Source organism: Arachis hypogaea, chromosome 11 (assembly GCF_003086295.3).
Source record: "Arachis hypogaea cultivar Tifrunner chromosome 11, arahy.Tifrunner.gnm2.J5K5, whole genome shotgun sequence".
Classification (NCBI taxonomy): domain Eukaryota; kingdom Viridiplantae; phylum Streptophyta; class Magnoliopsida; order Fabales; family Fabaceae; genus Arachis; species Arachis hypogaea.
Genome location: NC_092046.1, coordinates 129,896,128 through 129,968,216, shown reverse-complemented (window position 1 = coordinate 129,968,216; position 72,089 = coordinate 129,896,128). Strand labels below are relative to the sequence as shown.

At 37.0% G+C, this 72,089-nt stretch overlaps 2 protein-coding genes and 1 non-coding gene across 5 annotated transcripts; 2 read left to right on the top strand and 1 right to left on the bottom strand.

The window, feature by feature from the left end:
- Nucleotides 1-30,064: 30,064 nt before the first annotated feature.
- Nucleotides 30,065-33,749, top strand: LOC112722612 (uncharacterized). Of its 3 annotated transcripts, none has more exons than XM_025773705.3 (4): nt 30,065-31,306; nt 31,480-31,571; nt 32,475-33,292; nt 33,577-33,749. In XM_025773705.3, the coding sequence occupies exons 1-3, from the start codon at nt 30,696-30,698 to the stop codon at nt 33,287-33,289; spliced, it is 1,518 nt and encodes a 505-aa protein (XP_025629490.1). In that variant the 5' UTR covers nt 30,065-30,695; the 3' UTR covers nt 33,290-33,292; nt 33,577-33,749. The 3 variants fall into 3 exon arrangements, with proteins under 3 accessions (XP_025629490.1, XP_025629489.1, XP_072063386.1); XM_025773704.3 differs by having other exon boundaries at nt 30,069-31,306; nt 31,480-31,613; XM_072207285.1 differs by having other exon boundaries at nt 30,076-31,306; nt 31,480-31,619.
- A 198-nt stretch (nt 33,750-33,947) lies between these two features.
- Nucleotides 33,948-34,019, top strand: TRNAD-GUC (transfer RNA aspartic acid (anticodon GUC)). The gene has a single exon. It is a non-coding gene; the product is annotated as a tRNA-Asp (tRNA).
- A 761-nt stretch (nt 34,020-34,780) lies between these two features.
- LOC112722610 (probable UDP-arabinopyranose mutase 2) lies at nt 34,781-36,603 on the bottom strand. Its single transcript, XM_025773703.3, has 3 exons — nt 36,097-36,603; nt 35,560-35,979; nt 34,781-35,447 (listed from the first exon to the last, which is right to left on the bottom strand). Exons 1-3 carry the CDS (start codon nt 36,415-36,417, stop codon nt 35,115-35,117), a joined length of 1,074 nt encoding a protein of 357 aa, XP_025629488.1. The 5' UTR covers nt 36,418-36,603; the 3' UTR covers nt 34,781-35,114.
- Nucleotides 36,604-72,089: the final 35,486 nt, after the last annotated feature.

Here is a 72,089-nt window from a genome sequence, read left to right as displayed (position 1 = left end):
GCCGCCTTTTGATTTGGGTCGTGTTCCTCTATTTGGACCCTTTATTGGGCTCTCCTGTTGATTTGGCCGACCTCTTTGAGAAGAGGTCGGGTAGCCGATCCTGAAGAGGTTGGTCGCTTTGTCGCCAATCATCCCAGGTCGGGTAGCTTCGACCCAGGGTATGAACAGTGCCCCTGCTTGAGCTCGGTCTTTCTTGTTGAGGTCGAATCCTTGGCTTCGGTCCTTTTTAGTGAAGCCGAACTCAAGCATTTTGTCGATTCCTTTCTTTGTAGAGTCTTTTTGAATGTGGAACGTTTCTTCTTTCGCTTCTTCTGAAAGCGCGCGCTTTTGCATTTAATATTTTGACTTTGGGAATATGCGAGGCTTTAAATACCTTTATTAATTGGTTTTAATTGCCCGTTTCCCTTGGTTTTTATTTTGAATCTTTCGATCAAAAAACGGTTTCTCTCCTTCGTAACTTCTTCCTTCACTCTTTCACTTTTTGTTTTCATCCGCATCATTCTACCTTTCCTTGCGTGATAGTATCATTTGGTGATTCTCTGGGTTGATTCCATTTTCCCGTCTTCAGTTTTTGCAGCTTCTCTTTTGTTCCAGGTTGGTTTTCTCCTTCTCTTTCTTCTGCGTCATTTTCTTGTCTGATTTAGAGAAAGTCTGATTTGGAGAAAGTTTGGATTTTTCTGTTTTACTGTGCCTGATTGTTGTGTATTCTGGGATTTCTTCATCTTTTTGTGTGATTTCTTTGACTTTCTCTGCTGCTTGATGCCTTTAGAGTTTTGCATGTTGCCGTCGCTTCCACTTGTGCTTTTGATGATTGTATTTGAAATGATGATTTTTGTTTCTGTGAAAAGGTTGTATCTTTGACGATTTTCCTGCTTTCGGCTTTTTGCTATGCCCTTTTGTTTGGTGAAACTGTAGAAAGATAGTGGCTTTTTGTGTTTTTGCTTCCTTTGCGTTTATTTGAGACCTTCGTAAGCTGTAGGAATTTCCTAAAACCTTGCCTTATTTCTGCCTCCAAAGGATGCCCCAAGACTTTGGTTTTGAGTCTTGGGGTTTTCCTTTCCTATGTGTTTGCCTGTGTCATTTTTGTCGAGTTGTTTTGCCCCTCGTCCGAGATGTTTTTTAGTAATCCAATCTTCTTTTCTTATTTGTAGGATTATTCGGCGTCATGTCTTCTCGCAATAACATTGTAGAGGTGTCTTCCAAAGTTTCTGAGGGGATGTCTGATTGGCTGGACTCCCTTGTCCTAATGTGTGTCTCTGTCGTGGATGCTGAATTTTGTGTAGAACTGAGGAAGCGTCTTAAGATTTGTAGTAGCAGTGCCCGGGAGAGGGATTATGAACTCGTAGCTCCTGATTCCGATGAGAGGGCTTGCTTTTATACTTTCATCGAGGGGGAGCGTCCCTTCTTTTACGCTTATGAATACTTCTTCAGCCAGTTAGACGTTACTTTTCCTTTTACTGCTTTTGAAACCGGCCTGTTGTGGTCATGTAACATTGCTCCATCCCAGCTTCATCCGAATTCCTGGGGTTTTATCAAAATATTTCAACTACTTTGCCAAGAGTTAGGCATAGCACCTTCTGAAACTCTTTTCCTTTATCTTTTCGTCTCGGCCAAGCCCGGAGGTTCCTCCAAAAAGAAAGCTTCCTGGGTTTCTTTCAGGTCGGCCCAGGGGAAAAAAGTTTTTGCCATGTATGATGAGTCTTTTAAAGATTTTAAGAACTATTTCTTCCGCGTCCGTGCTGTTGAGGGGGTCCGCCCCTTTTTTCTTGATGAAAATGATGAGCCTGCTTTTCCTCTAGAGTGGCAAAAGAATGTGAGAGTGCCACGTTATACATGGGAGATGCTTAATGAGGTTGAGTGGGCTTTTGTGGTTGTTCTTGAGGATTTGTGGGGGAAACCACCCCATCTGGATACAAAAAGATTCTTGAGTGATCCGTCTTTGGTTTGAACTGCTTTGGGTACTGTCTGATTTGTTTTTATACTTGCTTTCTGAGCTTTTCTTTTCCTGTGTTGTAACTTGTCGTTATGGTTGATTCTGTTCTTTCAGAGATGTCGAAAAATAATGATTCCCTGAAGGCCTACAAGAAGGCGAAGAAGGCTGCTGCTGCTCAAAACATCTCGGCCAAGGCGGCCGGGGAGGGATTTTCCCAAGTGCCAGTGAAGCCGCCCATTCCGAGTTCTCCTGGGCCGAGAAAAGTGATCCCCACTCCTCGAGTTCGTCTGGCTGAGCCTCCACAGTCTTCAGCTGCTACTTCTGGTGCTCCTCCCAATAAGAAACAAAAAACAACTGAGGTCTTCAACCTTGACGCCCCTGATTTTAATGCAATCGAATTCGTAGATCAGCAGATCAGTCCCTACGGTACCCTCCCCATGGATGATGTGTCAATCCTTCGCCATCTGGATTTTATGACCCGAAACAGTGTTAAAATGGCATACATGGGGGCTGCCTTGTACCGAACTACTCAGAATCTTCCTCTCCATGCCACTAAGGAATTTATGGAGGAGGCTAAATAGGAGTTCGACCGGATGAAGGGCCTGAAGGAAGAGCTTGAGGTAAAGGTAGCCAAGTTGGAGAAGGATCTGAAGAATGAGAAGGCGAGTTCCCTCTCTCTGGCGGCTTCGGTGAGGCTGGCCGAGGATACGGCTATGAGACATAAGGACAGTTATGTGACATCTTATCGGGAGGTGGTGCACCTGAGGGAGGAGTTGGAGAATGCCCGAGTTGATTACTCTGAGCTCCAAGGTCATCTCGTTGGCAGTGTGACTGCTGCTTACGAGAACCTGAAGGAGCAGGTTTGGATTATTGCTCCCGGGGCTGACCTCACTCTCTTCAGCCTGGAGAATGTCGTCAGGAATGGTAAGGTTGTCCCTGATGATGAGGATGATGATGATGTTGAACCTCTCCCTGTTCCTTCTGCCAAGGTGTCAACTCCTACTGTTCCTCCTACTGAGGTCGGCCCTCCTGTTTCTGATCCTGACTGCCAGATCTTAAACCGGGACGATGGTACTGTGGATGCTGTTCCTCTCCAGGCTCGCCCTCCTTCTCCTCAGACTGGTGCTATTAAAAAGTCTTCTGATCTTTAGTTTTTTGATATCTGTGTAGTTGGCCCGGCTTGTGGGCTTTTAACTTTTTACTTTGTGGTTGGTATCCTTTGATGACACTCTTTTTGGTTGCTTTTAGCAACCCATTAAAACAAACGCAACGAGTAGCTTCTAAGCTTTTTTGGGTCTAACCCTGAAGCTTGGTATTTTATCTCATGCTTGCTTGCACTTCTTTATGCGCTTTGAGAATGTTGAGGTCTTGTTGCTCAGCCTTTTTGAGCTGTTTTTAAGTGTCAATCCATGACCGGCTTCTCTTATGTTGTCCTTTTCCAAGTTTATTTGTAGTTGACCGATTCTATCATGTCGATCTTTTGCATAATTTGTTTGAGAGGTCTTTTCGGCCTTCTTTCGACTTGTCTGTGGTGTCTCCTTTTTGGTTGAGGTAGGACGACTTTCGTTCGACAACTCTTAGTGTTCTTGGCGGAACCTTTTTAGTTAGTCTTGAACAATTTTGTTAGCCTTGTCGGGTGGCTTATTGGGTAAAGCTATGTCCCTTTTAGCGCTTGTTTCTTTTTGGTCCGACTTTTCTTGCCGGTCCTTCTTTTGCTTTCTTTGGTCCGATTTCTCTTGTCGGTCCAAGTGGTAGTTTTGTTGGTCCGACTTATCTTGTCGGTCCAAGCTGTAGTTTTCGTTGGTCCGACTTCTCCTGTCGGTCCAAGCTGTAGCTTTCATTTTTAAGTTATTCCTAGTAATCCTCTTTTTTGGACCTTTGTCAGGTCTCTTTCAGGGATTACTTTTATAACTTTCTTTTGTAGGAGATCGACTTCGTTAGGTCGATCTCTTCTAAGTTATTTTGTAATCCTCTTTTTTGGACCTTTGTCAGGTCTCTTTCAGGGATTACTTTTATAACTTGTTTGTAGGAGGTCGACTTCTTTGCGTCGTCCTCTTTCTAAGTTATTTTTGTAGTCCTCTTTTTTGGACCTTTGTCAGGTCTCTTTCAGGGACTACTTTTATAACTTTTTCATTTTGGGCTGACTTTGTCATGTCGGGCCTTTCTAAGTTAAAGTAATCCTCTTTAATAGGGTTGGCCAGACCTCTTTCCAGGGTTTACTTATAACTTGGGTTGACTTGGTCCGACTTCTTAACGTCGGCCAGTCTTTAAGTTATTATTTTAGCAATCTGTAAAACCTCGTCAGGTTCTTTTTTGGATCACTTTCGATAACTTCTTACATTATTCTGTGTTCATCTTTGCCGATTTGTAGAAAGTGGTTGTCATCTCTAGATCGTCTTTTGGGTGAATCGCGTTTTCACCTTTATCGGACGGTTTATCTTTATCGTGATCGTGCAGTGAAATTGTTTTTCACTTTCTGCCGATCTGTTGCTTTATAATCGGACGATAAATGCTTCAGATTAATACATCTTGAGATCTTGTAGAATATCTAAAAAATATATTTTATTCAAAGGAAAGTGCAAATATATACATGTGGGAATTTTTCATCCCTTTAAGTCGGATAGTGTCTGAGTCTCAACTTGGTGCCTCGTCAAAAAACCTTTTCAAGAAAAAGAGTGCATCCAATAATGAGATCTTTTACCTTTTCTAATTGTAGTACCTTCTTAGGTTGCAGGCGTGCCATGATCTGGGAAGCTCTCGTCCATCGAGTTCGGACAGTCTGTAGTAGCCCTTCCCAAGTACTTATACGACTCGGTAGGGTCCTTTCCAGTTTGCTGCCAGCTTTCCTTCTCCTGATCGAGTTGTTCCGATATCATTTCGGATTAGGATGAGATCATTCTCCGTGAAACTTCTCGGCACTACCCTTTGATTATATCTGGAAGCCATTCGACGCTTTAGTGCTTCTTCCCTAATCCGAGCTCTTTCTTGGATTTCAGGTAGTAGGTCAAGCTCTTCCCTCTGAAGTTGGGAGTTTGCTCCCTCATTGTAATGAACCACTCTAGGCAATCCTTCCTCGATCTCTACTGGGATCATTGCTTCTATTCCATATGCTAACCGGAAGGGGGATTCCTTCGTGGTGGAATGTGGCGTCGTTCGATATGCCCATAGGACCTGTGGAAGCTCCTTTGCCCAAGCTCCCTTTGTATCTTGTAATCTCCGTTTTAACCCGGCCAATATGACTTTGTTGGCAGCTTCGGCCTGTCCATTGGCTTGTGGGTGTTCACGGAGGTGTACTGGTGCTTTATATTCAAGTCGGCTACTAGTTTTCTGAAGCCTGCATCTGTGAATTGAGTGCCATTGTCTGTGGTTATTGAATATGGAACCCCAAACCTTGTGACAATATTTCTATATAGGAATTTCCGGCTTCTTTGAGCGGTGGCGTTGGCTAGGGGTTCTGCCTCAATCCACTTTGTGAAATAGTCTACCCCTACTATGAGAAATTTAACTTGTCCTAACCCCTGAGGGAAGGGGCGAGAAGATCGAGTCCCCATCTTGCAAACAGCCAGGGCGAAATTACACTGATGAGCCCTTCTGGCGGGGCGATGTGAAAGTTGGCATGTTTCTGACATGGTGGGCATGTCTTTACAAATTCTGTAGCTTCCTTCTGTAGAGTCGGCCAATAAAATCCCGCTCGGAGTACCTTTTTGGTGAGAGCTCGTGCTCCGAGATGATTGCCACAAATGCCGCCGTGTACTTCTTCTAGCACTTCCTTTGTGTTGGAGGTCGGCACGCATTTTAGTAATGGTATTGAGATCCCTCTTTTGTACAGGATGTTGTCTATGATGGTGTAGTACTGTGCCTCCCTTTTTAACTTCTTTTCCTCCTTTTCTTCTGTGGGGAGTGTTCCTGCTTTGAGGTAGTTGATTATGGGGGTCATCCATCCTTGGTCCTGACTTGTTATGGCTAGGACTTTTTCCTCTTCCGAGATTGACGGGTTTTGTAATATTTCCTGGATGAGGCTTCTATTGTTGCCCCCTGGTTTGGTGCTTGCTAGTTTTGAGAGTGCGTCAGCTCGAACATTTTGTTCGCGAGGTATGTGGCAGATCTTATACTCTCCGAGTTGTCCGAGCTGTTCCTTGGTTTTATCCAGATACTTTTTCATGGTGGGATCTTTGGCTTGATAGCTCCCTATTATTTGTGATGTGATCACTTGTGAATCGCTGTAAATGTTGAGTTTTTAAGCTCCAACCTCTTTAGCCAGCTTCAAACCAGCTAATAATGCTTCATATTTCGCTTGGTTATTTGAGGCCGAGAACCCGAACTTGAGGGAGAGCTCAACTTGGGTTCCTTGGTTGCTTTCTATTATCACGCCTGTGCCGCTTCCAGTTTTATTTGAAGAACCATCCACATAGAGATTCCATTCTGTGGGAGTTTCCAGGACATCTGTGAATTCTGCGATAAAGTCGGCCAGATACTGTGATTTGATGGCCGTCCGAGCTTCATATTAGAGATCGAACTCTGATAACTCGACTGCCCATTGTAAAATTCTGTCTGCTAAATGTGTTTTCTGCAATATTCCTTTTATGGGCTGGTTAGTTCAAACCTTAATGGTGTGAGCCTGGAAGTACGGGCGAAGTCGTCGAGATATTAGAATGAGAGTATAGGCAAACTTTTCTATTTTCTGGTAGTTCAGCTCGGATCCCTGTAGCGCTTTGCAAATGAAGTAAACGGGTTGTTGCCCACTTTCGTCTTCTCTGACTAGTGCTGAGGCTATCACCCGACTTCCTACCGCAAGATATAATATGAGCGGTTCTCCTTCTCGTGGCCGAGATAGGATAGGCGGCCGTCCTAAGAATTCTTTGAAGTCTTGGAAGGCTTGTTCACATTCCGTCGTCCATTCGAACTGCTTTCCCTTCCTTAAAGTAGCATAGAAGGGGAGAGATCTTATCGCTGCTCCTGCTAAGAATTTGGATAGGGCGGCCAACCTCCCGTTGAGTTGCTGTACTTCTTTAACACAGGTGGGGCTCTTCATGTTGAGTATGGCTTGACATTTATCCGAGTTTGCTTCAATTCCTCTCTGTGTGAGCATGAAACCTAAGAATTTGCCTGCTTCTACTGCAAAGGTGCATTTTGCGGGATTGAGTTGCATGTCGTGCTTTCTTATAGTGTCGAACATTTGAGCCAGGTCGGACAATAACGTATCTTCGCTTTGTGTCTTTATCAACATGTCGTCCACATAGACTTCCATAATTTTTCCGATGTGATCTGAAAAGACCTTATTCATTAGCCTTTGATAAGTAGCTCCCGCGTTCTTGAGACCGAAAGGCATCACGATGAAGCAGTAATTTGCTTTCGGCGTTAAAAACGATGTCTTTTCTTGATCTGGTGGATACATGGGGATTTGGTTGTATCCCGAGTATGCGTCCATAAACGAAAGGTATCTATATCCAGAGAAAGTATCTACCAGAGCGTCGATACTTGGGAGTGGGTAAGGATCTTTCGGGCAGGCTTTGTTGAGATCAGTGTAATCGGTACACATTCGCCACTTCCCATTTGATTTTTTCACCAAGACGACGTTGGCTAGCCATAGTGGATACTTGACTTCTCTTATGAATCCTGCCTCCAGTAGTGTCTGTACATGCTCTTCCACAGCTTGGGATCGCTCTGGCCCAAGTTTTCTTCGTCTCTGCTGCACCGGCCGAGATCCTGGATAGACCGCCAACTTGTGGCACATTAGCTTGGGGTCTATGCCTGGCATGTCTGCGGCTTTCCATGCGAAGAGATCGACATTGTCGCGTAAGAATTGTATCAGTAATTCTTTTGAGTCTCCTCTTAGGATCGTTCCTATATTAGTTGTTTTGTCCGAGGTGTCTCCGATCTGAACCTTCTCTATCTCGCCTTCTGACTGCGGACGGAGTTCTTCTCGTTGCTGAATTCTGCCAAGCTCAATTGTATAAAACTCTTCTCCTCTGCCTCTGAGGTTTAGACTTTCGTTATAACAGCGGCGCACCATCTTTTGATCTGCTTTTATTGTAGCTATCCCTTCTGTAGTTGGAAATTTCATGCATAGATGCGGGGTCGAGACTATTGCGCCAAGTTAATTTAGTGTGGTCCGACCTATTAGGGCATTGTAGGCTGAACTCACGTCGACCACAATGTAGTCTATTTTGAGCGTCTTGGACTGGTTCCCTTTTCCAAAGCTTGTGTGCAGTGATACGTATCCTAGTGGTTGTACTGGGGTATCTCCCAGCCCTAACAAGCTGTTTGGGTATGCCTTAAGCTCCCTTTCTTCCAAGCCGAGTTTGTCGAAGGCAGTTTTGAATAAGATGTCGGCGGAGCTCCCTTGGTCTATTAATGTGCGATGTAGATTGGCATTTGCCAGTATGATAGTGATGACCATGGGATCGTCGTGTCCCGGGATGATGCCGGATGCGTCCTCTTTAGTGAATGTTATCGCAGGGATGTCGGGTGCTTCCTTCTTTCCCTCGACATGATATACTTCTTTGAGATATCTCTTGCGAGATGATTTGGAGATCCCACCTCCTGCGAATCCGTCGTGTATCATGTGGATGTGTCTCTCTGGTGTCTGGGGTGATCGTTCAGTTCGTCTGGCATCTTCGTCCCTTCGTCTCTTTCTTTGGTCATCATCTCGGGTAGCCAGAAATCGATCTAATTTTCCTTCTCTCACCAATTTTTCTATGATATTTTTTAAGTCGAAGCACTCGTTGGTGGAGTGCCCTCGGACTCGATGGTATTCATAGTATTCCTTCCAGTTTCCTCCTCCTCTTTTGCCTTTGAGTGGCCGCGCTGGGGAGATTTTCTCTGTATGGCAGACTTCTTTATATACGTCGACCAGGGATGCCCTGAGAGGAGTGTAATTATGGTATTTTTTGATTTTTTCCCCTTGTCGATCTTCTTTTCTTTTGGATTCCTTGTCTTTATCTCGGTAGGGGGTCCCAGATTTTGAGGCTTCTCCCAACCGAGCGTTTTCTTCCATGTTGATATATTTTTCTGCTCGCTCTTGTACTTCGTCTAAGGAGGTAGGGTACTTCTTTGATATAGATTGGCTAAAAGGTCTCTCTCGTAGGCCATTGATGAGTCCCATGATGGCGGCCTCTGTTGGTAAGCTTTGTATATCCATGCATGTTTTGTTGAATCTTTCCGTGTAGTTGCGGAGGCTTTCCCGATCTCCTTGCTTGATCCCTAGTAAACTGGGGGCGTGCTTGGCCTTATCTTTCTGGATGGAGAATCTGGCCAGGAACTTTTTGGCCAGGTCATCAAAGTTTGAGATGGACTTGGGAGGTAGGTTATCGAACCATCTGATTGCTGTCTTCGTGAGAGTTGTTGGAAAGGCTTTGCAGCGAACGGCATCTGGAGCGTCGGTGAGGTACATTCTGCTTCTGAAGTTGCTGAGATGATGGTTGGGATCTGTGGTGCCATCATACAAAGTCATATCCAGAAGTTTAAAGTCTTTAGGGATTTTAGTCTTCATGATTTTCCTAGTGAATGGATCTTGATCCTTGCGAGAGTTGTCCTCAGGAGTGGTCTGGGTAGCCTTTGCTTTGAGATCGGCTTCAAGTTGTAGGAGTTTGTCTTCTAGTTCTCGACGTCGCCGTACCTCTCTTTAGATCTTTCCCAACCTCTCGTTGTTGTTGGATTTCTTTTTCGAGTTGCTTTAAACGATCTTGAAGTGCTTCTATTACCCCGGGATTTGATGAGTTTTTGTCCCCGTTTGATTCCGGATCATCCTTCAGTGTAGTGTCCGCGTTCTTGTGCGGCGTTTTGTTTTCTAGATCTGAATCGTGGTCATTGTCATGGCCGTTGACAAACCCCAATTTGACGGTTTTTTTGCCTTGAATTTAGAACATTTTGATAACCTTTTGTCACATTTAGCCTAAGAGTTAGCATGGTTTTGCTATCTCTCCCATGATTGTGCTTAAGTGTAAAAACATGCTTTTTAAGCCTTATCTTGGTGAATTCTAGTTTCTGTTTGATTTCATACGATGCCTTGATGTGTTTGCTAGTAACCTCAGGTTGAAACTAGGCATGGATCAAAGGAAGCAAGGAAGGAAGCATACAAGTGGAGAGAAGCATAAAAAGTCAAAGAAGCAAAGTCAGTCATGCACGCGCACGCGCACAAGGCGCTCGCGCGCACATTGCAGAATCGACCAGGGACGCGCACGCGTACCATGCGCGCACGCGCCGATGATGGCACATGACCTCATTAATGCAACACGTGCCTGGCGATTTGAGAGGGTTTCTGAACCCATTTTTGGCGCCAAATTGCTAAGGGAAAGGAATAAAAGAATGAAAGATTGATCACTTTAGATGTTAGTTACCAATTAGTTTAGTTTAGCTTTGTAATTAGTTTCTAGAGAGAGAAGCTCTCACTTCTCTCTAGAATTAGGATTAGGTTTAGTTCTTAGATCTAGATTTTAATTCATCTTCTTCTACTTCTATCTTCTCAAGTCCTTGTTGTTACATTCATTCTTCTTCCATCCTTTTGTTGTAATTTCCTTTATGTTGTTCTTGCATTTTGTTGTAGATCTACTTTTGTTCCTTCCTTTCTCTTTCAATTCAATTAGAGGTAATTCATAATAATTGTGTTCATTTGATTTGTTGTTGTTTAATTCCTTGCAATTGAGTAGTGTAGATTTACTTTTCTTGCAATTTTACTATGCTTACCTTTTATGCCTTCCAAGTGTTTGATGAAATGCTTGGTTGGATTTTAGAGTAGAATTTTATACTCTTGGCTTGGAAAGGTAACTTAGGAACTCTTGAATTACTAGTGTCCAAGTAATTGATGATTGGAAGCCATTTACTCTAGTTCTCACTAATTGAATTAGTGGAGAGTTAGGACTTATGGACTAGGATTGATATAGCTCATTTGACTTTCCTTTACTACTAGTTAGAGGATGATTTAATGAGATTAATCCTTGCCAATTCTCATATTGTGATTAGTGATTAGGATAGAGATCCTTGACCACCAACCCTTGTCAAGACCTTTTTAGCCATTAGTTTACTTTCTTGCCATTTATCTTTCATACCTCTTATCAAAACCCCAAAATAACTCACAACCAATAACAAGACACTTCATTGTAATTCCTAGGGAGAACGACCCGAGGTCCAATACTTCGGTTTATAAATTTTAGGGGTTTGTACTAGTGACAAACAACTTTTTGTATGAAAGGATTAGTGATTGGTTTAGAAACTATACTTGCAACGAGAATTCATTTGTGAAAATTCTATACCATCAAAAATCCATTCATCAAAATGGCGCCGTTGCCGGGGAGTTGCAATGGTGTTATGTTATTGGTTATTGTACATATGTGAATAGTGTGAATAGGATTGTCTTTTGCTTGTTTTCTAGTTTTTGTTAGTTTTATTTTGCTTTTCCACTATGAATTCTCACTTTGGCTATGAGTTTGGGTATAATTGTGTTGTAGAAAATGTGAACTTCAATTATGACGCTCATTATGGATGGAACACTCTAAGATGGGAGGAGCCTCAAGGAATTGATCACTCCTATTGGCATCAACCTCCGGACACTTATAGGTATAACCCTCATCCTAATGCATGTCAATTCAACGGCTATGGTGAATCACCTTGTGACTTCCAAGCACCACCACCATATGCCTATGAATCTCATCCTCAACATGAACCTCAACCATTCTCACAAGCCTTTCATCACCAAACACCACCTTATGATCCATATCCATCATATAACCAATCATCCATACCATATTTTTATGGCCATTATGAGCAAGAACCTCTAGAATCACCACAACCATATCAAGATTACTCCCAAGAACCACCTCAATACTCATCATCTCCATACCTTTACCAAGAAAAACCACCTTCCTACCATGAACCCTCCCTCCAAAATAATGAACCTTCCTATTCACCCCAAGCCCCAATAGACGATCCTCTCACTTTGTTACTCCAAGGACAAGAAGCCATGAAGCGGGATACACTTGAGTTTGTGACCAATTTGACCAAGGTGGTGCACACTTTAGCCCACCAAAGCTTGAATACTCAAGGTACTTCCGTGACCACATGTGAAAAGTCAAAAGAAGAGCAAAGCATGAAGGAGAAATTGGAAAATTCGGTGGAGAAGGAGGAGTCAAATTTTGTGTTGGAACAATTGGAGGAGCCTACAATCATTGAAGAAAAGGAAGAAGTGGTTGAAGATTTAGGAGATGTTGAAAGTCCATGAGAATGTAGCATCATGGAGAACTCGTCCAAGAAGCTTGATATTGATGTTGAGGAGGGTGCGCAACCTCCAAGGCATATCATCGTTGGAGACTTGGAAGAGGTTTATCAAGAGATGGATTCAATCATGGATGAATTCCTCTCTACAATGGAATCCTCTCCCATTGGACATGGAGTTGAAAGTATAAAAGAGTGTGCACAACCTCCCATACCCTTGGTGAGCAATGAGAAAGAGAGCTACCAAGAGGAAAACGTTGGCATGGTGTATATCGAAATTGAAGAATATGAAGAGGTTGACCAAGAAATGGATTTATTCATCAATGAATTTCTATCCAAAATTGAACCACCTCTCATTAGGCAAGAAATCAAAGTTCTTGAAGACAACACCAAGCTATGTGATAAAAGGGGAAAGGTTGAAATCAAGGAAGCTCGCAAAGAGGTGGAAATACACAAAGAAGAGCACAAGGAAGTAGACCTTGCATTGTCTAAGTGTGGGGAGGTCTCCCTTCCCAAGTTACCATCCAATACAATATTTAAGTGGGTAAAATCTCTATCTCTAGACTTTAATTTCCCACTTGAATATGGTTTGATTGAAAATAATGGACAACTTAGAGCTCTTTGTGGACTTAAGGGGAAAAGAGAATTGTGTAGTGGTTGCAAGTTAGGAATTAGGCTCATTGAGGTCAAGGTTTCAAGGCATAGGAACGATGATTGGAAGAATACCACTTTGCATGGGTCTCAAAGGAAGGCTTGGTATACTAAAGAGAATTCTATATGTCAACCACCCGGAAAGAAAAAGTATGAAGATCAAATCGAAGATGGGTGTGAAGATAAGATATGGGATCCCGGTTCGCTATATGAAGACCAACTATGGGGACTCATATATTGGGTAGAACTTTGCCCAAGCTTGATGAAGATGGTTGGAAATTCTGTCAACCAATTGAGAGGCAAAGATCCTTGGAGATTCAAGGATGAGTACAAACATAAGCCACCATGACAATGAGCCCCTCAAATGTCCAACTTAAGGACTCAAACTAAAAGTGCTAGGTGGGAGACACCCCACCATGGTAAACTCTTTCCATCCTCTTTTAGTTTTGTTTAATAAGTGATTTGAGTTGCCATTGTAGGTAGATTTTCATTTCATATTGATTTGTTTGTAAAGATTGGTTGTTAGTATGTTGTATTCATTAGTAGTAGATGAATAAATCCTAAAATCAAATTGCATTTTTGTGAATTGTTTGATATTTGATTGAATAAAGAAGAGTTTTGGACATTATAGGGAGCTCTTGGGCATTTTCTCTGCTTTTTGATAAAAAAAATAAAAAAAAAAAAGAAAAAATATATATATAAAGGAAAGAAAAGAAAAAAAAATGATGATGAAAAGAAAAATAAAATGAAAGAAAAAAAAAAGAAGAGAAAAAAAAATAATAAAAGGGGACAAAATGCCCCAAAGTGAAGTCAATAAAAAGGAATCAATGCATAAGTGTTGTGAAATGAAAAGAAAATGCATGAGTATGTAAGAAAAAGTGAAGAATGGGTAGTTAGAATAGCTCGCATTTGTATAGGTCATTAATTAGGTTAGGTGGGAAAGTCTATGCTAATCAAAGACTCAAATCCTAGCCCACTTGACCATAAATGATCCTACCTTGACCCTAACCCATTACAACCTAAATGAAAGACCTCATGATGAATGTATGCATGCATTGAATAAATGTTGATTGTTAGAAGAAAATCAAATCTTGGAAAACATGATTAGAAGAGAATTAAGTGAATTAACCCTTAAACACTTGAGTGAATAGAGCGGATACACATCCGGTGAGGGTTCAAAAGTTCAACCACATGTCTTCACCCACATTATCTATATCCTTGCAAGTTTGAACTCCTTTTAACAATTCAATACAATTGTGGTTTGGACTTGGTCCTTATTACTTAGCTCTTGTACTTACACATGCTCTCTTGGGAATTGATTTGTTTGAACTAAGCATTTCCAATTGCCTTAGATAGTTGCATTTAGATAGGACTCATATAGTTTAGTTGCATTCAATAAATGCCATACCCCTTAGCTCCTTCTTATTTTAGCATGAGGACATGCTAAGGCTTAAGTGTGGGGAGGTTGACAAACCCCAATTTGACGGTTTGTTTTGCCTTGAATTTAGAACATTTTGATAACCTTTTGTCACATTTAGCCTAAGAGTTAGCATGGTTTTGCTATCTCTCCCATGATTGTGCTTAAGTGTAAAAACATGCTTTTTAAGCCTTATCTTGGTGAATTCTAGTTTCTGTTTGATTCCATACGATGCCTTGATGTGTTTGCTAGTAACCTCAGGTTGAAACTAGGCATGGATCAAAGGAAGCAAGGAAGGAAGCATACAAGTGGAGAGAAGCATAAAAAGTCAAAGAAGCAAAGTCAGTCATGCACGCGCACGCGCACAAGGCGCTCGCGCGCACATTGCAGAATCGACCAGGGACGCGCACGCGTACCATGCGCGCACGCGCCGATGATGGCACATGACCTCATTAATGCAACACGTGCCTGGCGATTTGAGAGGGTTTCTGAACCCATTTTTGGCGCCAAATTGCTAAGGGAAAGGAATAAAAGAATGAAGGATTGATCACTTTAGATGTTAGTTACCAATTAGTTTAGTTTAGCTTTGTAATTAGTTTCTAGAGAGAGAAGCTCTCACTTCTCTCTAGAATTAGGATTAGGTTTAGTTCTTAGATCTAGATTTTAATTCATCTTCTTCTGCTTCTATCTTCTCAAGTCCTTGTTGTTACATTCATTCTTCTTCCATCCTTTTGTTGTAATTTCCTTTATGTTGTTCTTGCATTTTGTTGTAGATCTACTTTTGTTCCTTCCTTTCTCTTTCAATTCAATTAGAGGTAATTCATAATAATTGTGTTCATTTGATTTGTTGTTGTTTAATTCCTTGCAATTGAGTAGTGTAGATTTACTTTTCTTGCAATTTTACTATGCTTACCTTTTATGCCTTCCAAGTGTTTGATGAAATGCTTGGTTGGATTTTAGAGTAGAATTTTATACTCTTGGCTTGGAAAGGTAACTTAGGAACTCTTGAATTACTAGTGTCCAAGTAATTGATGATTGGAAGCCATTTACTCTAGTTCTCACTAATTGAATTAGTGGAGAGTTAGGACTTATGGACTAGGATTGATATAGCTCATTTGACTTTCCTTTACTACTAGTTAGAGGATGATTTAATGAGATTAATCCTTGCCAATTCTCATATTGTGATTAGTGATTAGGATAGAGATCCTTGACCACCAACCCTTGTCAAGACCTTTTTAGCCATTAGTTTACTTTCTTGCCATTTATCTTTCATACCTCTTATCAAAACCCCAAAATAACTCACAACCAATAACAAGACACTTCATTGTAATTCCTAGGGAGAACGACTCGAGGTCCAATACTTCGGTTTATAAATTTTAGGGGTTTGTACTAGTGACAAACAACTTTTTGTATGAAAGGATTAGTGATTGGTTTAGAAACTATACTTGCAACGAGAATTCATTTGTGAAAATTCTATACCATCAAAAATCCATTCATCAGCCGTCCACCATGGTATTGGGATGACTTCCAGGTTCTCCGGCAACGGCACCAATGTTCCGAGGGTTACCTGAAACTGGAGGTCGATCTCGAATGAGATCTTCTGTACTGGTCAGAGATGGCGTGTCAGGCTGGCTGGTGGCGGCCGGAGCTGTTGTGTCCGACTTGTTGGACTTGCTGCACTGTTGATCCTTGGCCACCGAAGGGTGGGGGATACCTGCAAGAGACTCCGATGCTTAAGTTAGCACGGGTATTAAGCAGGTTTTTAGTAGAATCAGAGTATGAGTTATACCTGGGTGCTCCAGTATATTTATAGTAGTGAGAAGTGACCTTCTTAGATAAGATAAGTTAGTTATCTTATCTTATCTTATTTTATCTTTGGTGAGGTCAGCTTATCTTCAACGGAACCGCCCTTCTCTCTGTAGGCTTGAGCCGCCTTTTGATTTGGGTCGTGTTCCTCTATTTGGGCCCTTTATTGGGCTCTCCTGTTGATTTGGCCGACCTCTTTGAGAAGAGGTCGGGTAGCCGATTCTGAAGAGGTCGGTCGCTTTGTCGCCAATCATCCCAGGTCGGATAGCTTCGACCTAGGGTATGAACAGTACTTCAAATTCCGTCCTCTTTTGAGTGATAGTCCTTGTCTTCTGGATCACGCCTTGCTTTAAGTTTGTGTTGACAACCCTCTGCTTTGGCGAAGTTATCCTTGCGGCTTGATATCCGGGCTCTTAGTGACTTGTCCGATGACTTTTTAGTGTTTCTTTGTATAGAACTTTTTTAGTCTCGGATGACGTTCGTAGCCCTGTTTGAGATTGTGCCTTTTTTGAGCGGAGTTGTATCCTTTTAGCTAAGCACATTTGAGCCTTTAGCTGTTTTCCAACCTTTTGGCTTGTTCTTTTTTGAGATCGTTCTTGTGCCTCTTCTTAGTTGACGTCGACCTGTACGACTTTGCCCCTGCTTGAGTTCAGATCTTTCTGTGAGATCGTGCTTTCAGAGCTTTGATCTCTTTGGGGAAGTCGTGCTCAAGCATTTTGGTCGATCTTGAGTAGTTTCTCTTTGTGCGGGTCTGGTATTGCCCTTTTTGTTGAGAGGTCTTTTCAGCTTTCTTCCGACTTGTTTGGCTTCACTGCTCGGACTTTTTAGTCATAATCCAACAACTTTTTAGGTAGTATTCCGATGGGAAACCTTTTTTATAGTTTGTTTGGACGACTTTTTAGCTCCGTCTTTGAGGCCGTGCTTTTTGCTTTTTAAGTAGTGTCTTTTTTAAAAAACTTTGTACCTTTCAGCGAAGCACCTCTGGCTTTGGTCTTTTGACCTTTCCTTGGCCTTTGTGAGATGTTTATAGAGTGTTGGCATTTTGCTGTCCGACCTCTTTTTGTTTTGTCCACTTTCTGCTTAGGCGGGATGACCTTTAGGGCTAACTTGTCCGACAACTTTTTAGTGTTCTTGGTAGAACCTTTTTAGTTAGTCTGAACAATTTCGATAGCCTTGTCATGGAGCCGTGGCTTTTTGGGCAGAGCTATGTCCCTTTTAGCGCACGTTTTCGTTGGTTCGACTTCTCTTGTCGATCCTTCTTTTGCTTTCATTGGTCCGACTTCTCTTGTCGGTCCAAGCTGTAGCTTTTGTTGGTCCGACTTCTTCTCATCGGTCCAAGCTGTAGCTTTCGTTGTTCTGACTTCTTCTTGTCGTCCAATATATAGCTTTAATTGGCTCAGGCTGACTTCTTCATGTCGGCCTTTCTAAGTTATTTCTAGCAATCCTCTTTGTTAGACCTTTGTCAGGTCTCTTTCAGGGATTACTCTTATAACTTTTATGTTTTTAATATCATGTCGGTCTTATCTTGGTACCTTTTTTAGGTTTTGGTAGTGCTGGAGCCTTGTTGCTCGACCTCTTTGGATTGCTTTTGTACTTGTGGCTTTGATTCCTTTGAGGCTTCTGAAGTTATTTCTAGTAATCCTGTTTTGTTTGGACCTTTTATGAGGTCTCTGCCAGGTATTACTTTTATCATTTTTTTGTGGACCGACTTCGTCATGTCGGGTCCTTCTTTATGTGGGCCGACTTCGTCATGTCGGGCCCTTCTAAGTTATTTTTGTAATCCTCTTTCTTGGACCTTGTTCAGGTCTCTTTCAGGGAATACTTATAACTTTATGTTTTGGGCCGACTTCGTCATGTCGGGCCCTTCTAAGTTATTTTTGTAATCCTCTTTCTTGGACCTTACTCAGGTCTCTTTTAGGGATTACTTTTACAACTTTTTGGTTTTGGGCCGACTTCGTCGTGTCGTGCCCTTCTAAGTTATAGTAATCCTCTTTTATAGGGTTGGCCAGACCTCTTTCCAGGGTTTACTTATAACTTTGGTTGACTGGTCCGACTTCTTAACGTCGGCCAGTCTTTAAGTTATTATTTAGCAATCCATCTTATCAAGACCTCGTCAGGTCCTTTCTCCGAATCACTTTCGATAACTTCTTGCATTATTCTGTTTTCATCTTTGCCGATTTGTAGAAATTGGGTTCAATCCTCGTTTGGTCGACCTTTAGATGAATTTGCTTTTCATCTCTGTTGGTCTTTATCGTGATCGTGCAGTGAATTTGATTTTCACTTTCTGGCGATTTGTAACTTTATAATCGGACGATGAATTTTGCTTTCACTTTTTTGCCGACCTTGTCAAAATCGGGCGATGAATTCTGCTTTCATCTTTGCCGACTTTTATCGTGATCGGGCGGTGAATTTGGTTTTCACCCCGCCGACCTTGTCGTGATCAGGCAGTAAAATTTTGCGCTCAGATTAATGCGTCTTGGTAGAGCAGTGAATTTGGTTTTCACTTTGTCGACCTTTGTCGAAATCAAACGATGAATTCGGTTTTCATCGTGGTCGGGTGGTGAAGTTGGTTTTCACCTTGCCGACTTTGTCGTGATCGGGCGGTGAATTTGGTTTTCACCTTGCCGACCTGCCGTAATCGGGCGTCTTGGTAGGAAACTTTTTAGGGAATCTGCAATCTTTTAAACAATAAAATTAGGATAAGAGTGTGTACATGTTAGTGCTTACCCTTCTAGGTCAGGCAATCTTTTTAGATCTCGGCCTGGCGCCCTTTTTAGATTGCAGGCATGCCATGACCTTGATAACTCTTGCCCTTCGAGTTCGGATAGTCTGTAGTAGCCCTTTCCAGTACTTCTATGATTCGGTAGGGTCCTTTCCAGTTTGCTGCCAGCTTTCCTTCTCCAGGTCGAGTTATTCCGATATCATTTCGGATTAGGATGAGGTCGTTGTTGGCAAAGCTTCGCTGTACTACCTTCTGATTGTATCTTGAGGCCATTCGACGTTTTAACGCCTCTTCCTTGATCCGAGCTCTCTCTCAGACTTCTGGAAGTAGGTTGAGTTCTTTCCTTTGGATTTGGGAGTTAACCTCTTCATTGTAGAGGATCATTCTGGGGGATCCTTTTTCGATCTCTACTGGGATCATTGCCTCCATTCCGTAAATCAATCGGAAGGATGATTCCCCCGTGGTGAAGTGTGGAGTTGTCCGTTATGCCCATAGGACTTGTGGGAGCTCTTCAGCCCAAGCTCTCTTTGTGTCGTTTTAACCCAGCTAGTATGACTTTGTTGGTAGCTTCTGCTTGTCCACTGGCTTGTGGGTGTTCTACGGATGTGAATTGGTGCTTTATTTTCAAGTCAGCCACCAACTTCTTGAAACCTGTGTCCGTGAATTGAGTGCCATCGTCTGTGGTGATAGAGTAAGGAACCCCAAACCTTGTAACAATGTTTCTGTACAAGAATTTTTGACTTTTTTGAGTAGTGGTATTAGCTAGGGGCTCTGCCTCAATCCATTTTGTGAAGTAATCCACCCCTACAATGAAGAACTTGACTTGTCCCGATCCTTTGGAAAATAGTTCGAGGAGGTCAAGTCCCCTCTTTGCGAACGGCCAAGGTGATGTTACACTGATGAGCTCCTCTGGTGGGGCAATGTGGAAGTTGGCATGCTTTTTTATGTAAAGCTTTGACTTTGTATTTGGGTTTTTGCTCTGTTGTTGCCTCCAAAGGGTGCCCCTGGACTTTTGTGTGAGTCTTGGGGTTTTCCTTTTACTGCTATATCTGACACCTGATGTTTTGCTGTTATTGTCCGAGTTGTTTCCTTATTTGCCCGAGTTGTTGGTACTGGCTAGTTTTGAAAGCGCATCAGCTCGGGCATTCTGCTCCCGAGGTATGTGTCGGACCTCATATCCACCGAAATGTCCGAGCTGTTCTCTGGTTTTGTCCAGGGTCCCGATTCTTCCTGCTAAGTTTGTTTTCTGTAGGATGCCTTTTATGGACTGGTTGAGAGGTGAGTATGAGGGCGTAGGCAAACTTTTTCTATCTTTTGATAGTTTAGTTCGGCCCCTTGTAAAGCTTTACTGTAGACGGGTTGTTGCCCCCTTTTTGTCTTCTTTGACTAGTTCTAAGGCTATTGCTCGACTTCCCACTGCGAGGTATGATATGAGTTCTTCACTTTCCCTTGGTCGGGTAAGAATGGGTGGTTTTCCCAAGAATTTTTGAAATCTCGAAAGGCTTGTTCGCACTCCGTTGTCCTTTTCAAACCTCTCTCCCTTCCTTAATATACCTCATTGAGGTGTCTTTTGCAAGATGATTTAGAGATGTCTCCTCCTATGAATCCTCCATTTATCATATGAACATGTCTCTCAGGGGTGTGAGGTGGACGTTCAACTCGTCTGACCTCTTCGGTGTGAGGTGGATGTTCCACTCGCCCGACCTCTTCGGTGTGAGGTGGATGTTCCACTCGTCTGACCTCTTTGGTGTGAGGTGGATGTTCCACTCGTCTGACCTCTTCGTTGTGAGGTGGACCTTCAACTCGTCCGACCTCTTTTGTTTTTGATTAGGCGAGGTGGTGGGATCTTCTCAGTGTTGCATATTTCTTAGTAAACATCCACAAGAGATACCCGAAGAGGGGTGTAATTGTGGTATTTTATAGGCTTCTCACCGGGTTGATCTTCTTTTTTCTTGAACTCTTTATCCTTGTCCCGTGGTGGGTTAGGAGAATCCAGTTTTTGAGCTATCTCCCAATCGGGAGTTCTCCTCCATATTGATATATTTTTCCACCCTTTGTTAGACCTTGTTTAGAGATGTTGGGTACTTCTTGGATATTAAGTGGTTGAAAGGTCCTTCTCTGAGGCCATTGATGAGTCCCATGCTGGCCGCTTCTGTTGGAAGACTTTGTATGTCAAGGCATGCTTTGTTGAATCTTTCCATGTAGCTGCGGAGACTTTTCCGATCTCCTTGCTTGATTCCTAATAGACTTGGGGCGTGCTTGGCTTTGTCCTTCTGGATGGAGAATAATGGATTGCATCTGAGGCCTCCGTGAGATAGATCCTGCTTCTGAAATTGCTAAGATGATGTCTTGGATCCGATGTGCCATCGTACAGAGTCATGTCGGGAGCTTTGAAGTCCTTTGGGACTTTAGCTTTCATGATCTCCTTGGTGAAGGGATCTTTGTCCTTGTGGGAGTCGTCATCATGACTGGGTTGAATGGTTTTGGCTTTGAGATCAGCCTCGATTTTTAGGAGCTTGTCCTCTAGCTCTCGCGTCGCCTAGTTTCTCTCCGGAGGTTTCTCTCAGCTTCTTGTTCCAGCTGTTTAAGGCGATTCTGTTGCTTACGGATAGCTTCCAAAATTTCTGTGTTTGGGGGTTGCTTATCTCCCCCGTTTTGAGGTGTGTCTTTGGAGGTGGCGTCCGTGTCTTTGTTTGGCGTTCTGTCCACCAAACCAGAGTTGTGATCATTGTCATGGTCATCCGCCATGGTGATGGGATGACTTTCAGGTTCCCCGGCAACGCCGCCAATGTTCCGAGGGTTACCTGAAACTGGAGGTCGATCTCGGATGAGATCTTCTGTACTGGTCGGTGCTGACGTGTCCGGCTGGTGAGTGGCGGCTGGAGCTGTCGTGTCCGACTTATTGGACTGGCTGCACTGCTGATCCTTCGTCACCGGAGGGTGGGGGTACCTGCAAGGGACTCCGATGCTTAAGTTAGCAAGGGTATTAAGCAGGTTTTTAGTAGAATCAGAGTATGAGTTATACATGGGTGCTCCAGTGTATTTATAATGGTGTAGAGTGACCTTCTTAGATAAGATAAGTTAGTTATCTTATCTTATCTTATCTTATCTTATCTTTGAGTGAGGTCATCTTATCTTCTGGAGAACCGCCTTTATCTTTCTAGGCTTTGACTGCCTTTAGATTGGGCTGTGTCCCTTCGTTTGGGCCTGCTTGGGCCTCTTACGGCAATTTGGCCGAGCTCTTTCCGAAGAGGTCGGACATTGACCGAGCTCTTTGAGAAGAGGTCGGATAGTCTGACCTGAAGATGTCGGTTGGCTTGTCGCTAAACATCCCAGGTCGGACATCTTGACCCAGGGTATGAACAATACCCTAGTAGATTCCAGCTCGGGATATCAATACTTGTCGTTCATGGATGCGTACTCGTGATATAATCAAATCTTGATGTACAAGTCAGATCAAGAAAAAATGTCTTTCATCATGCCTAAAGCAAATTATTGCTATGTGGTCAATGCCCTTTGGGTTAAAGAACGCATGAGCCACATACCAAAAGCTGATGAACAAGTTGTTTACACCTCACCTTGGGAGTCTAATGGAAGTATATGTAGACGACATGTTAATAAAAAACAAGGATGAGGTAGACCTCTTGACCGACCTCTCGCAAGTCTTCAGCACCATAAGGACGCACGGGATGAGATTGAATTCCGCAAAGTGCACATTTGCAGTGGAGGCTAGAAAATTTCTAGGGTTTATACTAACACAAAGGGGGATTGAAGCTAACCCCGATAAGTGTAAGGCAGTCCTGGAAATGAAAAGCACGACCTGCTTAAGGGAGGTTCAGCAATTAAACGGCCGACTTGCAGCTCTCTCCAGGTTTTTAGCAGGATCAGCACTGAGATCCCTACCACTCTTTTCTCTACTAAGAAAAGGATGCCAGTTCGAATGGACTCCTGAATGCGAAGAAGCTTTTCAGGAGTTCAAAAGGTTTTTAAGCCAACCTCCCATTCTGACCTGACCCAAAATCGGGGAAGAGCTCGTCCTGTATTTATTTGTAGCCGAGAAGTTTGTGGTATCAGCACTGATACAGGAAGATGAGGTTAGGCAGCATCCTGTATATTTCACCAGCAAAGATCTACAAGGCCCCGAATTAAGGTATCAGAAGCTCGAGAAGTTTGCATATGCCTTAATAGTGGCGTCTCAAAGGATACGGCCTTATTTTCAAGTTCACACAATAAAAATTTGTACAAACCAGCCCATGAAGCAAATTCTTAAAAAAAACAGATATTACGGGCAAAATGGTTCAATGGGCTATAGAACTATCCGAGTTTGACCTAAGGTATGAAACTTGGACGGTAATTAAAGCCTAGTGCCTGACTGACTTCATGGCAGAGTACATAGGAGATCAAGAAGAAGCCTCCACAGCGTGGGAGTTGTATGTGGACGGCTCTTCCAATTAAATCGGAAGCGACGCAGGCATAATACTAGTCAACCAAGAGGGGACCCAAATAGAAGTTTCCTTGAAATTTGAATTTCCAGCCTCCAACAACCAGGCAGAATATGAAGCCTTGATTGCCGGGTTGAAGCTAGCAGAGGAAGTCCGTGTGACCAAAATAGTGATCTTTAGTGACTCTCAAGTGGTGACTTCCCAAATCAATGGAGAGTACTAGGCTAAAAACCCAAATATGAAAAGGTACTTAGACAAAACTTTGGAGAACCTTAGGCGATTCTCAGAGACCGAGGTCAGACACATAACTCAGGATCTCAACAGCAGAGCAGACGCCCTCTCCAAGTTAGCAAGTACCAAGCTAGGAGGGAATAATAGAAGCCTGATCCAGGAAACTCTCCAAGAACCCTCTGTCACAAAAAGAGAGGCCAAACAAGACATCCTGGAAGTATCCGGGTTGGACCTCAGGTGGATGACCCCTTTAATCGAATACATAAAATTCGACATCCTGCCCAAAGAGGAAAAAGAGGCCAAGAAAATTCAGAGAGAAGCACAAGGCTACACCTTGGTAAAAAATATCCTCTATAGAAGAGGAATATCCACACCATTATTAAAGTACGTCCCAACCTCAAAAACAATAGAATTTTTGGAGGAAGTGCACAATGGTATCTGCGGGAACCATCTCGGAGCAAGGTCTTTAGCCAGGAAAGTCATCCGAGCCAGATTCTATTGGCCGACCTTGCAGAAGGATGCTACCGAGTTCGTGAAGAAGTGTCAGCCATGCCAAATGCATGCTAACTTCCATGTCGCTCCCCCTGAGGAAGTCATCAGCATAACTTCTCCATGGCCTTTTGCAAAATGGGGATTAGATCTACTCGGACCTTTTCCTCAAGCGCCTGGACAAGTAAAATACCTCATAGTAGGAATAGACTACTTCACAAAATGGATTGAAGCAAAACCCTTGGCCACCATTACAGCTCATAGAAGTCGGAAATTCCTCTACAAGAATATCATTACTAGGTATGGAATTCCCCACTCCATCACCACGGATAATGGTACCCAGTTCACCGACTCTACATTCAGAAAACTAGTAGCCAATATGAAAATCAAGCATTAGTTTATCTCGGTTGAGCACCCACAAGCAAATAGGCAAGCAGAAGCTGCCAATAAAGTCATATTGGCTGGATTGAAGAAAAGGCTCCAAGAGGCAAAGGAAGCTTGGGCCGAGGAGCTCCCCCAAGTGTTGTGGGCCTATCAAACCACACCTCAATCAGCTATTAGAGAGACACCCTTCCGACTTGCTTATGACATAGAAGCCATGATACCAGTAGAAGTCAACGAGCAAAGTCCAATGGTAAGGTTCTATGACGAGGTCGGCAAGATTCAAGCACACAAAAAAGAACTTGAACTACTCCCTGAAGTCTGAGAACAAGCCTAGATAAGGGAAGCAGTGCTGAAGCAAAGGATGACAAACAGATACAACAAAAAATTCATTCGAAGAAGCTTCACTTCAGACGACTTGGTCCTGATCAGGAATGATATCGGCGCTAACAAGTCAGGTGAGGAAAAACTTGCTGCTAATTGGAAAGGGCCATATAAGATAAGTGAAGTCCTCGAAAAGGGGTATTACAAGGTATCCGACTTGAGCGGAGCCAAGCTCCCAAGATCATGGCATGCTTGCAACATGAGGAGGTATTATAGCTAAAAGCGAACTCCACTCCCTGATGTACTCTTTTTTCCGACTTCATGGTTTTTTCCCAAAAAGGGTTTTCTTGAAGGGGGTTTTAACGAGGCATCAAGGTGGGGACTAACGGTTAATAGTCTTAAAATCCCATAGTAGCTAAGATTAACTTTTATAAAAGTTACCTCCATCAATTAATAAACGATTTTACTCTATCTCTTTATAATTCCATTATTGTCATCATTATTCTACGAAACGCACCGATTTAAGCTAAAAAAAGTGTAAAAATCCCATGACCGACATAAGTGGTCGACAGGATAAAATAACGAGGTACAAGTCGGTGTAAAGAGGTTATAAAAAGACGATCATGATAACTCGGGAACGATATCACTAACGAATCACAAGTCGAATAACCCGAGAGAAAATAAAATGCATTGCAAAAATAACCTAAGTTATGAAAACAATTCGATAAGCAAAATTTGAATACGTAAGTTTGAAATAATGGAAAGAGATATGAAGACCTCTCCAGGATAGAAGCAAAGGCTTTCTCAAGTTTTTAAGAGTTTTGACAATGAATAAAACTGTCTAAACTTAGACAAAACAACCCACGCGATGAAAAGATGTTCTCACAAAAATCAAAGGGGTCTTTCGTAAAAACCTTAGGAAGATAAAAGCACCAGAACATCCGCAAGCATGCATAATAAAAATACTTTGTTAAAAAAGGCCCTTATCCAAACAAGGGGACAACCAAACAAGCAACTTTTTGTTAACGACCATAAACAGGTCAAAGTGTCAGGGAACCACCTCAATAACAAACATATAAAAAATAATAAATTATTCAAAGAGGACCCACGATCCGGGCCCTAATAGCTGAAAATACTAGGAAGGAAGATCGGAGTCATCAAAAGGAGGGGAGCTCGGGTCTACTGCAGGAGTAAGAGGAGTGGGAGCAACCTCTTTGGCGGCAGAAGTCGGAGTCTCAGAAGAACTCGGCAGGAATCCCTCCTGTTGCCCCTCACGAGGAGGAGACTCAACAATCCGTTGCCCATGAGTCTTCAGCTCGGAATCGGTCTCAGGACGAGGAGGAGAGACAATCGCCCCATCAATCACCACCTTATCAGGATGGATGGGTGAAAGGTCCAAGTCGGGAGCAATAACTCTGACTTGTTCCTTAAACACCCTGAAAGCCTCTTCCAAGCTCTCAACGATTAAATCCTCCAGCTCCTGATAGGCCTCCCAATTTGACTCCAGCTGCCTTTGAAGATCAATATTTTCAGAAAAGACCCTGACGTAATTTTGCTCCGCCTTCTCCTTTAAACCCTCACCCATGGCCCACTGATCCATCAGCTTCTTCTCCCTCTCCTGAAGCTGGGCCAGCTCCACCTTTAACCAGGTATTCTTCCCCTGCAGCCTCTTCTCCTCCTCTTGATATAGAACAATCCTCCCCTGAAGGTCCTCCACAATTTTCTGAAAGGAGCTCAAGAGAATTTTGTCCAAAATATCGAGAAGGGCAGTGCAAACCCCAGCAGTCCGAACTCCACCCCGAATCAAAATTTGAAGATGGTTTCGAAGGGAAGCATCATCCATAGCAATTTGGCTATGAGAAAAGATGTGCTTCCGAACGAACTTCAGACCATCGAAGCCGGCCTCTCCAGCAATAGAACTGGACTCCGAGGTCTTACGCTTCTTTTTCTCGGGTTCGAAAAGAGGTCGGACTGGGGGGATAGGGGCAGGAGGAGGAAGAGGAGAAGCATAGGCAGAGGTTACCAAAATTGGGTGAGAGGAGGTCTCTGAGTCATGAAGAGGAGGAGGAACGCCAGTAGCTCTAACCTTCGCAGCATCTGCTCGGGCACGAGCCTTCCTCTTGGCCTCCTGGACCTTTTGATAAGCAGCGCTGGATCCACTCTTCACCATTTCTAAAAATAAGAAAACAAAAGGCAATCAGCTTACAAATCGGAAAGGAACGTATCACAAGTCGGAATTCTTCAAAAGAAACAAAAGCTACCTAGCTCGGTTTTGATGAAGCTCGAAGAGCTAAGGAGAAATTTCTTAGTATCCAGGTTGGGAGCTCTCCCCCAGGCCTCTCGGAAAAACCCAACAATGGCTTCCTCTACCTCGTCTAAATCGTCTAGGCTATACTTTTCGACGGGGGAGGCCTCTGACCAGTACAGAGGAAATCGGGGCTGGCTATTCTCAATTAAGAAAAAAGGATGGTGTCCCTCTACAGCTTGGACCTTGAAAAAAAAGTTTTTAAAGTCGTGGAAGGATTCGTCAAAGATGGAAAAAACTTTCCGACCTTGAATGGCCCGGAAAGATACCCATTGTTGTTTGTTTTGTTTATTGGAAGCACTAAAAGGTTTGGTCAAATGGAAGAGGAATAAAAAGATTTTCAAAGAGATCGGAAAATCGAGCTCTTGGCTGACAAGTTAGTAGATTCTCATAAAACCCAAGAGTTGGGGTGAAGTTGGGTAGGAGCAACTCGGCAATGGGACAAAACGTCCATTTCAAACTCAGAAAAAGGAAAGTAAACCCCTAAACGGGTAAAAAGACAGTCGTACATAAAGAAAAAGTGAGGGTCAGAATCAGCAACCCTCCCACAACAAATCCGGTCCTCAGGATCCGGGGCCACTAACTCATACTTAGGCTCATCAGCCTCCAAACTACAAATCCTATGATGGATGCGAAGCTCGGTAATGAAATCGATATCGACTAAAGGCTTCTCAATAAGCACATAATCATCTACCCATTTCAAAAGGGTCTCAGGGATACGGGAAGACATTTTTCTGACAAAGAAGGAAGTAGGTATAAAAGCGATAAAACCTACAAAGAAAAATAAAAATCATCAAAAACAGAGCTCTCAAAGGCAAGGCATTTCCTTCCAAAAGCAAATAAGAAAAAGAGCCACCAGGCGGCAGCAACGATATCCAATAAATATGCAAAAATCCTAAAGTCTCGCATCACAAACTAAAGAGTGGTAAAGGCATGAAATTCTCCTCAAACGCACTAACACACCGAACAGAAATAAAGCACTACACAAATGACAGAAGAGGATAAAGAAAAACTAACCTTTCTCTGTAGAAACAAAGAGAAGTAGTCACAGGGGTGGAAAGCAACAAAGCACCTGAGAACGAGAAACTAAAAAGATTCTTTGAATAAGAAAGATTGAGAAGGCAAGAAAGAAACTTTGAAGAGAAGACGAAAGAAAACAAAGAAAGAAGAGGGAAAAAGTATTTATAACAGACCAGGGGCACAATAGTAAAACAATGCAGTCATTAAAGCAACGCGCCGTTACCAATGTAACTACCGTCACGTGTAAATGCAAAATCCCAAACGGACGCGACGTTTGATTAAACACGACGGTTGAAAAATTCAAAATCACGTCGATTTCAAACTTAAATCACGTCGGTTCTTGACTTGGACGAACCCAAGTTCCATTAATACTCAAATCCAACTCATAGTTAAAAGATTGGACTCGAGTAGGGGTGTGCATGGCCTGGCCCGGTCCGAAGACCCGGCCCGGTCCCGGACACTTTAGGGGCTAATTTGGTGTGATTTCATCGGGTCTAGGGTTGGGTATGGGTCTCAAAAATAGACCCGGTCATTATTTCGGGTCGGGTCCGGACCATAACTCGGGTCACCCGAAATCGGCCCGGTGGCCCGGTCATCATACATAATTAATATTTTGTGTTATTAGTGATAGATGATGGCTATTATTATGTGAAATTTAGGTGTTGTAAACCTTAATATTTTGTGTTATTAGTCATTATATATAAGACTATAAGTTAATATTTTATGTTTAAAATGCATAAGACTTTAGACTAATGCATAATTTTGTATTATTTGTATTGATTTAAATATTTGGTGTTATTAGGCAATATTAGTATTGATTATGGTTATGCTTTAATTTTAAAGAAGAGTTGGTTCTTATTATATTTTTCTAAGTGAATTTTACCATGTCAAATAATGATTGGAGTGTTGGAAATTTGGATATTTTAACATGCTAACTTACAAGAAGGTATCAAGGTAATATAATGTTAACGGCCCGGTTTTCACCTGATTTTTACCCGGTATAATCGTGGCCCGAAAGTGTATAGGTTTCATCGGGTCTAGGGTCGGGTTCGGGTCTAACAAATAGGCCCGGTATATATTTCGGGTCGGGTCTGGGTCACATCAAACCCGGTTTCACCCGACTCATGCACACCCCTAGACTCGAGTATGGCCACTGTTCATACTCTGACCCAACACTATGTAGGAGTCTTAATTACAATAAAGTGAATTCTACTGTACCTATAATTTGGTATTTAATTTTTGCCTAATTTATTTTTTATAGCAAATCTTGAATATTTAATAATTATTTATTTTTATACTTTTAAAATACAATATTAATTTTTAATCTTTTATAATAAATTAGACAAACACTTTTAAATACTATAACAATTCCTATACCAAAATTGATCACTTTAATCTTCAAGGCAATCTCATTAGATCTTATAAATAGATAAATAACTGTGCTTTTATTTTAGATAAAATATACTTTTTTTTCTTATTCTTTTTGAAATTTTTATAGTTATATCTAACATTTAATTTGATTGAATTTTATATTTAACTAAGATGCATATTTTTATCTATAATTTAAAAATTGTTGTCTTCATCCTATTTAATTCGATTTCCAATTCTAACTTTAACCCAAACTCATGAGAGTAATCTTGGTTTTCTTCACCACTTAACCCCAACTTTCACTATTTTTTTTTCATCCAAACACCTCAAAATAATATACGAATAATTAAAAAATTGAAAAAAAATTGATTATCGGCTTTAAAAAATATTAATATTAATAATAAAATTAAAATTTATTTTAAATATTAAGTGTAAAATCAAATCAAACTAAATATTAGATTAATATAAAAAAAATTAAAAATATTAAAAAACCCATATTTTATCATTATTTTTTTGTTTTGTTTAAGAGCAACACTTGAATTTGAATAATCATCAGATTGGATGATTAAAGTGAGTGAGTGGAAATGTGGAATACAATCAATATACATAAACCTTATCATTTTGAAAATAAATTTGGGATTAATAATAAGTTGGTGTGATGATAAGAGTCATTTCCAAAACAAAAGTAGAAATTAAAGAATTTGGAAGAGCTGTCCATTCATGTTGTCTCTCTCCAAAAATAGCAACACAAACACCCACTCTTACTATTTGGGACCCTTTCAAAACAAGTACACTCTTCTCTTTCTTTCTCTCTCTCTCTCTCTCTCTCTCCCATCATTCAGGTAAGTAGCTGTTTCCCCTTTCCCTCACTTACTCAAATGCTTTTTTCCTCTTTCTGTATAATTCCATGGACTCACTCCGTTTTTTGCCTCCTTCAGACTCCTCTATCTTCTGCTTAACCTTGCATACTTCTTGCTACCCTTTACCTTGTTCCTCTATTTGACTTTCCTTGACTTAGTTTTTCACTTCTTTGTGGTTTTATTTTTATTTCTAAGAGATTTTATTTTTGTTTTTAATGAATCAAAGAGCTCAAAGAAAGGTTTTTTAGCTTCAGGTAGAGTAAATTTGTGAACTTTTTCTGTCTTTCTTTAGCGGGCACTTGTTACTTTTTTGCAAGACTCTTCAGTGGTTCCTCTCTCAAAGCTGCTTCTTCAGCTTCTAAGGGTTATTATTGCAGCAACGAAATTCAAGCTGAGTTTTCCATTTTCCTTTTTCTCTACACGACACACTGTAGTAGTAGCAGTAGCACACTGTTTCTGTTTCCATTGAAGGTGGATTGTTTGCTGTGGTGTGGTGTCTGTTCTCTTTTACACTCTTGATTGATTCTGTCGCATGCAATGGAATCTTCTTGGGATTATGTTACTGAAGAAGAAAAGGGGTATGTCTCCAACGATGCACTTTCTGCTGCACCTCCTCCTCCTCCTAGTACCCTTTTGAGAAGCAAAAGTTCCTTCCTTGGATGGGAACTGAAAACCCCATGTTCTAGCTTTGACAATCAATGTTTTGAAGAACTTGGTTTCCCTGAATTGTTGGGGAAACCATTGTTTAATGATCTAATTGGAGGTAGTGGACATGGTGGAAGAATCACAAGTAGTAGTAATAGTACTATTACAACTACTACTACTGTTGTGGACTCCAGTAGTGGCCGTGATTCCCTCATTGATTTGAAGCTTGGAAGATTTGCTGATCATGCTGATGTTAATGTTGCATCATTTTCCAAAGGAGCACCTGTTTTGTGTTCTTCTGTGTCGTCCACGGCCCCGAAGAGACCGCGAGGCTCTTTGGGTTTGCACTCGCAGACTGCTTACTGCCAAGTCTATGGCTGTAACAAGGATCTCAGCTCCTCTAAAGATTACCACAAGAGACACAAAGTTTGTGAGGTTCATTCCAAGACTGCCGTAGTTATAGTCAATGGCATTGAGCAAAGGTTTTGTCAGCAATGTAGTAGGTTGGTCAATTTTTCGAGCTTTAATCTTTCGAAATATAGCTCTTTAATTCTTTATTTGTATGTCTGATGGGTTTGAATAGCTTGATCTGCTTTTGCTTTCATGACTATGCTTATTAATAAGAAGCTTAGTTGTGTTGTATATGCCTATGTTTAATGTTTAGCTTGTTAACCAGGTTTCATTTGCTGGCTGAATTCGATGATGGTAAGCGCAGCTGTCGCAAACGCCTTGCAGGACATAACGAGCGGCGAAGAAAACCACAAGCAGGTATTCACTCTGGAAAGGCTGCGAGGTTGCCTCATCCATGTGGTAGTGGTAACAGTATATATTCGGAAAATAGATAGTGATACAGCTTTGTTGGATTCTTCATGTGATTGAGTTCTGAACTCTAACACTATTTTTCGCTTAAAGATATAGAATCTTTTGTTTGAAAATCCGGTTCCCTTTCTTTGTTGGCGTCCGCCTTTTCAAAAGCTTCCTTTAATAAGCTTATACAGCCTCATTAAAAATGAGTGAAATGTTTGTTGTCCTTTTTAGTCAAAAGGTGTCCTGCTTCTAAACCACAAAAAGAAGATGCTGATTTTTTAATGCCGATTCTCTCAATTGGAACTTGGAAGTACATCCACAGCACATGAACTTGTCTTTTTAATTAGGATTATGTGGTGTTTTTGTGATGGATGTGAACCATATCTGAATTTTTCAACAAAAATATTGGTGCTGAGGGGAATGTTTTTCTGTCTCCACACGCCTGAGTGGTATTTCATCTTAAAAACTATTTATTTTTCCCTGTTTAATCACAAAATGGATCCTAATTATTAGTAAAACAATTTCTAGATTTTACGTCGTTTGATTGTATCACTAATGATGATACTCACACACTTGCATGTGCACACATACACATAATATACTTTTTGCAATCCATTTTCTCAATTCTATTATAAAGGAGGTAAAAGAAAATAAACTGAAGCAATTTGAGTTTCCACACATAGATGTGTTACTAGCTTTTAAAGTTTCAAGTTGTTTTAATATTCATAAACTCATGGATTATTGAGCAGATTGATTTAGTTGTAGATTCTGAAATGTGAGCAATTTTGTCTACTTCTGTTGTCAAGTGATATTACTGAAAATTGTTTGATTTGAAGTTTTATGAAGTTCTTGTGGTTCTTGTAGATAGCAGATTCCAGGGAACCATGCTATCATCGGCATCTTTTATCTCCTCGGATTCAGATAAATACGGAATGAGTAGCTTCTGGAAACCCGGTAAAGCAGAACACGGGTCCGATTTTTGGCATCCTCAGTCAAGATCTCTTTTCCCTTCATACAATGGAAAACAATTTCCCTTTCTTCATGAGAGTGGTGCTACACCCACTACTACTGAAAGCATCTTGTATGAAAACAACAACCAATATAAGCATGTCATTGCGGCCCAACATCCAGGGTCAAGACCACTATTTCAGAACAGCTCCTTAGGAAGTGACGACTTCAATCTTTTCGATACATCATCAACTGTTCAAGGATTGTCGGGAATTTCGGACTCGTGTTGTGCTCTCTCTCTTCTGTCATCTCAATCCCAGAACTCTTCAAGCCAGTCGTCCGGAATTCCCTTTGTTCCCCCCATGGTTAGTCCAAGCAGCCACAGCCATCCTTGCAGCATAAGTCAAGTCTCCGAAAAGATAGGAATGAGCTCGCAAACTTCTTCATGCCGAGTGTACGATAGGTTTCCATCAACGTTGAATCCTGCAAGTGGAAGCCAGCTTAGTCCTATACTTATATCAGACAATAACAATATTGTCAACTTAGAAATGGCAGACCGGATTTTCCAAGGTTCAGACTTTGTTAATGCTAGAGATCGCCTTTCATGTGAAGATGTTGCAACGATTGACTTGCTACAGCTGTCGTCGCAGCTTCAACGAGTCGAGCATCAAAGGCAGTCCTTGCAGGTTAAGCAAGAAAACGATTCTTCCTGCACTCTCCGGATTACTTAAGAGGTACGTTACGCTATTTCATGGAAACTACATTATCTTTTGCTTCGCCACGACACACGGCAATATTTCGTTTTATTCGGAGGAAAATGGAAAAATAAAATCTTTGTGGCATTCTTGATCAGTGGCAAATCAATATATCCAAACTGCAGGGGCTAGTGATAGATTAAATCTTTTAATCAATTCATATCTTTCTTAAACATAGCATGTTCTATATTGTTGAGTATATATGTAGACATAACATGTCACAGTTCAGAGGATTAAATGATTTCATTTTCCGTTTGATGCAGGAATTCAATTCAACAGACACCTTTGCCGTTAACCTCATTCTCATCTGGTGCTAACTACTTGTAACAATTTGGTTCCGTTGATTTGGGTCAAGAAGCTGTTTAACATTGCATTTGTAACCTGACCAAACAAAACACGTTATTTGTCTTTATAAATGTTACTATTACTATTAAAATCCTTCGGCTTCAATACATAAAACGTTCTCATCTCTTTATAAATACTTCAACCATCAAGTACAACTATTTATTACTAACAAGTAACAACTACATATCACATTAAGCAAAATTAAGTTTTTATAAATAATTATTTATTATTGTTTTTGCATGTTAAGTTAAAGGATTAATATAGTTTATGAGATTATTGCATTAACAAAGTCGTTGTAGTATAGTGGTGAGTATTTCCGCCTGTCACGCGGACGACCTGGGTTCGATCCCCGGCAACGGCGTTTTATTTTTCCAAACCTTATTTTATAGTTAAGTCAAAACAATTTTTGGGTCACGAAATTTGAATGGAAACTGTCTCATGGAATCTGGTAGTTCACCAAACCCTGCCAGCTTAGAGGGCCCAAAAGTTATGGCTTTTCTTTCCCTTAGGTGCCGACAAATTTACTTATCATTGGTTGGCCCAAAACCTTTTTGTTAATGATAATAACAGGTTTTATTTCTCCAACAATTCGGATTTTACAGTTAAAAAAATAAACATAAACATATTGCTTTAAAATAAATTGTCTTCTTGGCGTTTTGTTTTTCATTTATAAATATATTAAGGAGAGAACACTGTCCATTGTTACGGTTTGGAAAAATAAAAAAGAAATAAACCGTCGGTGCACATAGCACATTATTTCCGTTCCAATTATTGATGAGCTATCCCAATAAAAGAAGAAAGTTATTGGTCACCGATTTTACATAAATGTCGGTAATTGAAGGTGAATTTCCGATTAGCATTCTATGTCTCCAAAAAGTTTAGAGAATAATTCTACCTACAAGATTTGTCAATTTATACGATTGCCTCTTATCTTGTGATTAAATTTAAAATGAGATGAATGGTCTCTGTTTTGTACGTCTTGTTTCACTATTTATAATTTATAGAGTTCATTTGAATGGACTTCTCAGAATAATTTGTTTTTTTTTTTAACTAAAAACTTGTTAATATTTAATAACATCCAAACGATTCAGAAAAGACATCATTTAAAAAAAAAAAAAACAATTATAAATAACCATAATTCATTTGGCATAAATAAATCAACTGTGACAAGAAATTCCAAGGACCAGAATCTCACTATCAATTAAAAGACCTAACATACTCAAATAATAAGACAAAACCCAACCGGTAGAATCTCTATATGTAATAAATTAGAAGGGCATGACAATTGAAATCGCTTATTGTTCTAGACTCTGGTCCCCTAAGAAAATAGTAAAATGAAAATAACTATCGCCATATCATTATCCTCTGCCCTGCCTAAAAACTTAAACTAAGCCGCAGAAATCCTAGGCAAAAAGGCTTCAGAACTATAACACTGAGCAAATCTGAGTGATACATTTTACTTTGCAGGACCATTGGGCAAAGCAGCAGCAGATGGGTTAAGTTCATCCCAAGCCTCAATCCATGTGACCATTCCATCTGCAAGCTTGTTGAAGTAATCATCAACCTTTCCAAACTTCTCCTTAAATTGTTTGGAGAGTTCAATGTAGCACTTCTGAACAGTGGTGCAATCCTTCGGAAGAGAGACAGCTTGGAAGAACGGGATAAGATCTTCTTGCCAGAAGATCCCCTTGTACTCCTTCTTGAGGTTCACAAATGGGTTGCTGGCTTTGCTGTGCCAAATGTAGGGTAATCCTGTCTTCACCCCCAATCCCAAATGGTCACATATAACCTGCATCATCAACATACACACTAATTACCCCAAAATTTGACATCACAACTATACATTAGATTCTAACATTCTACAAAAAGAATAAGCCAATCAATGAATCATAAGTGTATACCTTTGTGCACCAACCAGCCCACATATCGTCGTAGCGTCCAATGGGTTGTCCATCACCCATAAGACCAAAGTACATTGCCGGACCAATCAGCTCGCGATCGAATGCCAAATTCATACCACACATGGGAAACAGGGTTCCCTTTGGAATTGTCAAAACTGCATCCACATACCTAGTGTTCCTTTCCATAGGCTTCACAAGCTGAGTTGGAGCGTCGTAATCAGGAATGTTGAGCCAGAGGCCATGAGACACCGCCGTGGGGGCACCCTCCCGGAGGCTAAAGGGATATCCGCGAACGAAATCAGCGCCTTCTGCATACGGATCATAGAGAGTGTTGAAGAAGAATGGTGTTGAAGGACTCAGAAGATTCTTAATGTGCTGCTGCAGAGCATTGATTTCTTTCCCAGATGGATCCTTCGCAACCTGAATCAACAACACACGTTAGTCAAAAACAGATCTCAACGAAAGTCAAAGTATCTTGACAGATCGTTGACCAAATATTCCAGATCTAGAGAATTGAGAAGAGAATAGAGAAGTTACGAAGCAATCATCGTCGATGGTGTAGATGTACTTCTTCTTTGAAACCATGAACCCGAAGCAGCGACAAGCGGAGTCCTTGAAGGAGATGCAGGAGGCCTTAGGGCCTAAGATGCGGTTGATGTCGAGGCGGTTGTAAAGCTCGTAATCGAAACCTTCAGGGACGTTGATCTTCTTAGAAGGATCACCGTCTTGGATGATGATGAGGTGGTAGGGTTGGAAGAACGGGCGCCACATCTCAAGGAAGTCCAGGTTCCTGATGGTTGGGATCACGATGTCAAGTTCGTCCTTCAGGAGTGGTGTCGGTAACACTGACGACGCCATTCTCAAATTTCTGAGAGATCAGATCGGAGACACAGAGGGAGAGAGAAGAGAAGAGAAGAGAAGAGAGGGTGTGTGTGAGGAACACAGGGAGGGGTTTGAGGGGTTTTTGTATTTGAAAAACCAGCTGCCCTTGTGGACACGTGCCTCCACGCGGATTCATGTGTCACTGTGTTACAGATCTCGTTCACTTTTTCTTTCTTTTTTTTTTAAATTATTTAAAGAATGCATTTAATTTATATTTATATAAAATAATTTTATATTTATTATATATATAAATATCAAACAATAGTATAAAATTAGTGTTTTGGGGAATATAAATCTTTTAAAATGATGTCAATTTTATACTGATATTATATTATAGATTATAGCAAAAAAAAGTCATAAAACAAAAATTTTTGTCGACTAAAAAAATCATAGTCTTTTTATATTAAAAAAAATAGATAATCGACATTTTAATTATATATAAAGTGAAAAATTTAGAGAGAAATAAGAAGGGAAGAGAGGTAAACAAGAGGAATGAGAAAAAAATTATTAATTTTAGAACAAATATTTTATCTCAATTTTAATTAAACAGTGTCATGTGACATATTTTAGTTGTTAAACAGTAATATAATATAGTTATATTTTTATTTTAATTTTAATATTTTAATTTTAATTTTAATTTTAATTGTAATTAGAGAATGTTATATTGCATATTTTGATTGTTAAATTTGTAATGAGCCATTGATAATGATATATAAGAGAGATATAGTAAGTGGAGAAATAACAAAGATAGAGAGAGAAATTAAAGAGAGAAAGAGGAGAAAAAAAATCATTAATTTTGGAGAAAAATATTTGATTTTAATCGTAATAAAAGAGTGACATATAACATATTTTTGTTATAAAATTAGTAATATATAATAAATAAATAAATAATAATACATTAATTGCACCTTTAAAAAAACAGTGTCATGTGACATATTTTAGTTGTTAAATAGTAATATAATATAGTTATATTTTAATTTTAATTTTAATATTTCAATTTTAATTGTAATTAAGAAATGTCATATTGCATATTTTGATTGTTAAATTTGTAATTAGCCATTAATACTAATATATAAAAGAGATAGAGTATGTGGAGAAATAATAAAGATAGAGAGAGAAATTAAAGAGAGAAAGAGAAGAAAAGAACTCATTAATTTTGGAAAAAAATATTAGATTTCAATCGTAATGAGAGAGTGATATGTGACATATTTTGGTTATAAAATTAGTAATATATAATAAATAAATCAATAATACATTAATTATACCTTTAATAAAACAGTGTCATATAACATATTTTAGTTGTTAAATAGTAATATAATATAGTTATATTTTAATTTTAATTTCAATATTTCAATTTTAATTTTAATTATAATTAAAAAATGTCATATTGCATATTTTGATTGTTAAATTTGTAATTAGCCATTAAATCAATAATAATGATATATAAAAGAAATAGAGTAGGTGGAGAAATAATAAAGATAGAGAGAGAAAGAGGAAAAAAGACCTTATTAATTTTGGAGAAAAAGATTTGATTTCAATCGTAATGAGAGAGTGACATGTGACACATTTTGGTTATAAAATTAGTAATATATAATAAATAAATAAATAATAATACATTAATTACACCTTTAATAAAACGGTGTCATGTGACATATTTTAGTTATTAAATAGTAATATAATATAGTTATATTTTAATTTTAATTTCAATATTTTAATTTTAATTGTAATTAAAAAATGTCATATTGCATATTTTGATTGTTAAATTTTTAATTAGTCATTGATAATGATATATAAGAGAGATAGAGTAGGTGGAGAAATAATAAAGATAAAGAGAGAAATTAAAGAGAGAAAGAGGAGAAAAGAATTCATTAATTTTGGAGAAAAAGATTTAATTTCAATTGTAATGAGAGAGTGATATGTGACACATTTTTGTTATAAAATTATTAGTATATAATAAATAAATAATAATACATTAATTACACCTTTAATAAAACAGTATCGTGTGACATATTTTAGTTGTTAAATAGTAATATAATATAGTTATATTTTAATTTTAATTTCAATATTTCAATTTCAATTTTAATTGTAATTAAAGAATGTCATATTGCATATTTTCATTGTTAAAGTTGTAATTAGCCATTGATAATGATATATAAGAGAGATAGAGTAGGTGGAGAAATAACAAAGATAGAGAGAGAAATTAAAGAGAGAAAGAGGAGAAAAGAACTCATTAATTTTAGAGAAAAAAATTTGATTTCAATTGTAATGAGAGGGCGATATGTGACACATTTTGGTTATAAAATTAGTAATATATACTAAATAAATAAATAATAATACATTAATTACACCTTTAATAAAACAGTGTCATGTGACATATTTTAGTTATTAAATAGTAATATAATATAGTTATATTTAAATTTAAATTTTAATATTTTAATTTCAATTTTAATTGTAATTAAAGAATGTCGTATTGCATATTTTGATTGTTAAATTTGTAATTAGCCATTGATAATGATATATAAGAGAGATAGAGAGAGAAATTAAAGAGAGAAAGAGGAGAAAATAACTCATTAATTTTGAAAAAAAAAATTGATTTCAATTATAATAAAAGAGTGACATGTGAGATGTGACACATTTTAGTTATAAAATTAGTAATATATAATAATTAAATAAATAATAATATATTAATTAAACCTTTAATGTCTTATATGAGTTACAAAAATTTATCCTATTTATAGAAATTCAACTAATATTTGTTTTATTCTTTATTCTATTTTCTTTCGTTATTTATAGTGATAATGTGAAAGTATTTTATTTGCGATTTTATATAAAATAAATTTTAAAAATATTTAATATTATTAAAAATAATTTTTTTAATAGTTATACGCTTCTAAAATATCATGCGTAGGTTAAGAAAAAATAAAGAGCATCAAAATAAAATCATACTCAATAGGTCAATAAACAAAATCACAAATAATTATCTAAAAATAAACTAATCATGAGATTAATATATTTATCCTTTAAGTGGAGTTTATGTATTTAACTATAATACTTTTAATATTAAAAAAATTATTAATTAATAATATAATAATCTAATTTTTTAATTTAATAGCAAATAATTACGTATGATTGTAGTATGATTTATATTTAGTGTAATTAGCAATAAATTAGGATAATATGTTTTTCCTAATAATGTAATCAAATACATTTTTATCATTAATTGATTTAAAGCATTATTATACGCATTCTAGCTTTAATAATATATAAATATCTTTTTAAGTGTAATGCTTTTAAGATTAGGAAAAAAAGTATTAATTAATAGTATAATAAAGAGAATCAAAATAAAAGCATACTCAATATATGAAAAAATAAAATCTCAAAATAACTACATTAAATAAATAATCACAGAATTTTTAGCAATAAAAAATTTAAATTATTTTATTCTCAAAATTCAATTTAAAAATTATTTTTAATAGACTAATATATTTATCTTTTAATCAGAGTCAATTCATTTAATTATAATACTTTTAATATTAAAAAATAAATTATTAATTAATAATATGATAATTTAATTCTCTAATTTTAAAACAAATAATTTTATATAATTAGTATAATTTACATTTAGTATGATTAGTAATAAATTAGAATATTATCTTTCTTCTAATAATATAATTATATATATTAATACACGAATTTTAAATTTAATAATATATAAAAATTATTTTTATTATAATCATATATTAATATTTACGTTCTTTCCATAAGTATATATAGTATTTTTAAGATTGGGAAAGAAATTATTAATTTATAATATAATAAAGAACATCAAAATAAAATCATACGGTCATATCCAATACATTAAAAAATAAAATCTCAAAATAACTACATAAATCATAAAATAAACTAATTACAGGATTTTTAATAATAAAAATAAATTTAAATATTATTTTATTATCAAAATTAATTTAAAAATTATATTTAATAGACTAATCTCCTTAGTTAGAGTATATGCATTTTTATGCATTTAACTATAATGCTTTTAAGGTTAAAAAATAAATTGTTAATTAATAATATAATAATTTGATTCTCTAATTTAAGAACAAATAATTATGTATAATTAATATTAAATTAAAATATTATCCTTCTCCTAATAATATATATAATCATATATATTCCTACTATTAATTGATTAAAACATTCATACATATATTTTGATTTTAATAATATATAAATATTATTTTTTTTATAACAATATATTAATATCTACGTTTATTAAATAATATTAGTTATTAATATTATATAATATATTAATATACATAAAGTATTATGTAAAACACATATTTAAAAATATTATTTTCTTATATAAGTTTATTATTATTGATAAAGAAATACTATTATTATTTTAAATAATTTAATTTTTAATTATTGATAGATTAAAAGTATATTAAAATTATATGACATATTATCATATTAATAGTATTTTTTATTAAATTATTTGGATATATTACTAATAAAATAAATTTATAAATAGTAAAAAATAAAATTAATAAATTAATAAATTAAATATTACATATTTAAATTAAATAGACTTAATTAATAACATGAGATCAATTTTCAAATTCTTTTGAAACTAAACTAATCAAATCCTAATATTAGGAATTTAGGATTAAGTTATTTAAATAGTATTTATGGTATTCAATTCTAAATTTTAGATGCATATATATTAGAATTATTTTCGTAACAACAACTAATGAAAATAGTTTGACCAGATTAAATTTATAGACTTCATGCAACTTCAGATCATTCTCTTTTTAAATAAGCGTCATCATCCGTTATCCATATAATGCCGTAAGGCATGAATAACCACATTTAGCTCAATAATAAATTCAACTTTCCTATGAAAGATAACTTCACCCACATTCTAATAGCTTTTAGTTATAATATATAAGAATATCCAATTATCCTTTAGCAAAATAAAGTTTACTGTCTCTATTGTGTTGAATTTTTATATCCATCTGAATCATCGAAACAATTCGAAATAAAACATGATGGATGTGATACATGGTAAATAATTGTGGTAAAAGACAATTCTACTGCAAGGATAAAAGAAAACAAATTAAGTAAAAACACTCATTATATAATTAAAAGAAGAAAATTAAGGTTGAATTTATAAAAGAATGAAAAAAATTCTAATTTATACCTTAAGAAAGATCAATTTCGATAAAAAAAAATGCATTATTATTGTATGAAATGGTTAAGAAAAGAAGATTAAAAAATAAAACAAAAATTTTTGGCTCTAGAACTTACCCAATATAAACGGTAAATAAAACATTATATATAGTACTCGTGGGGATATATGAAAAAATCATTATAAATATTAAAAATATATGATATAGAATATTATAATTATTGAAAAATCTTATCATAATTAATTATTAAACGCTAACAAATATAATTATTTAAAATTGATACTTTCTATAAATAAGAAATAGAAGCAAAAGACAAACATATTGGCATTAGAATGCGCTGTCTCGACATGCTTGATGCTAATGTAAAAATCATTAATCATATAAAGACTAATTATGTATGATTGACAATTAGTATAATTAGAATGATTGAGAATTAGTACAACTATTTATTAATTGTTGATTTTATATAATTATAAAGAAGATACTTTTCTAAAATAAGTTGAGAAGAGAGAAGTATATATACTGGCACCAGAATACGCCACGTCAGGCGTTAGCATTCTTGGCGCTAGAATACAATCCGTTGTAGAATAATATAATGATAATGATATTACTAAATTGCTTCATATATAAATAGAAAGGTTAAGTATGATTTTTGTTCCTAAGATATAGGCTAAAAATTTTATTCGTCCCAACATTTTTTAGCATATAAAATTGTCTCTAAAGTTCAGTTTGGTTTTAAAATCGTCCTTTTGGACAAAAATATCCTTCTTTCCCAATTTATCCTAATCCCTCATCTTCCATATTCGCTGCAACGAAAGGAGAGTAGAAAGGTAGAGACACTTGCGGTAGCGACATGGGCAAGTAGACTTGCAGGCGACAGCGACGCGGGCGGACAGAGACGCAGGCGGCACCGACTCGGGCAGGCAGAGACGCGTGCGTCAGCGATTCAGGCAGGCATAGACGCGCGCGGTAGTCTGAGTCTCATTGCGGTGGTTGCCCCCCATTCGTGCTCCCTCAAACTTTGTGCTTCAGCCTCTCGTTGCATAATGTTTTGAGTATCTGGTGATGATTTTTGTTGTTATTTATGCTAATTCTTCTTCTTCAAATTCTGTTAGTTTTTTGTTCTTGTTGTTGTTGATTCACTTCGTTCATCCCTCTTTCTTTCTAGTTTAGTCTCTGAAAAATTATAAAATTTGTGTGAGAAATTAATTTTGTTGATTCTTGAATTCTTGGCGTATATGTGAGAAATTGTGAAAATTGGTGTTGCTGTGTGTGAGAATTTGGTGATTCTTAAACAATGGTGGATATGAGAGAGTGAGAGTCACTATGTAAATTGGGAAAGGATAATTATGTCCGAAAATTAGAGAAAGGACGATTTAAAAAATTAAATTGGACTTTAGGAACGATTTTGTATGTAAAAAAAGATTGGAGACGAATAAAGTTTTTAGCCTAAACTTTAGGGACCAAAATCATACTTAACTGTAAATAGAACATTACATGTATACTTTTATCAATCAAATATAAATTCTGGGGAGAGTCGTAAAAACTAAGTTAGGTTGGTCCAGTGGTTAGCTCATTAGTCTGTTTAAACAAGTGTCGAGGGACCTTGTGCATGCAGCAATCCATCGACCAGCGACAAACCCTTAAATGGAGCTCAATATTGCAGCAAATTAGTCCTTGACCTGCCTGGTTGAGAAATACCGTAAAAAACAAAAAAAAATATAAATTCTAAGTTCAATTGAAAATATTTTGGTTCTGCACAATTTTATTTTTTCAGTTTTATATTTGTTTTATTTTATTAATTTTTAAAATTTAAACTAAAAATAATAATGAACATATAATATTAATTTAAAAGACAATTAATTAAATTAAAATTTTATTTATGTATCATTAAATTTTTAAAAAAGCTATTAGTTTCTAATGAAAAAAGATTTTTTTTTTATTTTAATGTGTTCACAAATTTGTGATAATAAACGTAAAAATACTAAAAAGGTAAAAATCTGTTTTAGTAGCTATAATTTATATTTTAAAAATAAATCTTTTTTACTTTTAAAAAAATATTTTAACATAATAAATAAATAAAAAGATATGAAACATAATTAATAAATAAAAAATATTTTTACATAAATATCTAAACATCAAATTATTTTTATTTTTTAAATAATTTTAAAAAAAATCACTTAAGAAAAATTTTTTTCACCCAAACACGCTCTGAATACTGAATCAAATTAAAAAAGACAAATTAGTTTGTTAGCCAATGAGTCAACGACTCTGCCTAACCGATACGTTACGTCCATTGGGAACTTTTCATAACCGAAACTAATAAAGACAAAACAATCCAAGAGGAGGAGTTGGCAGAAACACAGTATTCAATTAGCAATACAGAATAGAAGCAACGGAAAAGATCTATTCTTTAGTTAAAATTCCACTAATATTTTTCGACAGTGTTGGTTGGTTCAAATCTCGTTAATTGATATAAGATTTTGTCAGCAATATAATATCATAATCATAATATGGAATTCCCTAAAAAAAAATCTTTCCTTTTTAAGTTATAATTCCTTAATAGGTATATTTAAAAAGAGGATTTTGTCATGGCACCTATTCTTGTAATAAAAGTATAAATTTTTTAATAAATATCTCTAAAATATTCGTTAATAAAATTCTTAAATAAAGTGAATAAAAAAAAAGCAATGTAATAAAAGAACGAGATGGACGTGTTTGGCAGTTAGGATGTGCCTTAGATCTAATTATTGTGAGTGCATAATGAACGGTATGAACTCATGAAGAGAGTTAGGCGACCCTTTCAAAACCGTAGAATTTTAGTAACAAACAATTCAATATTCAAAGTCTCCCATGGATCTTTTTCTCTCTCTCTCTCTAAGCAAACAAAACTATAAGTGTTTGCGGTCTCCAAGAAATTCCACAAAAATAAAAACAATAATGATTATGATTAGGTTACTAACGTGAGTCCTACATTTGTCTAGGGTGTGGCACTTCTTAATTGCCCCCGTTGATGGTGCTTATTGTTTTAATTTGTGATTTGTCCCTTGCTCATTGGATCCACAATCTCCTTTTAACAATTGAAAGCTTGCATAGTTTTTTTTTTAATGGTTATTAAAATCGAATCGGTAAATCGGTAATCTAACTCAATCATATGATTAGATTATTGGGTCATTAGTTTAATTCATTGTTTTAAAAATCGAATCGGATCAGTCGGTTTAATCGGACTGGAAATCGATCATCTAATCGGTTTGGTTGAAGTGCAAAATCGTCTGACAAAAAAATCGGTAAAAAACCGGTCGAATCGGCAGTCGATAAACCGTTTAAATCGAATGGTTTTTTTTTTCGGTTTTCAATTTTAAAAAAATGAAAAAATAAAAAAATATATAAACCCTCCTCCATTTTCTCTCTCTCACTCACGCACAAGACCCAACCCTCCTCTCTCTCTCCACTCCACGGAACTCTAGCCCCCTTTTCTTTCTCTCTCCCAGCCAACAGTAGCAGGAGCCACCGCCCAGTGCCCAACGCCGTCGTGCCGATGAACTCGTCTCCTTAGCCAGCGTCTAGCCTCGTCGTCACCGATCCTCTTCTCCTGGATCCCATCTCCTCGCGTCGCTAGGTCTTATCGCCGAACGTGTGGAGGGTGTTGTCGCCGCCGGGTGGAACTGACTGTGGTAGCATCAAGAATCATCGCCTGTGGAAGGTGAAGGTATACTCGTCGCTATCATCGTTTCTCTTCCCCTCACCGTCGTCTCTCTCTTTCGCCATCGATCCCTCTCTCTGTGTCGCCGTTGAGCTCTCGATCTCTCTGTGTCGCCGTCGAGCTCAACGACCCTTCCTCCGGTAAATACTGCTGCTTGAATTATTTTTACTTGTTTTTGTATTTTTGTTAATAATGCTGATTGAGTTGCTGGTTTTACTATTTTAGGGATCTTGATTTGCTGAGTTAATAGTATTGAATTACTGATTTTGATAATTTTTTATTATCCTGAGTTATTGAGTTGTTGATTTTTTGAAATGATGTTGCTATCTGGAATAATACTGTTGCTGTTTTCTGGTTTTCTAATTTGGGTATGGCTGATGTTGTAAGTGAGTGGCAAGTTCATGCGAAGGTTCAGGCTCCCTGAGTACGCCAAGATGGATCAGGTGAAGACATCCATGAAGAACGGTGTTCTTACTATCATTGTTCCCAAGGCAGAAGTTAAGAAACCTGATGTTGAGCACTGGTTAAACAATATAATTTTTCTTAATCCCCCTTCTGGTTTTCAAGCCTGTGTTTGGGTTTTGTTGTGAATTGTGATTGCCTAATATCTATGATGTTCATGTCCTAGAAATATAAATCATATAGTAGTGGTAAGTAAGAAAACAAGATTATTATGATATGAGATGTCATCAAGTATGTAGTGCACGAATGGAACTTTTTCTGTGGCTGTGCTTTGAAAATCCTATCTATGATAAAAATCTTGAAACTAACAATTATGATTTTTGATGATTAGAGTTTTGTTTAGTTAAAAAAGGTGAAATTTTAAATTTTATTAGGATAGAAATTGTTAAATTTAAATATTTAAAATTATATATTTAATTTTTAATAATTTTGTTCGGTTAAACTCCAGTTGAACCCCGGTCGAATCATTAAATCAGTGAATCAATTATCTTACTAGTTCATTGACCAGTCCAGTTTTTACAACCTTGCTTTAACCGATAGATTAGTGATTTATCCAGTTAATCTAATCATAACTAAAAAAATAAAATTATATAAATAAAATTAAAATAATGTCTTAAAATTTAAAATATAAGTCTTTACAAATATTAATAATTTAATATCAATTTTTAAACATTACGAATGATCTAAAAAAATATAATAAATTAGTCTCTAGTACAAAATACTTTTTCAATTTAAATCAACAAAGGTGAGTGAAAGATAACACAATCAGTAAATCAAGTCCAAGGAGTGACCTCAAAGTCGGCATCAATATCTTCATAGGATAAATTTGAAATTTGATCAACATTTCCTTCATTTTGATTTACATCCATATCTTCCATAGCATTGTTACTCAATCCATCATTATTTTGATCATCTTCCAAATTTAATTGATTTACATGGTGTATTTTTCACAAATCAATATCAAGAATAATTCATAATAGCAACTCACAATTAAAATATTCAAGCAATTGAAAAATATACCAAAATCTTCTAAAGTTGGTTGAATTAACATATTTGCTAAATCATATCATAGAGCATCGACCTTTTCAGGAGTTGAAAATGATGATAAATCTTCCAATATCCAATTCAAATGATCATCAAATGCATAAAGACAAATTGGATCATAGTTCTGCTTTCTCATTTGATTCCTATGTTATCAATTTATATAGTTACTAAACTAAAGATTAAATTTTAATGAACAATAATTTTAAAAGTAGGTAAATATTTAAAGAAAATACTTTTGTTGTAGTCTCAAGTTATAATTAACGAAAACAATATCATTAAACTTTTGATGTTCTAACCATTTCTTTTTCTTTGTATGGATGTGTTAAAAAATACTTTAATTTCGCTCACAACCCGAAGAACTACAAGTTCAAAAATACCTTTGCTGATGATGCTTGTTCTTGAGATGGTGGCGTGTTTGATGGTGTTTGAGATGAAGACATTTTTAAAATTCTAGCAAAAAAATAAAAGATTTTCAACCACAAAAGATTTATCTAAGTAAGTTTTTAAGCAACACAGCAACAACCACCAAAGTTCACTAATGATAATCAACAACAAATTTAACTATTCAACCAAAGTTCACTAAAATTTCCTCAAGTTCAACAACAACTTTAAAAAATCAAATACAACAGTAGCAACTACCAGATTCAACAATAATTATAACTAAAATTTACTCAGATTCACCAACAACAACTCTAAAAAGACAACATTCAACAAATAAAAAGAACAGCAATAATTATAACCTAATTTTTTGAATGCATTAAAAAATTGAGAAATATAGACAAGAGAGAGCATGAGAGAGAGAGCGAGAGAGCATGTGAGGGGGGAAACACTGAGCGAGGTAGACTTAGGCTGTTTCAATGGGGTACAAAGGATCCTAGGATTTGGAATCGGAAAGAATATTATCGCCTGGAAAAAGAATCTTTTTCTGTCTTTGTTGATAATCTACCGGAAGATATTTCAAAGAAGGAATTGTACCACTTGTTTGAATGGACGGGCATAATCATTGATATATACCTCTCACAAAAATGTAAACAGGGTTTGGTTTATCTTTTTGCTTTTGTACGATATACGACGAAAGGGGCCACTCTGAAAGCAATCACGGAGATGAATCGTATGAGGTTACGAGGGAAGTTATTGTCTGTTGGTGAAGCAAAATTTAGAAGACAATTACAAGAGCGGGAACGAAGGGTGCATGTGGATTAGAGGGTTTTGTACGAGGGAGGGCATAAAGGAGCTGATAGTGGAAACGAGAGAGAGCCTAAGGAATCTAATAGTGGAAAAGAAGGGGTTATTGCACAAGAGAGCGAGGTGAACAAGGATGAGGCGCAAGCAGCTGACCATAGTAGGAGAAAGAGGGTTGACGCTGCAGTAGCACAGGCGAACTTGGAGTGGTTAGGGAGGAGCGTAGTAGGTAGCAGTTTAAAACCGTTTGACATCCAATCGTTGAAAAGGTCTATTTGCAAGATTGTGCCTCAGGTTGTTGAAGTCAGAGAGATAAGTGCTTGTAAAGCCCTAGTGACGTTTGAAACAGTGAAACATGCAGACGATTCTTTTACGTTCAAACTGGATAGGCTGCTACAATTCTTTCACAGGGTTCGGAGATAGGAAGAGTCCGATCGCTGTGAAACTCGGAGAGTTTGGTTGGAGTGCTACGGAGTGCCACTCCATGTCTGGTAAACAGATACTTTTCAAACCATAGGACGACAATGGGGAGAAATTATTAAATGCGATGTAGACACGGAAGCAGGATCATCTTTTAGAAGTGGACGGCTTCAAGTTGACACTGATGTTTTTGACGTGATTAGAGAGTGGGTGCACATCTCTATTGGTGCTAGTGGTTTTGATGTTTTTGTGAAGGAGTTGGGCTGTGAGGTATGTGGTGCAGAAAATATGGTTCAGAACCAAGTAGAATATCGCAGATCTTGTTATGAGGATAGTAGCCTGATGGCTGGGGCGGTGCCATGGGATCCGGCGGCTGACATGTTGGTTCCAAACGTGCGGTTGGTAGATGGGGACAAGGATAGAATGGTCATTCCTGAGGTCTTATTTAATGATTTAAATTGTAATTATTCAAATTTGAATAATACCGCTAATATCATGGATTCGATTAGTTCCTATCAGGGTAATGGAAAGGAGGGTTTTGAGGGATATGGTTTAAATGAGGAGGAGGGGTCGGAGAGGACAGTTACGCAGGATTTAAACAGGTGTGGAGATGAAGTATTTCATGCTGTTATAAGGAAAGAGGGCTTGAATCAAATGGGCTGCTCTTATTATTGCCGAAATAGGGCTGGTTTTGAGAGTAAGGGAGAGTTGGGCTTGGAGTTGAGTGGCCCAAATCAAAATGGTTTGGAAATGGGGCTTCGGGTTGAAGAAACTCAGCAAGATGGGAGGGAGGATGCGGAAGGGGCTAGTACGGGCTGGGGATTGGGCCTATGGAAGGATGAGTTAGGAAATGAAGAGAGGCTGGGTGTGATGGTTGCTGAGTTGGGTCGGGCTGGAGGGTCGTGGGTCAGCAGGAAACGTGAGAAGGCAAGGATCGGAGACACGGGGAGGCGGCTGGGTGTTACGCGAGGGGACCTAGAGGTTGCCGACGAGGATCATGGCATGACAGAGAGGGAGAAGCAAGCTGAGCAGGGACAGTGGCGGACTGATAAGCGTGGTCTTTGTGCTATGAGGGGTGACCCAAAGGTTGCCGATGAGGACTATGGCATGATGGTGAGGGAGAAGCAAATCGAGCAGGGACCGTGGCGAGCTGATAAGCGCGGTTCCATGGCTGATCCTGCATCCGACGCCATAAGGAACGATCAGGCTGGGAACGGAGAGTTGAGGGCGCTGCGGGTGGTGGCTGCAACAAAGGCTTCGAAGGAGACGGCTGAGGATGGGGGGAGAAAGCTTGCATGTGACACCAGTTCGGGTAACCCAACACAAGCATCTGAGAGTCCGATAGCTGTGACAAGGGACACAAGGATAAACACAGAGGTGCACAATGGGGATGCTGGATCAAGGGAAGCAGGGGACGTTGCCAGGGAAGAGCCGGAGGAGGAGCAACGAGAGGAGACAGTTGATGGCAGAAAAATGAAACAAGAGCAGATAAAGGAAAATCAGGAAACCTGGGCATTGGCGGTGGAATCAGGTGCGGTTTTATATGATGAGGAGGTGGATATCATGGCAATTTTACAGACACAGAATGAAGAATTAGCAACGAAGAGAAAACTGGCAAAACAGAAAGAGAAGTTCAGACGGAGTCGGCCTAAGAACCACAATAAGGTGAGTAAAAATGTTTTTAAATGAAGTTTGGTTGCTAGAATATTAGGGGGTTGAGGGGGGACGGAAAATTCAGTATGATTAAATCGTTGAGGAATAATTATAAGCTAAACATGTTAGGGTTGATTGAAACTAAGAGGCAACAGATATCTAAATTTGATGTTGCAAGAATTTGGGGCTGCAGTAGTGTGGGATGGGAGTCTGTAGAGTCTGTGGGAGCTTCTGGGGGCTTACTGCTAGTTTGGGATGATAAGATGTTTAAATCCAACAACTGCTATAAGGGGGAGAGGTGGCTGTGCATTGAAGGAGTGTTGACAAAAAATAATTTTCATTGTGCATTCTGTTTGATGTATGGGGAGCATGGGAGGGAAGAGAAGCGGGTGGTGTGGGAGGAGTTGAGTTATATTGTGGGTTTGTGTCAGATTCTATTTTTCTTTTTGGGGGATTTTAACGAGATTTTACATGTCGAAGAACGCTACCGGGGTCAGCGGAAGATTTTAAAGATTGGGTACAGGATATGCAGTTGATGGACTTACCTCTCAATGATAGGAAGTTCACGTGGTTTAGAGGTCGATCCTGTAGTCGGATTGATAGGGTCTTGGTTAATGTAGAGTGGATGGAGGAGTTCCTGGAAGTTCGGCTGAAAGGGGGCCCAAGAGGGCTGTCAGATCACTGCCCGTTGATTGTGGAAGGTACCAGAGTAGGTGGTGGACCGCGTCCTTTCAAAACCCTGGATTCCTGGTTTACGCATGAGGGTTTTCTACGGATGGTTAAAAATGAATGGAGGAACTTGGGAGACGCTCAATTCACTAGTAAGCTGAAGGCTTTGACAGGTCCTTTGAGAAATTGGCACAAGGAAAACTTTGGGAACATGGATAAAAGACTGAAGATGTTTGAGGAGGAGATTCAGAAGCTGGATACACTGGTTAGCAAAGGCGCGTATGATGGTACAACGGAGGCTAGAAGGAAGGCATTGGTGAGCTTTTGTGAGAAATGGTATGTCAGGAAGGAGGTCCATTGGAAGCAGATGTCGCGGTCTCAGCATGCTCAAAACATGGATAAGAATACTAGGTACTTTCATCACATAGCATCGGCTAGAAGATGGAATAACAGGATTGACGCGCTGATGATTCATGGTCGGTTAGTGAGGAATCAAGCAAGAATAAAAGTGGCAATTAGAGGGTTCTACAAGGAGCTATATCGACAGGAATATGCTCCGAGGATTGGCTTTAGGGATGGGTTGGTGAAACAGATTGATGGAGCTGAAGCTGAAGCTCTGGAGGCTATACCGTCGGCGGAGGAAATCAGAGAGGCAGTTTGGGACTGTGAATCCTCAAAAGCCCCAGGTAGTGATGGCTACAATATGAACTTCATCAAAAAGTTCTGGAAAGATATTGGGCAGGAATTCACTGGAGCAGTGATGGAGTTCTTTCAGACTGCTACGCTACCATCGGATGCAAATGTCACGTGGGTGATGCTAGCTTCGAAGCTCGTGGGTGCTAAAGAAATCAAAGATTTTCGGCCGATTAGTATGGTGGATTGTGTGTATAAGGTGATATCCAAGGTTTTAGTGCGAAGAATGAGAACAGTCATGCCGGGTTTGGTAGGAGAGACACAGAGTGCGTTTGTCCAGGGAAGGAAAATACATGATGGCGCCCTCATTGCTTGTGAGACAGTTCAATGGCTTAAAACGCGTCGAAAGAAGGCGGCAATCATTAAGCTTGACTTCCAAAAAGCTTATGATAGAGTTCGATGGAATTTTGTGGATATAGTACTTCAAAAGATGGGGTTCGGACAAAGGTGGAGAAATTGGGTGAAAGAGTGTCTGAGTACGGCATCTATGTCCGTGCTGGTTAATGGATCTCCAACCAGGCCGTTCAGAATGGAGAGGAGACTAAGACAAGGTGATCCACTCTCTCCTCTGCTGTTTGTGCTTGTGGTCGATGTGTTGCATAGGATGTTGGGGGAAGCCGTGAGAAATGGGCGCATTACTCCATTACTAGTAGGGAGAGATCATGTTGAGTTGTCGCATCTTCAATTTGAGGATGATACGATCTTGTTTTGCCCTATGGAGACAGGAACAATTGTGAATTATAAGAGGATGTTGCGTTGTTTTGAGTTGATGTCTGGGTTGAGCATTAACTTTGATAAGTCGAATTTGATCCCGATTAATTGTGATCAGAAATGGGTGGAGCAGGTGTGCGGCCTTCTCGGGTGTAAGCAAGCTGGTCTACCGGTTCGTTACCTTGGAATTTCGTTAGGAGCTAATCCGAGGCTAGTGAAGACTTGGAAGCCAATCATAGATAAGGTGGAGGAGAAGCTCAGCTTATGGAAAGCGAAGGTCCTGAACAAAGCAGGCAAGCTAGTTCTTATCAAATCGGTGTTGAATAGCTTACCGATCTATTACCTTAGTCTATACAAGATGCCAAAAGCGGTCGCTGCCAATTTGATTGCACTACAAAAGAGATTTATGTGGTGTAGGGAGGATGGTAGCTATGGGATGCCTCTAGTAAAGTGGGAAGTGGTTCAGGCTCCAAAGAAGGCTGGAGGCTTGGGGGTCGGAGATGTAGTGCTTCGAAACACAGCTCTGCTGTTTAAGTGGTGGTGGCGGTTTTCAAAGGAGGACTGCCCATTGTGGAAGAAGGTGGTCTGCTCTTGCAATAATCTGAACCCAAACATGATGCTAGCTACCCAAACCTTACCAGTAAAGGGCGGTCCGTGGAAAGACATTTGTCAGTTGAATATAACAGACCAACAGGTGAAAGAAAAACTTCTTCATGGCCTGTTGATGGAAGTAGGAATGGCCGCCGAACTCTGTTTTGGGTAGACAACTGGATGCACGGTGGCCCCCTAAAAGTAATTTTTCCAAGGCTCTTCTCTATTTCAAACCAACAAGGATCTGTGATAGGGGACTGTGGGTTCTGGGATGGGTTAGAGTGGATCTAGAATTTTCAGTAGAGGAGAGAGTTGTTCCAGTGGGAGTTGGAATTGGTTCATCAACTTCATGAGAAGCTAAGGCTGGTGAATCTATCAGTTAGTAGAGAGGATAATATTGTATGGAAATTTGATAAAAAGAAAATTTTTTCTACTAACTCTTTTGTGCAGGTGCTGCAATCGGAGACTCTTTCGGAAGAAATTACGAGCTACAGCTTCACCAGTTCAATCTGGGGTGGTTTGGTACCCCCCAGGATTGAGCTCTTTGGTTGGTTTGTTTTAATTGGCAGGGTGAATACTAAAGAGCGGTTGAGCAGACTAGGTGTTATTCGTCAGCATGACAATCTTTGTGTCTTGTGTGAAAAGGAGATGGAATCTGCCCACCATTTGTTTCTGTTGTGTGACTTTACGTGGCATGTGTGGTGCGCTTGGTTGAGATATCTAGACAAACCGTGGGTCGTCCTACGAACCATGAGGGAGCAGTTTGAGAGTTGGACTGGTGTTAACAAGAATAGAGAGGAACATAAGAGGTTGCTGACTGGGTTCTTTGCAGTGATCTGGAATATCTGGTTGGAACGAAATGCCAGAATCTTCAACAACAGGAAAGCAAGTGTTGCGGACATTCAAGGAAGGACGTTTTTGAGCTACAAAGAGTGGACAGGTGTTAATCCCCTTGGTTGTTGATGGCAATGCCGGAGATGACAGGGGTTGATCAGTTTAGTTCCTTTTTTATTATATGTTGCTCCACTGTATTGTGTTGAGCTTTCTTTGTTTCAAAAAAAAAAAAAAAAAACAGCAATAACTCTAAAATTTGCTCAGATTCACCAAAATTAATATTGAACCAGAGAAAGAATAGCAACAACAACTCTAAAAACTAAATAAAACAGCAACAACCAACAAATTCATCGAAATCAATATTGAACTAGAAAGAACAGGGTCGAGAACTGTAGCTCACATGGTTGAGAAGACGACGACCACCACCACCCGAGGGAGCAGATGCTGTTTCACTGGTTCTGACGAAGCGAACGCAGGGGCATAGTGAGAGACCGAGAGAACGACGAGGTGAGAAATCCAGAAAAAATAACGAGGTGAGAGACCCAGAGACTGAAAGTGACAAACTGATGATGGACGAAGTGAGGGAAGAGACGAGAGAGTGACAAGGTGAGGGTGAGGGGCTGCCAATGCCAAACTTGAGAGAGCAAAAAGACGAGACTTGCTGGGGTTGCTGGGATTACATAGGGGAGGGGGGTTCCACACTTCCACTGAGATTAGTGGCTTAGAGCAACTCCAATGGTAACTATTTTAAGTTCTTCCTCTGACATAAATGCACTTTTGCTCGTTGGAGTGTGAACTCAAATGAGTTCCATCACATGGATCGATGAGGAGAGTTCCCACTCAGAGAAACTCTTAGTCTCCAATAAAAATTTGACATGAGGAATGTCAATAAAAAAAGTTAAAACATATATATAAAATGATAATTGTATTGTATGCATATATATTATAAATATAACGTCTGCTATTACATATAAATGAATTAAAAAATATGTTACATATAAATAAATTAAAATATATATTACATACATATAATATGTATGTTAATTAATTTTGCAAATTAGTTTAATTATATTTTTTATATTAAATAATTTTATAAATTAGTTTAAATTAGTTAATAGTTATAATAATTAAATAGGCAGTAGCATAGATAGTTAAAAGAGAATTTGATTGAACACATATGATAATTTTATAATGTTTGTCGTCAACTATAAAACTTAACTACGTTTTTTTTTGTATTAAGTAATTTTACAAATTAATGTAATTTCGAATTATATATTGTGTATTATTGTTATATATGATTTTTTTAATATTAATATTTTTTAATAGTAAATTATTTTTTAATTTATAAATTTAAATAATATTATTGAAAAAAATAGCTATATTAATTTTAATTATTTTAATTAATTAATTAAGTGGGACCACAACAAAGACTAAAGTTAATTTTTTCTAATAGAGAAAAAAGAGATGTTTTGAGTTCCTATTTACTGTTTATGATGCAAAAACTGATATGGAGTTACTTTTTATGACAAGTGGATCATAAATAAGAATTAAGATGAATTCTCTATTAGAAATGATCTTAGAATTCATTCAAACAAAAAAATAAGGGATGGCCTGATACAACATCGTTTCAGAAAAAAAAAAATTTAATAAATACGACTCGAATCGAATAGAATTAACCGGTCAGATTATCGGATTCATATAAAATCCATCAAATCAAACCAAATTTCATCAAATTTATTGCATTGATAATTTAACGAAGGATTCGATCTAGCTAAATAATTAAGTGACCAAATTTTTAATCGAACCAACAAGATCGAATCAGATTTGATAACTATGCTTTAATAACTTCACGTCTACATTATGGTGCTAATATTTATTGTTTAATTTATGTGTGTCAATTCACTGAATTGTCGGTTTCCAAATATAAGTTCTCACGTAAAATAAATGTACCCTTGTATGTAGGTCACACTTTACTATATGAGAACGAGGGAGAATACTATACACCCGAAACTCTCTAGGTAGTATAGCATGCTACAAACTTTAATCCTACAAACTAATTTGGATTCGCTTATTTATCTACTTAAATAAATAAATATTAAGAATTTAAATTTTTGTATTTTGATTATTTATAAATAATATATATATTAATTATAATCATAAATTAAATTATTTTATATTAAATAATTTATATAATAGTAACCTTATTTATATAATAAATATAAAATTAAATAAAAATAAATAAGACATATTATTTTATTTAAATTTTAAGATTTAACTAGTATATGTACCTGATGCAAAAATATTTATTTTCTTGTATTTATCTTTTAGAATGGATAAATGTATAATTTATTAAAAAATTAAAAACAGATTTTTTTTAATTTTTCAAATCACGTTAATGGTGGCTCTAATCTTAAATTCTTCTTTCTTGTTTTTTCTCAATGTTGCTCAACAACTCTTCCTCACCCGTCAGCCTCTCCTAAAGTCTCGAACGACCGAACTCTAAAGTCCAGAAGTCACGATCACCAGCTCCTCTGATTTATCTTGCGCAGCTCTGGTGCGTCTCCACCTACCACTGCGTCGTCGCGTCTATGGCTCCCCTGCTCTGCGTCGTCGTGTCTCCTTGCTCCGGTGCGTCTCTCGTCGTCGCGTCCTTGTCCGTCGGTGCTGTCATCCTGACTAGAGTCTGCTTCGCCGTGCTTAGACAGGTTAGTTTTCTCTCTTATCTCTGTGTCCTTGAAACTCCCTATCAATTTTTTTTAGTTATTCAATTGGCTTATAATTTGACTATAATCAATGAGGCAGTGTTGCTTGGGAGACGCGACGAGAATGAAGAAATTGGGGGAGAAGCAAAAGGTCGAAAGCCATTACAAAGGGTTAGGATACATCTTCTGGAAATGATTTGGAGAAAAAGCCATGTTTCAATTTTTAATACTTTAAAAAATTACATAATTATCCATTTTAAAAACTAATTTAATTATAAAATAGTCTAACCATGGTTAACCTAATAACCAATTAAAAAATAATACATCACACAAATAAATTACATATTACTTTACAAAAGGATATAGTAAAATTCATTACCATATATTTAACTTATATAAAATAATTTTATATCTATTGTTTATACAAATACCAAATAATGGTATGACATAAAAAAAATCATAATAATAATAGTGATATATTAATTGTATCTTTAATGTCTTATAAGTGTTACAAAATATTATCCTGATTATAACAATTCAACTAATATATGTTATATTCAATAATTATTCTATCCTATTTACTTTCATTATTTGTAGTCTTAATAAAAAGTGATTCTATTAAAGATTTTATGTAAAATAAATTTTAAAAATATTTAATATATATATATATATATATATATATTATTAAAAATATCTTTTTTGAAATAGTTGTATGCTTTCAAAATACTTATGTGTAGGTAAAGAGAAAATAAAAGTCTTTAAAATAAAATCATACCCAATACGTCATGAAACAAAATCTCAAACTAATTATCTAAAATAAACTAATCATTTGATTAATATAGTTATCCCTTAAGGTGAGTCTATGCATTTAATTATTTTTAAGATTAATGTAAAAACTATTAATTAATAATATAATAATTTAATTTTTAATTTAATAATAAATAATTATGTGTGATTGTAGTATAATCTATATTTAGTATAATTAGTAAATAAATTAGAATATTATATTTTTTCTAATAATATATTCAAATACATTCCTATCATTAATTGGTTTAAAGTATTATTACACGCATTCTAACTAATAATATATAAATATTTTTATACTCATAATTATATATTAATATGCATGTTTCTTCTATAAGTATAATATTTTTAAAATTAAAAACGAAATTATTAGTTAATAATATAATAAAAAACATCAAAATAAAATCATATACAATATATCAAAAAATAAAATCTCAAGTAATTACTTTAAACAAACTAATCATAATATTTTTAATAATAAAATTTTTTTAATATTATTTTATTCTCAAAATTCGATTTAAAAATTATGTTTAATATACTAACATATTTACTCCTTAATTAGAGTCTATACATTTAATTATAATACTTTTAAAATTTGAAAATAGATTATTAATTAATTATATAATAATTTATTTTGCTAATCTAAAAATAAATAATTTTATATAATTTTAATATAATTTGTATAATAATTTACGTTTAATATGATTAGTAATAAATTAGAATATTATCTTTCTCCTAATAATATAATCATATACATTACTTTCATTAATTGATTTAAAATATTAATACACATATTTTAACTTTAATAATATATCAATATTATTTTTCTTACAATTATATATTAATATCTGCATCCTTTATTCCTTTCCGTAAAACTTTTGAGATTAGGAAAGAAATTAATTACTAACATAATAAAGAAAATCAAAACAAAATCATCCAATACATTGAAAACAAAATCTCAAAATAACTTACTAAAACAAACTAATTAATCATGAAATTTTCAATAATGAAAAATTTAAAATGTTATTTTATTCTCAAAATTTAATTTAAAAACTATATTTAATAGACTAATGTAATTATCTCTTATTAATTAATGATATAATAATTTGAACAATAGAGTATATGCATTTATTATTATTGACAAAAAAATATTATATTATTTTAAATAATTTAATTTTTAATTATTGATTGATTAAAAGTATATCAATCAAATTATATGACACACTATTATATTAACAGTATTTTTTACTAAATTATTTGGATATATTACTGATAAAATAAACTCATAAAAAGTAAAAAAATAAAATAAAAAATTAATAAATTAAATATTACATATCTAAATTAAATAGAATTAATTAATAAAGTGAGATTAACTTTCAAATTTTTTTGAAACTAAACTAATCAAATCCTAATATTAGAATTAAGTTATTTAAATAATATCTATAGAATTCAATTCTAGAACTTAGATGCATATACATTAGAATCATTTTTGTAACAACAACTAATGAAAATAGTTTGACCAGATTAAATATGTAAAATTCCTGCAAATTCAGACTATCCTTTTACTAAAAAAGTTTTATCATCAATTATCCATATAATGCGGTAAGACAAGAATATAATAATCACATTTAGCTCAATGATAAATTCAACTTTCCTACAGAATATAATTAACTTCTTCCACATTCTACTAGGTTAGTTATAGTGTATAAGAAGATCAAACCATCTCTTAGCATTTAGCAAAATGAAGTTCACTTCTTCTACTATGTTGAACTCTTTATCCATATAATTAGCACTTAAATCATGAAACAACTTTGAGATAAAACATGATGTATGCAAGCTATTGTAACAGTAAAAGATAATTCTGTTGTAGGGACAAAAAAAAAAAAATAAATTGAGTAAGAACACTCATTATATAATTGAAAGAATAAAAATAAATTTGGCTTATAAAAGAATGACAAAATTTTAATTTATACCTTAAAAAGATTACTTTTAATAAAAAAATACATTATTATTGTATGAAATAGTTAAAAAAATTAAAAAATAAAACAAAACAAAAACTTTGACTTTAGAATTTACACTCATGAGTGGTAAATAAAACACTCTATATATAATAGGGCAATTTATTAATATAAATAAAATGCAACCCAATTTTACCAGAATGTACAAAATGAAAAATGGATACCAAAATGCATTTTTAGCTTATTCTATGTAAACCGCGACAGAGGTCCCGTGATTTACACAATACACGTAATTCGCTATAGGGGTGTCGCGAATTACGTGCAAGAAGAACTGTTCATAAACCGCGACACCCCTGTCGCGATTTACGTGTTGGCCTGATTTGTGCATAAATCGTGATAGGGGTGTAGCGATTTATGCATTACTATAAATACGCTGGAGGGGTCTCGTGGATTACATTTGTGCTGTGAAGAAAAACTATTCTAGAGAGAGAAGTGGTGGTTTCTAGAGAGAGGAATAGAGAGAGTTGTGGTTGATTTGAGTTGAGATAGGAGCCGGGACCATAGCAGAGGCACGCAGTCTATACAGGCTCAACAGCGTTGCGCACGTGGCTGGGAGCATACACGAAGAGGTTAGCATCATAATTTTTAAATAATATATTTTGTATAATGTTGTTAGTTAAATTATTATTTTAATTATTTTTCGTAATTTTCGTAATTTTAGTTATTTTTAATTTAGTTATTGTTAGTTAATGTATCCTAATGTAGATTTAAATTATTATTTAAATTATTTTCCATAATTTTCGTTATTTTAGTTATTTTTAATTTAGTTATTGTTAGTTAATGTATCCTAATGTAGATTTAAATTATTATTTTAATCGAAAAATGTAATATTTAAATTAGTAGTGTATGTTAGCATTCTAAAATTACTGCTGGATTTTTTATATGTTTGGTTTATTCTGTGACATTGTCCAGCTGACTAGGTGTATATATAGTATCCAGAGGCAGCAGAACATGTCTCTGTATGACAGGATCATACCATATCTGGAGAGGGTTGGTTTGTACCACCTGGCGAGGCTGAACGCCAGGTGGTTCTGGTTGGACGAACCCTTGATTAGTGCTTTCATTGAGCGGTGGTGTCCTGAGATGCATACCTTTCATATGCCCTTTGGAGAGTGCACTATCATGCTGTAGGATGTTGCATACCAGTTGGGCCTGCCCGTGGATGGTCTACCTGTATCCGGGTGCCTTACTGATTTTGAGAAGTTTATGGAAGAAGACAGACCGGCGTGGGAGTGGTTTGAGGAGCTGTTTGGCGAGTTGCCACCACAGAATAAGGTGAAGCAATTCACAGTCTACTTCACTTGGTTTCATGAGAGGTTCAGGGTGCTGCCAGATGATGCTACGGAGGATACCATACGCATATACGCCCGGGCTTACATTATAATGCTGTTTTTCACTCAGTTGTCCGGTGACAAGAGTGGAAACCGGGTTCATTTACGGAAGGAGGAAAGAGTCATCCAGCTTCGCCTAGCGTTGGACCGATTAGGCGATCAAGATGTAAGTTCATTCAATTGCTTTCAATTTTTATGCAGTACTTAATTATATATTTGTTAGTCAATTTTAAAGTAGTACTTAACTAATTAATGTATTGTGTCAACAACTGTAGATTGTTTGGGAGCCATATGCCTCGCTCGACGTGATGGCTGTTGTTCATCTAGAGATTCTCACCGAGGAGCACAGTCGATTATGGCGTGCATGTACTTCTCTGATCTACTTCGCCGTTATTGAGTGGCACCAGGTGGATAGGGTGCTGCCACAGTTGGGTGGTGTTCAACATGAGCCTGAGCCGACATCGAACATTGATTGGCTCCATGCCAAGGATGGGAGGGGTGGCAACAGATGGTTCCCTAGCTACTACCAGGTATGGCACCTTAGTTGGCAGAACAGGTTCAATGCTGTCCTGAGTATCCCTCGGGTGCCGGATCCCGGGCCGTCAGCAAACTTCCTGCGGTGGTGGTACAGAGAGGCTATTAAGTTCTGTCGCCAGATTCCTTGATTGCCGATCCTAGGGTCGAGGAGATCTCACAGGATGTTGTTCAGCGAGGGTCGTCACAGGCTCCTCCGAGGGTTCCCATGCCACACGTGCCAGATAACAGGCGTGTCGAGCAGCGACGATGCGTTGGTACCCGTGCTACAGACCAGGAGTGGCGATGGCTGGACGATATGATTCAGAATGACAGATCCAGTGGCGACGGAGTCGGACATGGCGATCACCGTGTCCGACGTGGCCGTCCTCAGCGTCGGAGTGGTTCATCAGGGGGCACATCTGCTGGTCTTAGTGATAGATCTGAGGGCCCTCCATATTTTCATCATCAGTCCCCACAGGATCAGGTGCCTGAGACCCCACCCCAGATGGACATCGCACAGGGCTACCGCCAAAATATGGATGATATGCATCGGTACCAGCCATAGATGTCTGACCCTCATGGGTACCAGCCCCAGCTACATGTAGACCTGAATGAGCCTGCTGGAAGTCCATATGACACTTGGTTGGGCATGGGAGGGATGCCTGCATCTGCATATGGGACAGGGTCGCATATTGAGCCTCCAGCACAGCAGCGCCAGAGGCCTACTAGAGTGAGACGGGCCGCTCGATGTGGGACAGGGTCGCATATCCTAAGCGCATTTGGACATGACTCTGCCGACGAGGATGAGGACAGGCAGAGGCCGTAGCTTACTATTTTATGTTTCCATTTATGATACCTCTGTATGTCGTATTTTCCATGTACTTTTGTATTATATGTGTTTGTACCTACTTTATTTATATTGAATTAGGTGTATGTAATGTATGTTTTTCGTTAACCTCACACTTTATTTACCATGTACTTTTTGTTAACCTCACACTATGTTTATTTTTTCTATTAAATATTTATAGTAATGCATAAACCGCTACACCCCTATCGCGGTTTATGCACAAATCAGGCCAACACGTAAACCGTGACACCCCTGTCGCGGTTTATGAACAGTCCTTCTTGCACGTAATCCGCGACACCGCTATAACGGATTACGTGTATTGTGTAAACCGCGGGATTCCTGTTGTGGTTTACATAGAATAGGCTAAAAATACATTTTAGTATCCATTTTTCATTTTGTGCATTCTGGTAAAATTGGGTTGCATTTTATTTATATTAGTAAATTGCCCTATATAATATTCATGAAGATATATGAAAGAATTATTGCAATTATTAAAAAGATATAATATAAAATATAATTATTGACAAATCTTACCATAATTAATTATTAAATACTAACAAATATAATTATTTGAAATTTAAAATTGATATTTTTCAAAAATAATAAAAAAGAAGAGAGAGGAAAGGACACTAACACCAGAATGCACTACGTCAGCATGGTTGACGGCAACATAAATATCATATAAATATTAATTATATATAATTGACAATTATATTATAATGATTGAAATTAGAGTGATTGACAATTAGTATAATGGTTTATTAAATGTTTATTTTCATATAATTATAAATAAGATATTTTCTTAAAATAATTTTAGAAGAGAGTGCCACGTTAGCATATTTGGCACTAATATAAATATCATATATAAATGTTAATTATGTATGACTCACAATTATATTACAATGATTAATAATTAGTATAATTAGAATGATTGATAATTAGTATAATATTCATTAAAGGTTGATTTTCATATAATTATAAATGAGATTTTTTTTAAAATAACTTAAAAAGAGAGGTACGCATACTGGCACCAAAATGTGTCACGTTAGCATTCTTGGTGCAAAAATGCAACCTATTATAAAATAATACTAGTGTATATATCCGTGCAACTCCGCCTATGTTACACTTTCGGTACATAGCTGGTCCCAAATCCGGATAAAAGAGGAGAGTTGTGTTAGGTCTTCGACAACCAAATAAAAATATAGTCGAACCCCATGACATGAATCAAAGACATTATTGCGCTAAAGTTAGGTCGTTGCCCGGAAGCAACGCGTTGTATGGCTCGAGTACGGTGTCAAATGAGCAAGAGCCGTTGCATGGGTGCCCGGATGTAGTGTTAAATGAGCAAGGGTTCTCGCGTTTTCATGAACGGAAGAGGGTAAATAAGCTAGTTCACAAAGTAAAAGGTAACGGTCGGAGCGACAGAAGGTTGAGATTTGGGACATGGAACATAGACACTCTAACAGGAAAGTCCATGGAGGTGGTGGACACCATGACAAGGAGAAAGATTAACATTATGTGCCTACAAGAAACAAAATGGATTGGTGCGAAGGCTAGGGAGTTGGATACTTCTGGTTTCAAACTTTGGTATACAGGAAAGGTGAAGAATAGGAATGGGGTTGGAATAATTGTGGATAAGCAGTGGAAGAAGGACATAGTAGATGTCAAGAGGGTGGGAGATCAAATCATCAATATCAAACTTGTGGCGGAGGGAGGTGCTTTCCATGTGATTAGCGCCTATGCACCGCAAGTGGGTTGGACGAATAATACAAGATAAGATTTTGGGAGGATCTAGAGAGTTTGGTTCAAGACATACCTTTGGGAGATAAGATTTTCTTAGGAGGAGATTTAAGTGGCCATGTTGGGAGAAAAGTGACTGGATATGGGAGTATTCACGGAGGCCATGGTTTCGGGGTGATCAATGCCGAGGGTAAAACTATTTTGAACTTTTCCTCAACCTTTTATCTTCTCATCGCAAATACATGTTTTAAAAAGAGAGACGAACACCTTATAACCTATAAGAGTGGCATGACAAGCTCTCAAATCGACTTCTTGTTGAGGAGAGTCAACCAAAAATTTTGCATTAATTGTAAAATTATCATGGGAGAGAGTTTGAAAACACAACATAGGGTGCTCGTCATGGATTTTTGCATTGAGCAAAAGTTGATAAAGGATATGAGGCGGCTAAGAAAGAGACAAAAGTGGCTGTAAGTGAAGCAAGAACAAGAGCATATGAGGGTTTCTACCAGTCTTTGGGCACGAAAGAAGGAGAAAAAGATATATATATATAGAATCGCAAAGAGCCGTGAAAGAAGAACGAGAGATTTGGATCAAGTTAAGTGCATAAAGGATAAGGATGGAGAGGTGTTGGCTCAAGAGGAAAAGATTAATAAAAGGTGGAAGAGCTACTTCTACGAGTTATTTAATGAGGGACAAAAGACTCTTCCGAGCCTTGGTCGGTTATGCACAAGGGAAGAAGACCAAAACTTTGACTACTATCAAAGGATTCAAGACTTCGAGGTAAAAGAGGTTCTAAAGCAGATGAAAAATGGCAGGGTAGTAGGACCTGATAATATCCCGATTGAGGTTTGGAAGGGTCTTGGAGAAAAAGGCATCAACTAGTTAACCAAGCTTTTTAATGAGATTTTAAGGTCAAAGAAGATGCTTGATGAGTGGAGAAAGAGTACCTTGGTACCTATCTACAAGAATAAGGGGGATATACAAAGTTGTGGAAATTATAGAGGAATCAAGCTTATGAGTCATACCATGAAGTTATGCGAAAGGGTGATAGAATGGAGATTGAGAAAAGAGACACAAGTAACAGAGAACCAATTTGGATTTATGCCAAGCAAATCTACCACTGAAGCGATATTCCTATTAAGAAGGATGATGGAGAGGTATCGTAGTAATTAGAGAGATCTACATATGGTGTTTATTGATTTTGAAAAAGCATATGATAGAGTATCAAGGGAGGTCTTATGGAAGGTTTTAGAAAAGAGGAGAGTAAGGATCGCATATTTTCATGCAATTAAAGACATGTATGATGGGGCCACAACTAGTGTGAAGACTCAAGGTGGTGTGACAGAGAAATTTTCTATTGGTATAGGATTACACTAGGGATCATCCTTAAGTCCATACCTTTTCACATTAGTCTTGGAAGTACTCACAGAGCACATCCAAGAGCCTGTGCCATAGTGCATGCTTTTTGCCGATGATATCGTCCTTATGGGAGAGTCAAGGGAAGACCTAAATAAGAAGTTAGAACTATGGAGAGAAGCTTTCGAAGTGTATGGTCTGCGCATAAGCCGTAGCAAGACGGAATATATGGAATGTAAGTTCAGTCTGACAAGGGAAAACACTAATATAGAGGTGAAGATTGGAGAAAACATCCTACGAAAAGTTAACAGTTTTAAGTGTCTTGAGTGCATCATACAGGATAATGGAGAGATTGAACAGGATGTAAATCATAGGATCCAAGCAGGTTGGTCAAAATGGCAGAGTGCATCTGGTTTTAGATGCGACAAAAAAGTGCCTTTAAAACTTAAAGGTAAATTCTATTGCACCGCTATAAGACCGGCTATGCTTTATGGTACGGAGTGTTGGGCAGCTAAAGGGGAGTACGAACATAAGCTGAGTGTGGCAGAGATGAAGATGTTGAGATGGATGAGTGGTCACACGCGATTAGATAAAATAAGGAGCGAAGATATAAGGGAGAGAGTTGGAGTAGCACCCATTGTGAAAAAGATGGTTGAATCACGTCTCAGGTGGTTTGGACATGTGAGAAGAAGACCGATAGAACATTCAGTCAGGAGAGTGGATGAGATGGAAGATGGACAAGGGGCGAAAGGCAGAGGAAGACTTAAGAAGACCATCCATGAGGTGGTCAAACGAGATCTACATGTAAACGGTCTCTCTGTAGACATGATACATGACAGAGTACAATGGCGTCGTTTGATTCATGTAGTCGGCACCACTTAGTGGGACAAGGCTTTGTTGTTGTTGTATATACTTGTGCGATACACTGAAAATATTTATTTATTTATTTATATTTTTGTCTAAAATATATTTTTTAAAAAATTTATTATGAATATATTTAACTTATATAAAATAATTTTATATTTGTCATTTATACAAATACCAAATAATGGTATAAAATAATAATAATATATTAATTATACTTTTAATGTCTTATATGTGTTACAAAAATTTATTCTAATTAGATTAATTCAACTAATATCTATTTTATTCAATGATTATTCTATTTTATTTTATTTCGTTATTCGTAGTCATAATGAAAAGGTATTTTATTTGCAATTCTGTATAAAATAAATTTTAGAAATATTTAATATTAGAAAAAATATTATTTTTTTAAATAGTTTTACACTCCCAGAATACTCATGTGTAGATAAAGAGAAAATAAAGAATATCAAAATAAAATCATACCCAATATGTCAAAAAATAAAATCTTAAAATAACTATCTAAAATAGACTAATCATAAAATTAACATATCTATCTCTTAAGGTGAGTTTATGCATTTAATTATAATACTGTTAAGATTAGAAAAATTATTAATTAATAATATAATAATTTAATTTTTTAATTTAATAACAAATAATTATGTATAATTATAATATAATTTACATTTAGTGTAATTAGTAATAAATTAGAATATTATAGTTCTCCTAATAATATAATCAAATACATTCCTACCATTAATTGATTTAAAGCTATTACACGTATTCTAACTTTAATAATATATAAATAATTTTTCTCATAATTATATATTAATATACACGTTCCTTCTATAAATTTTAAGATTAGGAAAGAAATTATTAATTAATGATATAATAAAGAGTATCAAAATAATTCATACTCAATATATTAAAAAATAAAATCTCGAAGTAACTATCTTAAACAAATTAATCACATAATTTTTAACAATAAAAAAGTTAAAATATTATTTTATTCTCAAAATTAAATTTAAAATTATTTTTGATAGACTAACATATTTATCCTGTAATTAGAGTCTATCCATTTAACTATAATATTTTTAAAATTAAAAAATAAATGATTAATTAATAAAATACTAATTTGATTATTCTCTAATTTAAAAACAAATAGTTTTATACAATTATAGTATAATTTGTATAATTTACGTTTAGTATAATTAATAATAAATTGGAATAATATCTTTCTCCTAATGATATAATCATATACGGATTTTAATATTGATACACGTGTTTTAACTTATTATACAAATATTATCTTTTTTATAATCATATATTAATATTTTCAAGAATAAGTACTTTAGATAATAGTCCATACTTTACCCGAGATGTGATGGCCCAAACTGGCGTTCAAAGTCAGCCTAAAATTTCTGGCGTAAAACGCCCAAACTGGCACCAGAATTGGAGTTAAACGCCCAAACTGGCACCAAAGCTGGCGTTTAACTCCAGGAACAGCCTAAGCACAAAAAAGCTTTAATGCTCATCCCAAGCACACACCAAGTGGGCCTGGAAGTGGATTTATGCATTATCTGCACTTAGTTACTCATTTTCTGTAACCCTAGGTTACTAGTTTAGTATAAAAACTACTTTTTGTAATTTATTTTATGTCTTCTTTTGACCATCTTTTGGATCAGATGTAGCTTTTACACTTTGAGACCTCCATGGGAGGCTGGCCATTCGGCCATGCCTAACCCTCTTTTTACTTATGTATTTTCTACGGTGGAGTTTCTACACCCCATATATTAAGGTGTGGAGCTCTGTTGTTCTTCATGAATTAATGCAAGTACTATTATTTTTCTTTCAATTCACGCCTACTTCTCCAAGATATACTCTCGTACTTAATTCAGTTAAGTCATAATGAAGAGGTGAACCGTGACAATCACCCACTATCTTCTTTACTCGCTTAGCCAAGATCCGCGTGCCTGACAACCACAAGCAGTCTACATGATATTCAACATAGTCATTGGACGACAGCCGGAGTATATTCTCTTGGGTCTCTAATCAACGATTCACATCGTCTCTCCTGACAACAGAGCATCTGAATCTGAGATTTAAACCTTCGTGGTATAAGCTAGAACCATTGGCAGCATTCCTGAGATCCAGAAAGTCTAAACCTTGTCTATGGTATTCCGAGTAGGATATGGGAAGGGATGACTGTGACGAGCTTCAAACTTGTGAATGTTGGGCGCAGTGACAGTGTGCAAAAGGACAATGGTCCTATTCCGATACTAGCGGAAACCGACAGATGATTAGCCGTGCGATAGCTGTACATGGTATTTTTCATCCGAGACGAGAAATCCGACAGTTGATTAGCTGTACAGAGATCGTACATGGATTTTTTTTCATCCGAGAGGATCTTACAACTTGCCATGGAAGGAGGTAACGCATGGTTGGAAGAAGGCAATAGGAAAGCAGAGGTTCAGAAGTAACAAAGCATCTCCATACGCTTATCTGAAATTCCCACCAGTGAATTACATAAGTAACTATATTTTATTTTATGTTTTATTTATATTTTAATTATCAAAACCTCATAACCAATTTAATACACCTGACTGAGATTTACAAGATGACCATAGCTTGCTTCAAGCTGACAATCTCCGTGGGATCGACCCTTACTCACGTAAGGTTTATTACTTGGACGACCTAGTGCACTTGCTGGTTAGTTGTGCGGAGTTGTGAAGAAGTGTTGAGATCACAAATTCGTGCACCACATACGATGCCACAGAATGTTGTAGAGCTTTATTTTTACGCGAAAAAGTTTTGTTAATATTGGGCTAGTCACCGGTAGTGAGTTGCGACGTGATTGATGAGGATTAGAACTTACGGATGAATTGTTCGATAGAGTACAGTTGGGAGTTGTGATGGTGAGCTATGCTAAAGCCCTTGATGTTGACACCATGTAACCCTTATGTTTTGAGCCCATCTTGTAAATTTTGCTTTACACAACACCCTTCCCTTATATCTAAGTCTTACACTTTATCCGGTATTTGAGACTTTATGTATATGCCAAGATCTGTTGCTCTTCTAAAGTATTCGAAAGTGAAGTATTAAAGCTATGTAATATCTTGTGTATTACTTTAATTTTCGAGGACGAAAATTTTTGTAAGGTGGGTAGAATGTAAGACCCAAGACTTTTGAAGAATCTTATTATGAGATGATTTCAAATTTATTTATTATTAGAGATTTTACTTTCAGAAATTATTTCATTGAGAAAAATTAAATTAAGTTTTGATAATTAAAATGAAGATTTTACTTAATTTCATATTATTGAGTTATTTTCTATATTTAAATTATAACGTGAGTAGTTATGAAATAATAAGAATTTTATATGATTTGGACTAAATAATTAATATTTTAAAATATTAATACTAGTGTTTTGGAAAATAAAGAAATTAATTATATTATCTTGAATTATTGGATTTGAACATTTTATTGAAAATAATTTATGAAATTGATGAACAAATAGTATTTTTATACATTATTATTGTTGGATTAAAATTTATTTCTAATTACTATATTATCCCTATTTTTATTTGAAATTACAAAACTACCTTTAAACCTAATTTTACCTAAACCTTAATTCCTAATTGGGAAAACCCTAACCCAGCTACCCTTTCCCCCAAGACCCAGTTGGGGCTGTTATTGCTTGATTCAGTCTTTCCTTCTTAGTTTCGGTAAGCATTTTCGATTTGAAAGCCCTTTAGTTACTATTCTGTTATTTCACACTGAGGTTTGTGGCACAAATTGCTATAAGATTGGGTCTCAGTTATTATATGTTGTGATTAGAGTCGTTGTGGTTGCTGAGAAAGTGGTTTGGAGCTGAGCTTGCGGCTGCCGCCGTTGCGGGCCGAGGAGAATGAGTTTGTGGCGCGTTTTTGAATTTTCAAGTTTCGACAATCGAGATAGGGGCCTTTTCCGAAAATTATACTTTGTAAATTAGAATTATTATATATGGATATTAATGGGAGAAAATGTATATTTGGTGATTGTATAAGTCTTATGTATTGTTTGGTTGTCTTGAATGAATACGAATGTTTGTTTGACTGGATTATTGTTCAGTTTTGCGAAGCGGGATGTTTTTGAAATTGCTTCTTTTAAAGACTTGAAATCGAGTTTAATCTGTTGGATATTGATTTGAGTTTGAGTTGATTTTCTTGAAAATGTGAAAATGGAATACACTTTTGAATTCAGTATGGTTTTGCTTTAATTGATTTGGCTTTGAAACCTGTTAAAGAGGGTTGCAGAATGGTTTGGTTGGAACCCGGAAAGGGTGGCAAAGTCCAAGTTTTAGAGGAGATGCTACAGAAATTCCTATAAAATCCGAGTCTTTATTTGAACGGTTGTTTGAAAAATTATGAATTTAATGCCTTTACTATTTTACTTGGAGGATTGTGAATTTAAGACTTTTATTATCTTTACTTGGATCAGCTATGTTTTGAAAAGAATTATTGAAAAGAGAATTATGACTTCTCCTTATTCCCTAAGAAAAATATTATGTCTTTGGGTGCAAGTCATTCGAAAGAGATTTATGCTTTAAGGTTGTTTTAAAGGTGAAAAGTGTTTATGTTTTTTTGAATTTAATTTAAAGATTGTCACTTGGAAGAGTTTTAGTGACTTTAAAAGAAGTTGGGTTTCGATTGACAAATCTCACTTTTTTTTTTACGTTTTAGATAAGTTTTAAAGTATCCCTTGAATTCTGGTTTAGCAAAACAAAAATGATTTATGAGCTGTTGGAAACGCTTTAGATTTTTATCAAGGGATTGAAATTGGTTTTAGTTCAAGTGAACGAGATGGTTTTGAAAATGTGGTTGAAGTAAATGATTATGCGACTCAGGTTGGTTTAGATTCTATTTTTATTACTCAAATAAAGAATTTAAGGCTTTTCAGATTTTAAACGAATATGAGAAAATGAGTTATGTTATTCTCCCCTAAAGTCTTAAGACTCTGCTGAGAAATCTCTATTACCAAATTATGTTTTTGGATGACTAATTTTTGGGTCTTTCAAAAGAGATTTTTTATTTGGCCTAGTTGCTGAATCGTCTGGAAGTTTTAGAAGGATGTTGTGGAGATATGGTTTTTGAAAGAGGAAATTTCTTTTGAGAAGGATGGCTTATGAGCTATAAGTGATTTGAGAAATGTGGATTTTTGAAGTTAAGATTGGGATGAATTGAATTCGATTTCAAAGAAAAGTGATTTGAGAAAAGTGATTTATGGCCTGAATGATGGTTTTATGAGTTTTATGATGTTGGATGGTAGAAGTGCTATTATGTTATGAGCCAGAATGGCTGTATATGATAATGAATTATGGCTGATTGTGGAATATGTTATGAGCCGGAATGGTTGTATATGATAATGAATCATGGCTGACTATGAATCATGAATTTAAGCCGGATGGCTGAGATGAATGTTGATTTATGGCTGAGAATAAATGCATATATGCTGAGTTATTGATATTGTGATTGTTGCACTTCACCTATCTGAGATACGAGTTTCCCTGGGTGAAAGCAGTGGCTAGCCACCACGCGCTCCAGGTGGAGACTCGATACTCTGCTGACCTTATGTCATAAGTGTGGCCGAACACTGTGAAAGTTTCGGATGAGCTCGCCCCCGTGAATATACACCAGTGAGGGTGTTGGATGTAAATTATGATTATGATTATGAATAACTTGAGTTGGGGATGCTCGACAGAGGGACAGTCCAATGGTTAGCTAACAGGACTTGTCGGGTTGGCTTTATAACCGACAAATGAGACTCATCAACCACTAGGACAGGCATTCATCATTTGCATCTATGTGACATTATTTGGGTGTGCATATTGTACTTGGTTTGCCTATGTGATTAATTGTGTTTAATTGCTAATTGCTCTACTTGGTGTAACTGCTTGTTTGTGCTTGAGATTCCTACTTGTGTTTGCGACTGAAACTCTATTGGATTATGGTGGATTGGCTGCTGTTTGGATTTGTTTGGGTCTAGGGCCGTGGTTGATTATGAGATGGGTCGAAGGTTGTGTTTGTTTTTGTGTTTTTGGTTTAGAAAAGTATGAAAAACTAAACTGGTTCAGCATAGATTTAATGAACTTATGCTTGGAACAGCTTGGTCATTCATAATGTGTGAAGAAAACTTTCAAAAAGGCTTTTGGTTTATTTTATTGAGGAATTAACAGCTTTCTCTTTCAGAGAGGATTTTTGATTTTGATATTAAACATTTGGTTTTGGAAAGATGCATAAGACGGTTATTAATCACTGTAACGATTTTACCTTCACGTATCCTA

Excerpts from the sequence above, each read along its gene's own strand:
- LOC112722612 (XM_072207285.1), top strand. The coding sequence starts at position 30,696 with ATGGAATCTTCTTGGGATTATGTTACTGAAGAAGAAAAGGGGTATGTC. Across the intron at positions 31,307-31,479 it reads TTTTGTCAGCAATGTAGTAG|GTTTCATTTGCTGGCTGAAT; the intron begins GTTGGTCAATTT and ends CTTGTTAACCAG. Across the intron at positions 31,620-32,474 it reads GCCTCATCCATGTGGTAGTG|ATAGCAGATTCCAGGGAACC; the intron begins GTAACAGTATAT and ends TGGTTCTTGTAG.
- LOC112722610 (XM_025773703.3), bottom strand. The coding sequence starts at position 36,417 with ATGGCGTCGTCAGTGTTACCGACACCACTCCTGAAGGACGAACTTGAC. Across the intron at positions 35,980-36,096 it reads CCATCGACGATGATTGCTTC|GTTGCGAAGGATCCATCTGG; the intron begins GTAACTTCTCTA and ends TTGTTGATTCAG. Across the intron at positions 35,448-35,559 it reads GGGCTGGTTGGTGCACAAAG|GTTATATGTGACCATTTGGG; the intron begins GTATACACTTAT and ends TTGATGATGCAG.